Source organism: Heterodontus francisci, unplaced genomic scaffold, assembly GCF_036365525.1.
Source record: "Heterodontus francisci isolate sHetFra1 unplaced genomic scaffold, sHetFra1.hap1 HAP1_SCAFFOLD_64, whole genome shotgun sequence".
Classification (NCBI taxonomy): Eukaryota; Metazoa; Chordata; class Chondrichthyes; order Heterodontiformes; family Heterodontidae; genus Heterodontus; species Heterodontus francisci.
In genome coordinates, this window is record NW_027140221.1 from 4241582 (window position 1) to 4313670 (window position 72089).

At 44.9% G+C, this 72089-nt stretch overlaps 1 protein-coding gene across 1 annotated transcript; it reads left to right on the top strand.

The window, feature by feature from the left end:
* Positions 1–22360: 22360 nt before the first annotated feature.
* On the top strand, positions 22361–50568 carry LOC137359121 (probable G-protein coupled receptor 139). Its single transcript, XM_068025201.1, has 2 exons — positions 22361–22541; positions 49670–50568. Exons 1-2 carry the CDS (start codon positions 22361–22363, stop codon positions 50566–50568), a joined length of 1080 nt encoding a protein of 359 aa, XP_067881302.1.
* The last annotated feature ends 21521 nt before the right edge of the window (positions 50569–72089 follow it).

Sequence of the window (72089 nt, forward strand, 5' to 3'; positions counted from 1 at the left end):
GCTGCCCAGTGTTTTTGTTGGTCCCCTCTTCGCTCTCCTCATTACGTTTTGAAGTACCCCTACACTTTCCATACTCCTCGAGGGCCTCCAAAGTGTTCGGCGCTCTGAATCTGCCATAAGCTTCCTTTGTACTCCTTATCCAATCCTCTATAACCCTTGACATCCAGGTTTCATGGATTTGTTGGTCCTGCCCTTCAACCTTAGGGAAACAAGTTGGCCCTGAGCTCACACTATTTCCTTTTTGAAAGTAAGAGACCATGGGAGCCAGGGCAATTTGGCAAAGTGGATCCAAAATTGGCTTAGTGGCAGGAGGCAGAGGGTGATGGTAGAAGGTTGTTTTTGAGAGTGGAAGCCAGTGACCAGTGGTGTATTACAGGGATCGATACTGGGAGCCTTGCTGTTTGCACTGTACCTTAATGATTTAGATGTAAATATAGGAGGTATGATCAGTAAGTTTACAGATGACACGAGAATTGGTGGTGTCGTAAACAATGAGGTGGAAGGCCTTATATTACAGGACAAAATAGATGGGCTGGTAAGATGGGTGAATAGTAGAAAATGGAATTTAATCCTGAGAAGTGTGAGGTGATGCATTTTGGGAGGACGTACAAGGCAAGGGAATATACAATGGATGGTAGGACCCTAGGAAGTTCAAAGGGTCAGAGGGACCTTGGTGGACCTTCCCAAAGATCACTGAAAGCAGAAGCACAGGGAGATACGATGGTTAGGAAGGACATATGGGATACTTGTATGTATTAGCCGAGGCATAGCATATACGAGCAGGGAGGTTATGATGGAGTTGTATAAAACACTAGTTAGGCCACAGCTGGAGTACTGTGTACAGTTCTGGTCACCACACTATAGGAAGGATGTGATTGCATGGGAGAGGGTGCAGTGGAGATTCACCAGGATGTTGCCTGGGCTGGAGCATTTCAGCTATGTAGAGAGACTGGATAGGCAAGGGTTGTTTTCTTTAGAGCAAAAAAGGCTGAGGGGGGACCTGATTGAGGTATACAAAATTACAAAGGGTATGGATAGGATAGATAGGAAGAAACGTTTTCCCTTAGCAGAGGGGTAAGTTACCGGGGTGCATGAATTTAACATAAGGGGCAGGAAGTTTAGAGAGGATTTGAGGAAAGAATATTCACCCAGAGGATATCTGGAGTCTGGAACAGATTGCCTGAAGAGGTGGTGGAGGCAGGAACCCTCTCAACATTTCAGGTATTTAGATCAGCACGGACAACATACAAGGCTAAGGGCCGAATGCTGGAAAATGGGATTAGAATAGATATATGCTTGATGGCCAGCACAGATACGATGGGCTGAAAGGCCTGTTTCTGTGCTGTATAACTCTATTACTCTATGACTCTTTGACCTGATCGCGTGCTTGTGATCGTTTGTAAATGACTGCCAGTCCAGTGAGGTTACAAAGCTTGATCTTATCCGCTGTAGGACTGTCTTGTTTCAGAGCCTGTTATGGTCTGGTCCTTGGCTGAGATATCAGGCCGATGCTGTCCAAGCTATAGAATCTTTCTTAATCAGAGAGAGAGAGCTATTTCTATAAGAACTCTATGTTATTATGAGGCATCTTAACAAATACATGAATAGGATGGGAATAGAGAGGTACAGTCCTCGGAAGTGCAGAAGGTTTTAATTTAGACAGGCATCAAGATCGGCGTCGGTTTAGAGGCCGAATGGCCTGTTCCTGTGCTGTACTGTTCTTTGTTGTTCTAAAAGTGTATTTTATTAAGAGGCCCATTTCTTATAATAAATCAGGAGTGAATTGGATGGGTGAAATATGATTGGAAGCGTTGTTTTCGAATGTAGAATCACCGCTGGTGAATGGAGAAGGTCTTGGACAAATATCACTTGTCAAAATAACGGACAGATCCAGGTAGACAGCTCGAGATTGGATGCCAAGAGCCAGAATATGAAGGGCAGGAATTGATACCCAATAGATGAAAGAAGATTATCAGTCAAATAAATAGCTGAGTGCACAGCCCAAAAATGCCAATTAAACTTCCTGATCCATTGTTACAATAAGTAAATTCTTCCAGACTTCCATGTATTATGTGGTGAAATCTCACAGTGAACGTGGACACTTCAAATCACTCTCTATTTTAAATGTCACATTTTACTAATTCCAGTGCAGACTGAACGGAGAAAATCAGCAAAAAATATATATATATATATTTCTAACAAGGCCACTTGACAGTCCATAGAAAGCTGCAATGAACGAGAGTTTTGCTAGTATATGACACAATATCTGGGAAGTTTGTGTTGGATCCGCGTAAGATATGAGCCTCACCTCTTCTGATTGACTTTTTCTGTATAACCACCATCAGTGAAATCAACACACAGATTAGCAGGACTCTGAAGCAGACCGCAACTAGGATGGAAGTAGTTTTATATCCCTGTACTCAATGACAACAATACAGAAAGGTTTAACATAGAAACAGTCCGTCTTGCATGATAAAATATTTACAATAAGTATTTAATAATTATAACCACTGCTTCCGGGCAATGAGTTGGGCTGAACATTCCCCAGTATGTGTGGCACACATTGCACCAGAGGAAAGTGTAAGCCAGTCTAAATTACAGAGACAGTACCCCCATGTTTCTGATGAGTACAGGACAGTTCAGGTACAGCCAGAAACTGGAATGAGCAGAATTTCAACCGGACCATTTGAAATATACAGTGAGGAAAAAATGTTCCAGTCAATGAGAACGTGCTCATAGTATCTTCAGAAAATGACAACAATACCAATTTTACTAATACAAACCATAACGTTAGCTGGAATACTAAAAATGGTCAGTACCTGCAGATGTGGACAGGAAAGCAATTAGAAGCACATCGAGTCCTGTGGAATATACAAAACGTTCATGAGAATAACATTTCAGCAATTTCCATTTAAACGATAAATACTGTTCGTAATTTCCCGAACTAATGTGTCAATTCAATAAAACAAGGAAGCCTAAACCCAATCTCCAAACCCTGCCACCCTCACCGGAACAAATTACACTGGCATCTTGCTTGTGATCACAGTCAACTTGAGCTGGCGATGAGGAAGGACAGTCGGCCAGAGAAGATTCGCTTCCAGCGCACTTCTCCGTCATCCAGCCAGATAACACCGTCACCCTGGTAAAACGTAGCCCCTCCTGGGGCCAATAGAACGTGGCCACAAGCCAGCTATCTGCTGACAATATTGGCATCGGCCATTTCCCAGGAATCATCACACACCGTGCCCCAGCTGCTATTGCACAATTTCCCCACTCTCCCGAAACAGTTGGTTTTACCTCCAATCAGGTGCAGCCATTGTCCCGAACTTGACAAAGAGAATCAATTATTATTATTGATGTAGTATAAGATTTCCTTAGCCTTGGTCTCTCCCGAGACGCCCACAAGGCAGTGGGGTTGTTGGGGCCACTACACAGGGGTAGGTGGATGCTGGTGGGAGGAGGTGGGGGAAGGGGGTGCGGTGGGGAGGGGGTGCGAGGAGGAGGATTGCGGTGGCAAAGAGTGGAGGGAAGGGGGTGAGAGGGGAGCTAGGAGTGGGGCTGCAGGGAGTAGGGGAGAAGGGGGCAGGGGAAGGGGGTGCGAGGGAAAGTTGGTGCAAGGGGGGAGCTCTGAAGGGGGTGCGAGGGGGCAGGGGAAGGTGTGAGAGGTGGTGCGAGGGGTGTGGGGTAATGGCGTTGCGGGGGTGAGCTGGGAGTGGGCGGGAGGGGCTGCAGGTTATAAAACATTGCATCAGCTCCCACCACTGGCGCTTTTATAATAGTGTGCCACTACTGGGATCAGGATCGGGATCCGGGAGCCGAGCCGGTGTTGAGGGGAAAGTGTGGAAACAGCGCTGATTTGCCGAGTGAGCAGGAGCCGCTGCCGGCACCATGTGGTCGCTCTTCCTCCTGATAGCCGCCGTGGACGGGCTCCCCAAACATGGCCAAGTGACCTTCCTGTCTAGTTGGCCAAGCTTGGCCACTACTGGCAGCGTCCTCATCAGCATTCCTTTCCTTTCCCGGATTGCCAGCCGATCACCCTGTCTCTGCGGGAGTAAACCCTAACAGAAAATCCGGAGCGGAACACCGAATGCGGTCATGTGTCACCTTTGGCATGTTTCCGGCAGTTCCTGCAGCCTAACTGGTGCCAAACGTCGGGCTCTGCACTCCTCTGGACCCCACCAGGCAGGCTGAGAGGGAGGTTTGGACGCTTGGGCAATTCACAACTTCTAAACATACGCCCAGGCATGCGACACGGAGAGGTCGCTCCATAGTCGCCTCACGGTGACCAAATCAACATGGAAGGCAGTGGTTATAGGTGATAAGTCCGGCTCAATTGGCGCAGAGATTGGGCGCCACGGGTCGCCTTTGTCGGTGGGAGAGTTCATCGCATCTCACTGGACAGCTACCGCCGGCCTCAAAACGGGCAGCCCCCGGTGAGTAATGTTCTTTCCCACCACAGTCCACCTGCTTCAGTGGGTGCTTGGAGCTTACGGTTATTGCCCGACAAGTGGATGTAACACTGCACCAAACAGCACGACCAAAAAAGGAAAGAAGGCACCACCCCTTCATTTTGCAAGCTGGAACGTCAGAATTATGTGTCCTGGCCTGTCGGAAGAGCTTACACAAATGAGCGATTCTCGGAAGACCGCCATCATTAACAACGAAGTCAGTAGACTCAATGTGGACATTGCAGTACTTCAGGAGACACGCCTCTCTGCGAGCGGATCTCTAAGAGAGCAAAACTACACTTTCTTCTGGCAGGGTAGGGATCCTGAAGAACCAAGACAGCATGGAGTGGGCTTCGCCATCAGAAACTCTTTGCTCAGCATGATAGCGCCACCCTCAAATGGCTCGGAACGCATACAGTCCATCCGACTGTTCACGTGCTCAGCATAAATGCTCCAACACACTGCTCCCCACCTGAAGCTAAAGACCAGTTCTCCGAGGAACTCCATAATATCATCAGCAGCATCCCCAACACCGAACACCTGTTCCTGCTGGGGGACTTTAATGCCAGGGTTGGGGCCGACCATGACTCATGGCCCTCCTGCCTTGGGCGATTTGGCATTGGTAGGATGAATGAGAATGGACAGAGACTACTTGAGTTGTGTACCTTTCATAACCTCTGCATCACCAACTCGTTCTTTCACACTAAACCCTGTCACCAGATTTCTCGGAGACACCCAAGATCACGTCATTGGCACCAGCTGGACCTCATCGTCACAAGGCGAGTCTCTTTAACCAGCGTTCAAATCACACACAGCTTCCACAGTGCGGACGGCGACACCGACCACTCCCTGGTATGCAGCAAGGTTAGCCTCAAACCAAAGAAGCTGCACCACTCCAAGCAGAAGGGCCACCCAGGCATCAACACGAGCAGAATTTCTCATCCACAGCTGTTACGTAGGGTTCTAAATTCACTTGAAAAACCCTCCAAAACACTCCCACAGGGAATACAGGGACCAAGTGTGCCCACATCAGAGACGCCATCTATGACTCAGCAATGACCACCTATGAGAATCGTGTGAAGCGGAATGCAGACTGGTTTCAATCTCACTTTGAAGAGCTGAAACCTGTCATAGCCGCTAAGTGCATCGCACTGCTGAACTACAAGAAAGCCCCCAGCGAGTTAACATCCGCAGCACTTAAAGCCAGGCGCTGTGCAAATGACTACTGGCAACACCTATGCTGTCGTATTCAGCTGGTCTCTGACACAGGAAATATCAGAGGAATGTATGATGGCATTAAGAGAGCTTTTGAGCCAACCGTCAAGAAGATCGACCCCCTCAAATCTAAATCAGGGGACACAATCACTGACCAACGCAACAAATGGACCGCTGGGTGGAGCACTACCTAGAACTGTACTCCAGGGAGAATGTTGTCACTGAGACCGCCCTCAATGCAGCCCTGTCTCTGCCAGTCATGGATGAACTGGACGGACAGCCAACAAAATCGGAACTCAGTGACGCCATTGATTCTCTAGCCAGCAGAAAAGCCCCTGGGAAGGACGGCATTACCCTTGAAATCATCAAGAGTGCCAAGCCTGCTATACGCTCAGCACTGCAAGAACAGCTTTGCCTGTGCTGGGAAGAGGCTGCAGTACCACAGGACATGCGCGATGCCAATATCATCACCCTCTATAAGAACACGGGTGACCGCGGTGGCTGCAACAACTACCGTGGAATCTCCCTGCTCAGCATAGTGGGGAAAGTCTTCGCTCCTGTCTCCTTAAACAGGCTCCAGAAGCTGGCTGAGCCCATCTATCCTGAGGCACAGTGTGGCTTTCGAGCAAAGAGATCCACCATTGACATGCTGCTCTCCCTTCGCCAACAGCAGGAGAAATGCCATGAACAACAGATGACCCTCGACGTAGCTTTCATTGATCTCACCAAAGCCTTTGACCTCGTCAGCAGACGTGGTCTCTTCAGACTACTAGTAAATATTGGATGTCCACCATAGCTACTAAGTATCATCACATCATTCCATGACAATATGAAAGGCACAATTCAGCATAGTGGTGCCTCATCACACCCCTTTCCAATCTTGAGTGGCGTGAAACAGAGCTGTGTTCTTGCACCTACACTGTTTGGAAATTCTTCTCCCTGCTACTTTCACATGCGTTCCAGTCTTCAGAAGAAGGAATTTTCCTCCAAACAAGATCAGGTGGCAGGCTGTTCTACCTTGCCTGTCTAAAAGCGAAGACCAAAGTACGAAAAGTCCTCATCAGGGAACTCCTCTTTGCTGACGATGCTGCATTAACATCTCACACTGAAGAGTGTCTGCAGATACTCATCGACAGGTTTCCGGCTGCCTGCATGAATTTGGCCTAACCATCAGCCTCAAGAAAACGAACATCATGGGACAGGACGTCAGAAATGCCCCATCCATCAATATCGGCGACCACGCTCTGGAAGTGCTTCAAGAATTCACCTACCTAGGCACAACTATCACCAGTAACCTGCCTCTCGATGCATAATTAAACAAACGCATGGGAAATGCTTCCTCTGCTATGTCCAGACTGGCCAAGAGAGTGTGTGAAAATGGCGCACTGACACAGAACACAAAGGTCCAAGTGTATGAAGCCTGTGTCCTCAGTACCTTGCTCTATGGAAGCGAGGCCTGGACAACGTACGTCAGCCAAGATCGACGTCTCAATTCATTGCATCTTCGCTGCCTCCGGAGAATCCTTGGCATTAGGTGGCAGGACCGTATCTCCAACACAGAAGTCCTCGAGGTGGCCAACATTCCCAGCATATATACCCTACTAAGCCAGCGGCGCCTGAGATGGTTTGGCCATGCGAGCCGCATGGAAGATGGCAAGATCCCCAAGGACACATTGTGCAGCGAGCTGGTCACTGGTACCAGACTCATCGGCTGTCCATGTCTCCGCTTTAAAGACGTCGGCAAACGCGACATGAAGTCCTGTGAGATTGATCACAAGTCGTGTGAGTCAGTTGCCAGCGATCGCCAGAGATGGCGGGCAACCATAAAGGCGGGGCTATAGCGTGGCGAGTCGAACAGACTTAGCAGTTGGCAGGAAAAAAGACAGAAGTGCAAGGAGAGAGCCAACTGTGTAACAGCCCCGACAACCAATTTTATCTGTAGCATCTGCGGAAGAGTCTGTCACTCTAGAATTGGCCTTTATAGCCACTCCAGGCGCTGCTTCACAAACCACTGATCACCTCCAGGCGCTTACCCATTGTCTCTCGAGACAAGCAGGCCAAAGAGAGAAAGAGAGAGTTATTTGAGTGACAGATTCTGGGATATGTTCGTACAACATCAGCCACCATTCTTTAATTCCACGTGGCTGGAGGTGAGTTTCTGTGTCTCATCCTCTGTATCTCTGTCCCCAGGTGAATGTTAGCTGATTACAGTGTGTGTGTGTGTGTGTGTGAGAGAGAGAGCGCGAGAGAGAGAGAGAGAGAGAGAGAGGGAGTACAGCCGGAATCCCTCTCTCTTTGTCCCAGTCCTGATTTTTTTCTACAATTCCACCCCACTCCCCCTGTACTGGATCATTTCCCCATGGGCGAGCTGATGGAGGGAAGGTGTTAGAGTCCAACAATGTAGAGCAGACAGTGTGGGATGCTGAGTATCACATCTTTTCTGTCTCTCTCCGCCTTTCTCCCTCATTCCGACTCAATCTCTCTCTCAATGGGCTGAATTTTACCAGCCCCTCATTACTGTTGCTTGTGGCGGGGAAACCTGTAAAATGCTGCTGGGAGCGATCCGCCGTGAGCCACGACAGCGGGAATGCCACACCGGATATTAGTGGCGATGGCGAGGCCTCGATGCGCCCATACCCACGCGGTGAAGTGATGAGGCCTTCATTAAAATATTGAAATTAGAAGCACTAACGTGCAAATGAACTTAACTGCTGCTGCCAGCTGTCACACACCAATTTTAGGGCCAACTGGCACAACTGGCATGCCTTCGGAATTCCGTTGTAGTTCCAAAGCAGGACACTGGTGGGGTGGGAGGAAGAATAAAATGATCCGGGCGGGAGGGGGCAGCGAGGTAAACGATATCTATTGGTTGTGGGGAAAGTCGTGAAGGGCTTCAGGATCAATGATACTGAAGGTCGGAGGGACAAGTTCAGAATTTCAATAAGTGTTTTTATTCAGAGTAGGTCAATTTATGTATTGAATTCTCAGTTGGGGGCGGGAGCAGGGGACAGGGGATTCAATGCTATTATTTTTTAATTGCAGTGACACCTTCAATAATTAAATATATATTCGTTTGGTAGCACAGAACATGAGAATTACCGACAATAGAAAGGTTGTCGAAACTTTTTGTCTTGCATTCATCAGGGCAATATGCAAGAATAACCAATGGAGGGGAATACAACAACGTATACTGCATGAGAAGGGAATGCTGACTGGTTGGCAAGTGAACTAACTCTGATTGGTGGAGCAGTTGCCATGGAGAATGCATCAGTTAACTGACAAGCATTGTTTGAAATTTAAACAAGGCAGATAGACACTGATTGGTCAAGGCATTGCCCTAAGGAATGAACTAGTGAATGGCTGTCACTTACTTTGTTCAGCTAAACAGCTGCAATGTACGGACATGTTCTTTCTGTCGGCAAAAACAGGGCCCTGCGTATTAATATATGGCGCTTCTCGTATGCACAAATGTGCCACGCTGTGAGTCCTACTGACAATCTTAAATTTGTTGTCAGCGTAACTCTTAGCACATTGCAGCTTATGTAGCAAATGTTGTCCAATCGTGGAATCACATCTAATGTTGGACAGTGTGTTTTGCGTTTTGCAAGCGCAGGCTGGTGTATAATACCTGCACTTTGCCCACTGCGAGCAGTGGAAGGAACATGTTGTTTGCTATGGTACGCCAGTTTCTGGGACGTACTTACTATGTACCTAGCATCACGCTGGCATTGAAAAGTGTATATCACATTACTCATTTGTGTGATAGGTAGGACGTCTTTTTGGCTTGAGGGCAGCATCCTGTCAGTAGTGAAGCCGACACGTGTTGCTACTGCATAGTAGCAGGGTGAAACAGCTTGCTTGTTAATCAAATTCTTGGGATACATTCCCTTTCCAAGGTGATTTGAGATAGACAGGGCACTTTTCAGAGCCAAAAAATGACAGCCTTAGGCCCGTTCATAGGTTTAAAGTACATAAAGCAAGAAATGATCGGATGTGTGTGTATTGGAAGCTGCATATATTAATGCACAGGGTCCTGTTCTTTGCAGGTGGGAAAAGAATATGCACGCATTGCGCCTGTTTCAAATGAATAAAGTAAGTGACAGCCATTCGCTAGTTCATTCCTCAGGGCAATGCCATGACCAATCAGAGTCAAGCTTTAAATTTCAAACACAGCTTGGCAGTTAACTGCCAGTCACCGTAAGCTGGTGCATTCACCATGGCTAAAGCTCGACGAATTAGAGTCCACTTGCCAGCCGATCAGCACTCTCTTCTCATGCAATAAAAGTTATTGTTTTCACCTATATTGGTTATTCTTGCATATTGTTCTGATGAGTGCAAGACAGAAAGCTTCGACAAAATGTCTCTATTTTCAACAATGTAAATACATCCTGAAGGGCTTGAAAACCTTTAAAAATGGTGCTGGTGCTGGCACGGTGGCGCGTGGATGCCATTGCCAGTGACACGGCGGCCGCCCCCTCTATGTCATGAATATTTGTTGCTCAGTTCCCTCCATTTAATAAAGCCATAACGCGTAATATCACGAGGGCTGTGTGGTGGCACTTCCGCAGAGCGCGTTGTACTGAAAAAATTAGGCATAGTTTACACTCCAGCTGCACCTGATATAAAAGTACGGTCATATTCTGCCCACCAATTTTATTCACTAAAACATGGACATTCAGTGCACTCTCTGGTGGAAATGTTATGCCTGTTCTGAGTAAATAATGTTGTGTCGCTCCTTTAAGTTATTCATAGGTTTACCTGCCCCATTTGAGGAATAAGGTGTCACTTTTCCTTTTGACAAGAAATACTGAGAACTCTCAGGTACCCTGTTCCTGACTCCGCATTCACAGCAGTTTTAGTACTTAGACTGCAGTCAGAGATACAGACTGTTCTGTCATACTCTCAGTCAGGGATGCTTGTTCAACATTGGCTTTGTGTACTCTAGTAAATCCCATGGCTTTGCCCTACAATATTAAGCATTCTGCACAACGGCGTCTCACCTTGTGATGATGAGAATACTTGGCTTTTGGACCTCACTTCCACCCTCAGCACCTTCCTTCCTGTCCTGAGGAGGAGATCCAGAGGCCTGCCGCACTCTTCCTTCTTGTCCGCAGCTACTTGCTTTCCTTTCACTTTCCCTATTTATATCCTTCTTGCATTTGTGGGGATGATGGGCAAAGGGTGTGGGCTTGTCAACAAGCCTCTGTTCGTCAGCAATTTCCACTGCCTGTCTGGCTGTTGGTACCTTCTGGTTCTCTACATGGATTCTTTCCAATGGACGGAATTTTAAAAAAATGTTTCCAGGAGAATTACTTCCCTAAGAAACTCATCCGTGGTTTCTACCTTTAATGCCTGCATCCAACGATCACAATTAATTTGATTAACCAGCTGAAATTCTACATAAATCTGCCCAGGCTGTCTCCAGAGGTTGCAAAATTTTTTGTCAGTGATCTTCAGGGCCAGCTCACACACAGCTGGAATAGACTTTTTGCCACCTCATAATCTGTGGAAGTCTACTCAGTAAACAGGGTATCAACTTCATGATCTCTGCTCATCAACCTGCTTTGCATAAGCAGTGTACAGCTAATACTTGCTAACTTTAAAAGAAAAAAAAAGAAGACATGGAAAGATGTCGCTTGCCCCTTTATGTCTGGCGTCCCAATTACACATTGACAACTTTCACTGGGATCTTCCTGGAGCAGGTCTTTGGAGGTGACGTTGAGATCAGATTGGCAGGCCTCTCAGAAGGAATGTGGCAAAAATTTCAGTCAGTTTCCTGCAGTTGTTTCTCAGGGCTCCTTAAAGAGTTTGAAAAGCTGGAAGCCATTTTTCTAAGAGGTGGAAGTAGCTGAGTTGGGGTTTGTCCGTGGAAGGTTGTTCTTTAAATTCCTTTTAGAACATTCTCCACACCCCCAATTCTCTGTCCAAAGCAAAACCAAAAATAATCTCTCCAAAAACCAAACTTCAAAGAGCAGGTCAAAATCCTCCTGATCCTCATTGCTCTTGCCTTGTCACTTCTCTGTTAATACTTTCCAGTAAATGTTGTTTATTTATCTTAGCAGGTGATCTCCAGTAAGGGCTGTTTACAAACCAAGTCCAAAAAACCTTCTGATGACATCTTCCTTGAAAAAAAAACAAACAAAAAAACATAAAGTCCTGCATCTGTGAAATCCTTTACAGTTTTAAAAAGACAAGTCCACAAAATGAAACAACAAGTGGAAGCACTTTCGTAACAATAGACATGTCTTGGTATTTCACTGTGTGGTCAACACTGTGAGGTCTCTCCTGGTAAATAATCTTTCTATGTTTATCAATATTTCAGCAGAATATTTATACACACTGAGCTCTAAGATCCCGAAGTGAAGAGCACACGAGAGGAATAATGCTGACCAGGGTTTACTTTCTCCAAAAAGAATGAGGTAACGATTTATTTGATGTGAGGTAGAACTAGTTCAGCTGGGAGAGTGCTACACTAAGTGTCCCTGGCTTCAGTCGGGTTTCTGGCAGTTTTTAGTTATGTTGCATCTCTTCCACTGGTCGAATTATAAAAGTGTGATTTACACTGAAGTTATTTCTCCGCTACTAAAGGTTGTGTTGAAATAAGAATGTTCAAGGATGGGGACTATTAATATCGACTGAAGTGAAATTTTATTTATCTACCTGCTTTTGTTTATTTGGGGTGTACATTTGATCGGAACCTTTTTGCCCTAAGCTGACGTATTCCTTACATCATGGGATATTCAGACACAATCTGTCTGTTTGTTACTGGTTGCGACCATTAAGAAGAACAGGCTGTGAGTTAAACATTTATTAACAAGCCTAAGAAAAGCTAATTTAAAGAAAAAAGGTTTTACTCCACCCCAGTAGCAAAGGTGGAATGGATATTATTCAAAATAATCCCCCGTGCCCGTTCCCAGCAATCAATGTTTTGTCTGAATTTATTTGCAATGTCCCGGCATGAAATGTTAGGAAAATACCCGTGACTTTGGTATTATTAGCATAACGTTCGAACCAGTTGATCTAACCGACAAAAAATATCGCTCTGGATTAGGTTTCAGCCATACGCTGGGCGGGTTCTGTATGTTACTGCTCAAACTGGGTGACAGAATTAATTTGGAAAAAAAAGAACACACACAACCCTTGAACGATGCTCAATATAAAATTGTGTTAAATGAAAATGGAGGGCTCAAATCGACAGTAAATGAAAAATAAAACGGATATGACCATAGGTTTTTGAACATATTCATTGCAGCGAGACTGGAAAAAGAACATCCTCAATTCATTACCCTGATGTAAAGCCAGGATGCTGAAACTGTGGAAACTCTATCATCTAGATGTGATTCAAAGACGCAGCTTCCTGTTCTGGACATAGATGCGGCACACTTATAGCACTCGGTCCACACCGAGCATTTACATCTGGACCAACAGGAGGGAGACGAGCACAAAACAACGCCCGGGATTTCCTCAGTAACAATTTCCAATTGTTACCGGCCGGTAATCTGAATAATAGCACAACATCTTCACTTTCTAATCCAACTGTTCTCTAGGAGGGAGATTGGTACAGACCACCTCTCAGATTGTGAGAGGTACAAGCAGCAGCAGCCAGGCTGCCACAAAAAACATCTCAGGATCCCACTCTGTAATCGAACCTCTGATGGTGTTCTAGTTTTGCTGAGATTGACTGATCGAGGTGCAGCTTAAACCCACTCACAGGTCATGGAAAGCAGCTTTTCCGACTGAGTGGAAGGGCCTCCCGTGATGACTTCATCTCATTGGCATTGGATCCGCTTGTAGGTGAATGTGGCGAAGCAGAAACAAACAGATCGCAGTCTCCTTTATTCTGTGGATCACTTTGCAGGTTCGTGTTCATATTAGTTGCGATAGATCAAAGGTACTGTTGGTATTTGGGAACATCAAGTAAGGTAAAGCATTAAAAACGTTACGAAAATATCTGTGTGGATGAAAGGTCAAAATGGCGGCAAAGGTAGCATCAGATTTTACATTCACTGATGACACTCAGCTCCACATCACCACCACTTATCTGGACTCCAATTTTGCTAAATTATAGAACTGTCCATCTGACATCCAGTGTTAGTAATGTCTTCCAATTAAATATTTGGAATCCAACCCTCCTGAGGCAGGGTCATTGGATATTTTAAAGGCTGATTTACATACACACTTCATTAACAAAGGTGTTAAACGTTATAGCAGGTGATCAGGAATGTCGAGTTGAGGTGGCGATCAGGTCAGCAATGATATTATCAAATACAGAGCAGGCTCGAAGAGACAAATGGCCTGCTCCTCCTTCGAAGTCATATGTTTGTATGTTCCTTTTGATCCGCACTCAAAAGTCCAATACCTAACTACCAACACCACCCCTCTCCCTGGTAATAGTCTGATATTAAGCTGGCATCTTCGAAACCTCAGTTTACATTTGACCCCGAGATGATCTTATGATCTTATATTTGTACCTTCACTAAGATCAAACATTTCTACATCCACAAAGTCGTCCGATCTCTCCCATATCTCAGCTAATCTGCAGCTGAAACCTTCGTTTTTGCGTTCGTTACCTCTAGACTTGACTATTCCAACGGACTCCTGGCTGCTCCACCACTTACCACTCTCGGTAAACTTGAGGTCAACCAAACCTCGATTGCCTGTGTTGTAACTCACACTAACTCCTGTTCAACTATCAGTCACCAACCTACTACATTGAAGCAACATCTGATTTTAAAATTCTTATCCTTGTTTTCAAATCTCTCCATGGTCTCATCCTTCCCGAACTCTGTAATCTCCAGCAACTCTACAACCCTCTAATTCTGCACTCCTCCAATTCTGGGGACTTGTGCATCCCTGATTTTCATCGCTCCACCGCTGGTGGCCGCACTTACAGTTGTCTCGGACCAAGCTCTGGAACATCCTCCCTGCTCCTCTCCACCTCTCCACATCGCTTTCCTCCTTTGGAACACTCGTTAATACCTACCTCTTCGACCAAGCTTTTGGTCATCTGACCCAATCTGTCCTTTTGTGGAGCAGTGTGATAATTGATTCTTGATGCGCCTGTGAAGTGCCTTGGTATATTTTATTATGTTAAAGGTGTTATGTAAACATAATTTATTGTTGTTGCTGAAGTTTAACAAACACGATTTGCCATTATCATATCCGTGCTGCTTGTCATTTATTAACCCATGTCTTTCCAAACAACACATACTTTTCTCCTGGGTTATGACCTCTAGAAATTTCTCAGGCAGTGTCGTTGGACTGACTGGCCTTTCGTTACATGATTTGTCTCACCTGTTGAATATCGTTATATTTCAGGTAAAGTTCTAACAGCTAATTAGTTGAGAACTTATTGTTATAGGTAAGTGTGCTCCAGGCAGCCACATTCACTGCTACACTGGAGTCATGTGATATGTAACACTACACCGGCCGCATGGCAGTTTCTCCAGGATGAATAAAAGCGAATGAAATATACAGAGTGTTCAGAAGTTCTGAAGTATGATTATTTGACATTTGTGGGAACCAGAAGACATAAAAGCGTGGCAACAAATATTTAAATCAATTTACTGCTGCATTAAATACAAAAAAAGCCCCACATTGGTGCCAGAGAGACATTTAAGATACGGTGAATTGTGCAAAAGCAAAAATGACCACAGGCACAGCTCTGAATGCTCAGCCATAGCTCATAATGAAAAGGATGGCTGGCGGTGTCATAGAGGCATTTAGGAAGTTTAAACAAAAGTACATATTGAGATTCAGCAGTTTTCTAAAAGGCAGGAATGAAGAGCAGTGGCTCAGCGATATCCTTCTGTGGGCAGAAGATAAAGGATTACATTTGTTTATTAGCTAGGAGCTGAGTAAAGAGGACACCAGAAACCCAGACAAAATAGTTGGAAGATTCAGCACCCATCTCCAGCCAAAATCAAATCAATATATCTGCAGATATGAATTTCAAGGCCTCATACAGGAGCTAGGTGAGCCTATTGAGAACGTAGTAACTTAGTTTAGTTTAGTTTAGAGATACAGCACTGAAACAGGCCCTTCGGCCCACCGAGTCTGTGCTGACCATCAACCACCCATTTATACTAATCCTACACTAATTCCATATTCCTACCACAACCCCACCAGTCCCTATATTTCCCTACCACCTACCTATACGAGGGGCAATTGCTAATGGCCAATTTACCTATCAACCTGCAAGTCTTTGGCATGTGGGAGGAAACCAGAGGAAACCCACGCAAGAACAGGGAGAACTTGCAAGCTCCACACAGGCAGCACCCAGAATTGAACCGGGGCCGCTGGAGCTGTGAGGCTGCGGTGCTAACCACTGCACCACTGTGCCGCCCTTCTTATGAACTTATAAACTAGGAGCAAGAGTAGGCCAATCAGCCCTTCAAGCCTGCTCTGCCATTCAATAATTTCATGGCTGAACAGATTACTCCACATTTCTTTCTACTCCCGAACACATTCCACCCCCTTGCTTATCAAGAACCCATCTACGTCTGCCTTAAAATTATTCAAAGACTCTGCTTCCAATATCTTTTGAGGAAGCGAATTCTAAAGACTCACGACCCTCTGAGAGAAAAAAAAACTCCTCGTCTCTGACTTAAATGGGCGACACCTTATTTGTAAACAGTGACCCCTAGTCCTCGATTCTTCCACAAGGGAAACATCCATTCCACATCTACACTCTCTGTCAAGACCCCTCAGGACCTTATCTGTTTCAGTCAAGTCGCCTCTTATTCTTCCAAATTCGAGCAGATACGAGCCTAGCCTGTCCAATCCTTCCCAGTGAAACAGCCTACCCATTCCAAGTATGAGTCTAGTAAACCGTCTCTATACTGCCTCCAACGGATGTACATCCTTCCTTAAATAAGGAGACCAGTACTATACACAGTACTCCAGATGTGGTCGCACCAATGCCTTATATAGCTGAAGCATAACCTCCCAACTTTTGCATTCAATTACCTTGGCAATAAGCGTTAAACAAGATTGTAAAATGCATCCAGAAAATGTAAGTTTAAGGACACTGATGAAAGACTGACAGATCAGCTAATTTGGGGTCTGCACTCCCATTAAGTACAAAATGTTCGAATTGGAATGGACAAGCTCAAAATGTAGCAGGCTGTAGGCTCTGCTAGAGCACATTACTCCACGAGCAGACAGAAGAAGACATTGACTTCCCAAAAGACCTGCCTTCAGTTAATTCAAGAGAAAGGCAGCAGGATTGATGCAGTGAAACAGCAACCAAAATGCACATTGGACAGACAGAAATGTGTGTAGGCGTTATGGATGGCCATATGATTACGCAGACAGAAGAAAATGTCCCTCATATTTATCAATCTGCAAAACATGCAGAAAGACCAATCACTAAGTAATGATGTGCAGAAAAAAAGAAAGAACGTGGTGTAGGAGTCACCAGGGACAGAGCAACAGGGCGCATGAACAGGAAAAGAAATAAAAATGTCCATACCGTGGAAAATGACGATGAGTTTGAGCACACGGTATATATAGGAATCATACAACTGCATGAAATGTCTGGATGCGACCGTTTCCAGAGAAACAAAATTCACACAACCATGCAGATCAGGAAGAGGGTGAGAAATAAGGGCACAACGATAAATCTGAAGGTGAAGATTAATACTGGAGCACACAGTAACTTTATCCTGCTCAGACTGTAGCAGAATATACTACGAGAAAAGTTGGATGACAATGGCTATCCAAGAAAAGATGCTCTGATAGCAAACAACGTCGTGCTAACAACATACAGGGGAATTGAGATTCGACTACGAGGAACAACGCAAATCAGAGGGACACACAAATGAAACGTTGTTAAGTGCATGTTCTACGTCCTTGAAACTGATGGTCCTGCTATGTCGGGTTGAGCAGTTGCAGCGAGCTGCAGATGATCTCAATAAAGCATGAGGAAGGAGGCGACACTGATGGTTGAAGACCGTACATCCATTGAAAGGCGCCCTCCAATCGAAAGCAAACAGGATCGGGGACAAATGTCCCCAAAGTGTTCTGATAAGACATTTAGATGCTTTGAAGATTTTGACTATCACAACAATATCGACCCAACGATAAAGCCAGTCACAGGATACGGGGTACAGTCTCAGGATATGGGATATTCCATTTAGCACCGAGATGAGGAGACATTTCTTCACTCAGAGCGTGGTGAACCTGTGGCCTTATCTACTGCAGAAGGGAGAGGTGGCCAAGCCATTCAATATGGAGATAGATACAGTTCTAACTGCCAAAGGTATCAAGGGATATTGGGAGAAAGTGGGAACAAGGTAATGAATTAGATGATCTGCCATGATCCTTTTTGAATGGCAGAGCAGGCCTAAAGGGCCAAATGGCCTACTCCAGCTTCTATTTTCGATGTTTCTATGTTTCTATGTAAGCGAGTGATTCAGCCCCCACATAGAGTACCAATAGAGCTAAAAGATAAACTTGCAAGGGAGTTCAGGAGATGGAAGGAAAAAAGGTGATCACCAGAGTCAGAGAGCCTGCAGACTGGCTAAATTCCAGCATGGTGAGAAAGAAGCCAAATGGATAGCCAGAATTGGCATGGATCCCAAAGATCATAATCAAGCAATAAAGAGTATTCGCGACCATATTCCAGCACAGGAAGAGATTCTACCTTCACTGGCAGGGTAACAATCTTTCCGAACGATTGATGCCAGAAATGCCTTCAGGAACGTGAAGCTTTATGAGGAATCTTCGCTGTTGATAATACTATAAACTCCTGTTAGTTCCAGAGATTGATGTGTTTAAAAATCGTGATATGTTCTTTTAAAGAAGATTATGATTACGTCAGCGAAGGAATGATTTGTACGAATGAATTGTAATGGATTATAATCAATTGATTGTCTGGATTTTACCCGTAATATCATGTGCTCTAAGAAAGGCTATGTATGCTAAGTTGAATGCAAGATGGGATATTAAGCCACGCCTGATAGTGTTAAAGTACTAGCCCGACCTTTGGGCAGGCGTCGGGGAGCGAGATGATAATGCTGAAATCAGAAAGTTTGCAGAACTTGGCTGATTGAAACCACAAGTATTAAATCATGATGCTGACGGCACAGGGCACGAGATTTGGGAGGCTATGCTAAGATTTATCTGGAACAGATAGGTTCCACAAGAGGATAAATGTCTAGTAAATGATAGAATAGCAACAACGTGATCGAATCAAAGAAAACAACTGTACGGTGTGTATATGCCAATGAAGACAGTCCGGGGAAAGGAGCAATGGGACAACAGTGACGTTAGAATTAGGCAATCATACGAGGAATGGCAAAATACAGACGAATATGGTTAAAGAAGTAGCGGATAAAAAAGGGCTGAAAATAAGGAACGATGCGCAGTTATCATGAGAGAATAAAGAACAAACATGTTGAAGACGACATCAGTTGTGCTCAGCAGCTTCGGGAAGCAAGAACTGAATGATGGCTGAATGTCTACTGCCTGCTGATAAGCGTACTTTTACTTATTTAATAAACTCCGATTTGATTTGCCAGTGCACGGCTCATCCAACTGTCCTATTGGACAGATACTGGTCCCAAAACCCAAAATAAACTTTTACACCCTTTGGATTGCACAAATTCCTTCGTCTATGTTTTGGAATTGACGTGAGCCAGGATGTGTTCCAGCAGCAAGTTGATAAGGAATACTGAGTATGTAAAGGAACAGCTGGCCTGGCTGTTGATATACAGATATATGGTGTAGATGATAAGATCATGACAGCCATCTACATGAAGCCATGGAGACAACCAGGTAAGCTGGGATCAAGCGAATTGCAGGCAGATGCATTGTGAAGGTGCCCAGATTCCAATTCTTCTGAATGGTGTACACATCTGATGGAGTTAAGACAAGTACTTAAAGAATCTTTACTAACTCCGGAATGGAAGCCCCAAGACACAACGGAGAATTGTGAAGTTTCCTTCGCTTGATCCAATGCATTAACTCCTAAATATCACACATGTCAGAAGGCACCGCAAGCCAGCAGGATCTGATGAAAGAAGATGGAGAGGACCCGTGGTCAGAGTCACACGCCAGGAGTGTTAACAAAATCAAAAAAGGTAGTATGTTAGGAGACAGGTTTCCTATACTACGACAGAAAGAAACCTGCCAATCTGCAAGTAGTTGCTTCAATGAAAGGACTGGGAGTGGCCCTGGTACAAGAAGAAAATCCGATAGCATTTGCATCGAAAGCTCTGGCATCAGCTGAAGCAAGATATGCCAACACAGAAAAAGAGATTTTGGCAGTTGTGTATGGGTGTGAGAAGTTCCACACATATCTCTATGGAAGACACTTCATAGTGGAGAGTGATCATCGTCCAACGGAGCAGATCAACAATATCAATCCAGGTAAATCACCAGCAAAGCTGCAGCGGTTAGGCTTGTGGCTTTGCAGTTAGGATTTCACTCTGAAATTAAAGCCAGGAAGAAAAATGGTACAGTCAGGCACGGTATCTCGGTTATTGCCACAGGAGAAACACAATATAAACGATTTGGATATAAAGGTTCATCAACTAGCGAACGTAATACCAGCAGCAAAAACGCAGTTACAGTTGCCCTCTCAGCAAGAGATCCAGGGAAGGCCTCATAAGATACATCAAACAGAGCCAACAAAACGGCAGTACTGGTCTATCAGAGATGACATCTCACTAGAAGACGGTATTCTGCTAGCCGGATCCAGAATGACCAAACCCAAAACAATGCAGGAAGAACTTCTTCAGAAGATACATGAAGGCCAAGTGGGAATGGGAAGTGTAAGCTGAGAGCCATATCTGGATAGGCACATACAAAGGTATGGAAAAAAATTGTCGACCTGCAATGTATGCCAGAATTACAGAAACACACTACAGAAAGAGGAGATGACAGCTTCACAAGTACCACGCAGGAGATGGCATACTGTGGAAGCCAAATTATTCAGAAAAAATCAACAATGATACCTCATAGTCGCAGACTACAATACAATGTTCCCTTTTTGTCCAGAAGGTAAAAGAGTTGAGAGCTACGCCAAGCATTCCAGCAGTAGGAGGTTAGTTTCTTCAGCAAGGTATTCCTGAAAATTAATATGATGATGGCACCCAACCCACCTCCAGAGAATTCAATGACTTTGCTTAACAGCTTCACCTCACTTGCCACAGGGACACGGGTATCAATAAAGAGATGACCACGCGGTGAAAAGAGACCTTAGAAAAAATCGGAGAGATGAAGGAAGACCCAAACTTTGACTTATTGTGACTTCGATCCACACCTCTCAAGGCTGACATGAAACTGCCTGCAGAGCTGTTGCATAGAAGAATGTATAAGAGAACTCTGCCATGAAAGATACATCCTTCAAGTACCCAGGGGGAAGTGAAACAACAACTCACTGAAGCACAGGCAGAAGATGTCAACGATATATCATGCATGCTAAATCCCTACCTGAGCTGTTGCAAGGATAAACTGTATAGGTACAGTATCCAATCATAAAATCCTGGAAGATAGAGAAAGCTGTTATTGGAGCTCATAATCCAAGGTCCTGCACCAGTGAGGCAGAAATGAGAAGAAACAGAGTCCATATTCGACCTCGAACTAAGCTGGAAAAAACAGAATAAAGTTATCAGCAACACCGGAAACATCACGAACCAATGGGATAACACAAACAACGTCACCAGAAAGTGGCACAACATTAGCAGCAGCAAGTACGGCTACTACAAAATCAGGACCATCTCACACAACATCACCTGCACAGCGTGTGAATTCACCACGGAAAGTGCCAAATACCAAATCTACAAGATGGACGTTCAAAATATTTCCAGCTAGGTGCTACCGTGAATAAAATGTTTAGCAAAGAAAAGAAGCCTTAAATAAGTTTCCAAAAGTGGTTTGGGTTATTTCTGATAGTCTACTGTTAATTTTTTTTAGTTCCGAAAAAAAAGTTAGTGAGTGCAACAGTAATACTCATGTGGAGGTGTCATTATTTTAAAGAAAGACTGATGTTTTATGTTGTTTGTAAAGAGTTAAAAACCAACGAGATAGGAACTTATTTTTATGTGTTAGGGTGCTCCAGGCAGCCACATTCACTGCTACACTGGAGTATGTGACATGTAACACTACATCACCCTAAAGGCAGTTTTCCCAAGCAGCATGGAAGCTGAGTGATACAAACAAAGAGCTCCAGCAGTTCCAAAGACTAATGCCTGATGATTTCTAACTTATGAAACCCGAGGACGTTGCACTACCTCTCCTTTTGTTAAACAGAGTGTAACATTTGTAAATCTCCAGTCCTCTGTCGCCAGTCCTATACACAGGGAGGATTGGAAGATTCTGGCCCGTTCCTCTGCTTTTTCCCACAATTCCTTCCATAGTCAGCCCTCATATATCCCTTTTGGGCCTGCTAAATGTTATACTTAATTGTGGCACGAAACGTATTGGATTGAGAGGAGTTAACTGAACCTGTTTGTTCAGTGACCGTACTTAATGTCAGTCTATATGGACTCTAATTGTATCACTGGAGGGTTTCTCTCTTCTATTAATAAGGGACTCGTTTCAATGTGTGATCCCATACTTTCACCTCCAGTACTAAAAGCGATCAGCGGCTCCAGAGAGAGGGAGAGGATAGATCGGAATCTGAGAGCAATAGATTGCAATGATACAACAATGCATGAATATCTGAAAAAATAAATTGGACAATTACAACAATGGGCCAGAATATGAGAACAGTAGATGGGAATGTTACAACAATGGACCGGAGTTTATCCTGGGATTTTGATCATCTTTCTGCGAATTATGATGGGCTACCATTAAAATGGCGGATCTATTTTGCACTTCTGATTATTCAATTCATTTACTACCAAATGCTCGCTATTGTTGGTGTACCTGGTAAGATGCTATATCCAGCTATTAATTCCATAGTCATGTTTAACTGCACTACTGTTCTTTTCATTTACCCCTCGCTCCTTGCTGATGTTGCTGCCCCTAGTAAGTCTCTCTTTCTAGCTATCAGATATGCAAACTATTTTTCATTGAAATACAGTTGTTGTAATTTACTTTCTCATCTTTGCTGCTGTTGCTGCCCCTGGATAGTCTCTATTCCCAGACGTTAGATGTGCAAATGCTGTTTCACTGAAATAGTGCACTTGAAATTTTAGATTTCACCGATCTTTTTCACAAACTCTGTTCCCTATCCACGAACTGCATCTCCCTCCCTAGCCAATGACTGAACATGCAACAGACTGTCAACAACCCCTGTGTTCTATTCAACCCGGAGCTGAGTTCCGACCCCTTATGCTCTCCATCACGAACGCTGCCAACTACCAACATCTCGAATATTGCCCAGCTCCACCTCTGTCTCAGCCCATCTGCTACATTAACCCCTCATCTGTGCCTTTGCTAACTCCGCACTTGACTATCCCATTGCTATCCTGGCCATCATCCAAGTTACATAGCTTTCCAAACGTCAACTCATCTGAACTGCTTCTGCCTGTATCCTAAGGTTCACCAAGTCCCGATCACACATCATCCCTGTGCTCTATGACCTACATTGGCTCCGGTCTGGCAGACCTTAATTTTAATATTATATTTCTTGTGTTTAAATCCCTCCATGGCCTCATCGCAACAATTAGTCCCTTTCCCTTGTTTATTTTTTCATATTCCTGCAAATCCTTTGCCTTCAAGACTTTTTCTAATTCGCCTTTTAGAATGAATTTATTTTCTTCTGTATCCTTCCCTGGCACCGATGCTACGGAAACCTGGATCCATAAAATATCTCTTTTGTACTGTTGTACACGTCCAGCGTGTCCTGCACAGTTCCCCATGTTTTTCAGGACTCTAGTTCATGTCCACTGTACTCCCGTGTTAGTCACCCACAGTTGAACATGCGTTCAGTAGCACGAGATACCCCCTCCAGTGTTATTTAAAAGTCCCAGGTATCCAACATGCAGGCTTTTGACTTATGCCTGCTATTGCACAGTTAGTGGAGGTGCTGTGGATGGTTTTCTTGAGGTTGTTTTGTAAGCTGCTGCAGACATTCAGGGAGGCCATAGGATTTAGTGACCCTACTCCAGTCAAAGATTGAGGACTGTAATTGCAGTACCTCTGGGTCTGCAACATTACCAATCAATTCATTAGAGGCTGCAGAGAAATTTAAGAGTTGCAAAAGGAGATGTTTTTCAGAGTTTCCAGGGCCGCTTTTTATACCTACACCTAACCAAGCAGCATTATGCGTGGTGCCTCCGATTCAACAAGAAACTGGTCATTTAGATTTATGCAACACAAAAGTAGGATATTCTGCCTGTTGTGGCCATTCTGGCTCTTTGAAAAACATTATCTAATTATTCACCTCACCTCCACTTTCCCCAGACTATGGCATTGATATGTTTTCTCTTTTCATTTTGATGTATTTGCCAAATTTCCTTTGGAAATATATATTTTTGGATCTGCTAGCAGCATGTTTGCAGGCAGGAAATTCCAGATGCCAACAGCTCATTATGTTAGAGAATTTTCCTCATTTCCGCACTGGTTCTTTGGTAATTACCTGAAATCTATGTTTTCTTAATACTGAACTTTCTGACACGAGAAAACGTTTTGCCTTAATTACCCGATCAAAATCTTCTTGAACTTCTATATTAAATCTCCCCTTACCCTTCACTGCTCGAGAAACAACAATCCCAGCTTTTTCAATCTCTCCATGCAACTGTAGGTTCTGATCTCTGGTATTACCTCCACTTCTCCACTAAGTCCTTGAAATCCTTGCCAAAGTGTAATGCTCAGAAGTGGACCCAATGCTCGAGCTGGGAACTAACAAATGATGGATAAAAGAAATATTATGATTTTTGTTACTCTGTGCCTCTATTTGTAAAGCAGAGGAGTCTATGTTTTTGAAAGACTTCTGAACTTGTCCTGCAACTTTCAAAGTTCTGGGTACGGATAACTCAGGTCCCTTTAATCCTGCATCCGCATGAAAATTGAACTGTTCAGTTTAAATGCCGTTTCCTCACATGTCTGAAGAGCAGGTATCTCATCACATTTCAGTGTTAAATTGCATTTGCCAGATGGCTGCGCATCTCACCAGTCAGTCTCTGTCTTCCTGAAATAGGTTACTGTCCTTCACACTGTTGATTAACATTTACCAGTTTCGTGCCATATGAAAACTTCGATATTATTCACCTGTGTACAAATGCCCATGACATATACATACATCAAAACAGCAGCGGTCCCAACCCCACTGTGAACTTCCCTCCAGACTGAAAAACAAGCTTTCTCCACTACTCTCTGCTATCTGTTGTTCAGCCAAAATCCGAGCCGTGAAGCCATTGATCCGATAATCCCATGATTTCCAATTTTGGTAGCAAGAATTTTATGTGTTGCTTCATCAAACACTTTTAATAAGATCGCCCAGTTCCAACTCCTTAACAGTACTTGAAATTCACTCTGCCACATTCGATCTGATGAAACCCTCCAGACTGGACTATTACAGTGCACTCCTGGCTGCTCTCCCACAGTCTACCCTCCATAAACATGAAATAATTCAAAGCGCTGCTGGTCATGTTTTAAGTTGCACCATGACCCGTTCACCTGGCACCTCTGTGCTCGCTGACCAACGCTGGCTCCCAGTTAACAAAAGTCTTGATTTTAAAATTATTTTCCTTGTTTTCAAACCCCCTCATGGTCTCGCCTCTCTATATATCTGTAATATCCTCCAGCTCCACAACCATCCTCGATATCTGTGCTCATGCAGAACTGGCTCCTCATGCATCGCTAATTGTAATCGCTTCACCATTGTCGGACTTGCCATCAGTTGTCTCAGCCCTAAACTCTGGAATTCCCTGTCCAAATCTCACCTCCCCTCTCCGGCGCTTTTCTCGTTTCCCACACCCATTAAAGCGTACCGTTTTGTCCATGATTTTGGCCAAATAGCTTAATATAGCAGAATGTACATCATAACAGCTCAGTGTCTTACTTGGTATTCTTATGCTTCTACCACACACCTTGGCAAGTTTACTTACAATAATGGCGTGTTACCAATGCATATTGGTGTCCTTGTGTCCGCCCACACAACTGCTCTGCTATTCCCTTTAGAATTCCATTAGACTTAGAATTAGAATTAGAACATTACAGCGCAGTACAGGCCCTTCGGCCCTCGATGTTGCGCAGACCTGTGAAACCATCTGACCTACACTATTCCATTTTCATCCATATGTCTATCCAATGACCACTTAAATGCCCTTAAAGTTGGCAAGTCTACGACTGCTGCAGGCAGGGCGTTCCACGCCCCGACTACTCTCTGAGTAAAGAAACTACCTCTAACATCTGCCACAGATCTATCACCCCTCAACTTAAAACTATGTCCCCTCGTGTTTGCCATCACCATCCGAGGAAAAAGACTCTCACTATCCACCCTATCTAACCCTCTGATTATCTTATATGTCTCCATTAAGTCACATCTCCTCCTCCTTCTCTCCAACGAAAACAACTTCAAGTCCCTCAGCCTTTCCTCGTAAGACCTTCCCTCCATACCAGGCAACATGTTGGCAAATCTCCTCTGCACCCTTTCCAAAGCTTCCACATCCTTCCTATAATGTGGTCACCAGAACTGCATGCAATACTCCAGGTGCGGTCTCACCAGAGTTTAGTACAGCTGCAGCATGACCTCGTGGCTCCGAAACTCGATCCCCCTACTAATAAAAGCTAACACACCATGTGCCTTCTTAACAGCCCAATTAACCTGGGTAGCAACTTTCAGGGATTTATGTACCTGGACATCAAGATCTCTCTGTTCATCTACACTACCAAGAATCTTCCCATTCGCCCAGTACTCGGCATTCCTGTTACTCCTTCCAAAGTGAATTACCTCACACTTTTCCGCATTTAACTCCATTTGCCATCTCTCAGCCCATCTCTGTAGCCTATCTATGTCCCTCTGTACCCTCCAACATCCTTCGGCACTATCCACAACTCCACCGACCTTAGTGTCATCGGCAAACTTACTAACCCACCCTTCTACACCCTCTTCCAGGTCATTTATAAAAATGACAAACAGCAGTGGCCCCAAAACGGATCCTTGCGGTACACCACTAGTAACTAAACACCAGGATGAACATTTGCCATCAACCACCACCATCTGTCTTCTTTCAGCTAGCCAATTTCTGATCCAAAGCTCTAAATCACCTTCAACCCCATACTTCCGTATTTTCTGCAATAGCCCACCGTGGGGAACCTTATCAAACGCCTTACTGAAATCCATATACACCACATCCACTGCTTTACCCTCATCCACCTGTTTGGTCACCTTCTCGAAAAACTCAATAAGGTTTGTGAGGCACGACCTACCCTTCACAAAACTGTGCTGACTATCGCTAATGAACTTATTCTTTTCAAGATGATTATAAATCCTCTCTCTTATAACCTTTTCCAACATCTTACCCACAACCGAAGTAAGGCTCACAGGTCTATATTTACCAGGGCTGTCTCTACTCCCCTTCTTGACCAAGGGGACAACATTTGCTATCCTCCAGTCTTCCGGCACTATTCCTGTCGACAATGACGACATAAAGATCAAGGACAAAGGCTCTGCAATCTACACCCGAGCTTCCCAGAGAATCCTAGGATAAATCCCATCTGGCCCAGGGGACTTATCTATTTTCACACTTTCCAAAATTGCTCACACCTCCTCCTTGTGAACCTCAATCCCATCTAGCCTAGTAGCCTGAATCTCAGTATTCTCCTCGACAACATTTTCTTTCTCTACTGTAAATACTGACGAAAGATATTCATTTAACGCTTCCCCTATCTCCTCTGATTCCACACACAACTTCCCACTACTATCCTTGATTGACCCTAATCTAACTCTGTTCATTCTTTTATTCCTGATATACCTATAGAAAGCCTTAGGGTTTTCCCTGATCCTATCCGCCAATGACTTCTCGTGTCCTCTCCTTGCTCTTCTTAGCTCTCCCTTTAGATCCTTCCTGGCTAGCTTGTAACTCTCAAGCGCCCTAACTGAGCCCTCACGTCTCATCCTAACATAAGCCTTCTTCTTCCTCTTGACAAGCGCTTCAACTTCTTTAGTAAACCACGGCTCCCTCGCTCGACAAGTTCCTCCCTGCCTGACAGGTACATACTTATCAAGGACACGCAGTAGCTGCTCCTTGAATAAGCTCCACATTTCGATTGTTCCCATCCCCTGCACTTTCCTTCCCCATCCTACGCATCCTAAATCTTGCCTAATTGCATCATAATTTCCTTTCCCCCAGCTATAATTCTTGCCCTGCAGTATATACCTGTCCCTGCCCATCGCTAAGGTAAACCTAACCGAATTGTGATCACTATCACCAAAGTGCTCACCTACATCTAAATCTAACACCTGGCCGGGTTCATTACCCAGTACCAAATCCAATGTGGCATCGCCCCTGGTTTGCCTGTCTACATACTGTGTCAGAAAGCCCTCCTGCACACACTGGACAAAAACTGACCCATCTCAAGTACTCGAACTATAGTATTTCCAGTCAATATTTGGAAAGTTAAAGTCCCCCATAACAACTACCCTGTTACTCTCGCCCCCGTCGAGAATCATCTTCGCTATCCTTTCCTCTACATCTCTGGAAATATTCGGAGGTCCATTAAAGACTCCCAACAGGGTGACCTCACCTCTCCTGTTTCTAACCTCGGCCCATACTACCTCAGTAGACGAGTCCTCAAACGTCCTTTCTGTCGCTGTAATACTCTCCTTGATTAACAATGCCACACACCCCCACCCCCCTCCCCCATCTTTTACCATCTTCTCTGTTCTTACTGAAACATCTAAATCCCGGAACCTGCAACATCCATTCCTGCCCCTGCTCTACCCATGTCTCCGAAATGGCCACTACATCGAGATCCCAGGTACCAACCCATGCTGCAAGCTCACCCACCTTCTTCTGGATGCTCCTGGCATTGAAGTGGACACACTTTAAACCAGGTTCTTGCTTGCTAGTGCCCTCTTGCGTCCTTGTAACCTTTTCCCTGACCTCACTACTCTCAACATCCTGTACACTGGCACAACAATTTAGATTCCCATTCCCCTGCTGAATTAGTTTAAACCCCCCACCCCCCCCCCCCCCCCGCGAAGAGCACTAGCAAATCTTCCCCCCCCCCCCAGGATATCGGTATCCCTCTGGTTCAAGTGAAGACCATCCTGGTTGTAGAGGTCCCACCTACCCCAGAAAGAGCCCCAATTATCCTGGAAACCAAAACCCTCCCTCCTACACCATCCCTGCAGCCACGTGTTCAACTCCTCTCTCTCCCTCTTCCTCGCTTCGTTATCACGTGGCACGGGCAACAACCCAGAGAAAACAACTCTTCCTCACTTTTCTCTCGACCTCCACACTTCACATCTTCTACAAATTTCGATATTGTCCTTTGTACCCCGAAGTCATTCATGTATATCATAAACAGCAGTGGTCATCGTACTGAACCCTGAGGAATGCCACTGTACAGCTCTCTCTGGTCCCAAAAACAGCTATTCACTAAAATGTTGGTAAAAGATCTCCTGAATTCTGTTATCAATATTGAGTGTCGTGCTGATTTATTAGCAACCAGTTACTAACTTGAATCACAATATTCTATCTTCAAGTCCCAATCTCGGGTTTGAGCACAAAATGACAGTGTAATACTGAGCGAGAGCTGCACTGTTGGACGTGCCAGCTTTCAGAAGAGACACTACCCAAGGCTTGTTTAGGTGGTTACAAACGAATCCGTGGCACTATTTCAAATAAGAGCTTGGAGGCCATTCCTGGTCTCCTGGTCAATATGTGTCCCTCAGTGAACATCAGAAAAACAGGTATTTAGGCAGTTTGTGGCAGTTTGCTGTCTACATACTGGGCGCTGCGTTTCCTGGATGAGAACAGTGACTGAACTTCAAAAATGCTGCATTGTCAATATAACGCTTTGAGATGTCCGGTGGTCGTCAAAGGCGCTATTTCAATGCAAAGCCTCCCTGTCTTACTCATGTTTAATGCAATCCGATAAATCCATGTTTTATCAAGTTCTGGATCAATTGCTGATTCCAGCTGAAATCGATGCTTCCTTTTAGTCTATTTGCCAGTCCAATCAGAATGATTTAATGTAAACGGAAGCTCGAGGGACAGCACCTCATCTTCCTTTTAGGCATTCTACAGTCCTCACGACTCAATATTAAGTTCAACAACTATGTTTTTATTCGATCATGTGCTGTTGGCGTCGTTGGCCAGGCCAGCATGTATTGCCCATCACTAATGGCCCTTGAGAAGATGGTGGTGAGCGGCCTTCTTGAACCACTGCAGTCCGCATCTGGTAGGTACATCCACATTGCTGTTAGAAAGGGACTTCCAGGATTATAACAAAGCGACAATGAAGGAACGTTGATATAGTTACAATGCACGCTGGTGTGTGGCCTGGATAGGAAGCTGCAGGTGGTGGCATTCCCATGTTCACTGGTTTGGAATTAGAATTAGAACATTACAGCGCAGTACAGGCCCTTCGGCCCTCGATGTTGCGCCGACCTGTGAAACCATCTGACCTACACTATTCCATGTTCATCCATGTGTCTATCCAATGAAGGTGCTGCCGAAGGCGCCTCTTCTATTTGGTACACTCTGCTGCCATGGTGCCTTGGTGGTGGAGGAAGTGAGTGTTGAAAGTGGTAGATTGGGTGCCACTCTGGATGATATCGAGCTTCCTGAGTGTTGTTGGAGATGCACCCTTCCAGGCAAAAGGAGAGTATTCCATCACACATCCGACTTGAGCCTTCTAGATGGTGTACAGGCATTGAGAAGACAGTTGGTGAGGTGCTCACCACAGAATTACCAGCCTGGGTGAGGTCCTAGAGGACTGGAGAATAGCCAATGTTGTTCCTTTATTTATGAAGGGTAGCAAGGATAATCCAGGTAATTATAGGCCGGTGAGCCTTACGTCAGTGGTAGGGAAAATATTAGAGAGAATCTTCGGGACAGGATTTGCTCCCATTTGGAAACAAACAAACGTATTAGCTGGAGACAGCATGGTTTTGTGAAGGGGAGGTCATGTCTCACTAATTTGATTGAGTTTTTTGAGGAAATGACAAAGATGATTGATGAAGGAAGGGCAGTGGATGTTATCTATATGGACTTCAGTAAAGCCTTTGACAAGGTCCCTCATGGCAGACTGGTACAAAAGGTGAAGTCACTCAGGATCAGAGGGGAGCTGGCAAGATGGATGCAGAACTGGCTCAGTCATAGAAGACAGAGTGCAGCAGTGTAAGGGTGCTTTTTTGAATGGAGGGATGTGACTAGTGGTGTTCCAAAGGGATCAGTGCTGGGACCTTTGCTGTTTGCAGTATATATAAATGATTTGTAGGAAAATGTAGCTTGTCTGATTAGTAAGTTTGCGGACGACAGAAAGGTTAGTGGAGTTACGGATAGTGTTGAGGATTGTCAGAGGATACAGCAAAATATAGATCGGTTGGAGACTTGGGCGGGGAAATGGCAGATGGAGTTTAATCCGGAAAAATGCGAGGTAATGCATTTTGGAAGGTCTAATGCAGGTGGGAAGTGTACAGTAAATGGCAGGACCCTCAGAAGTATTGACAGGCAGAGAAATCTGGGCATACAGGTCGACAGGTCACTGAAAGTGGCAACGCAGGTGGATAAGGTAGTCAAGCAGGGATACGGCATGCTTGCCTTCATTAGTCGGGGCTTAGAGTATAAGAATTGGCAAGTCATGCTGCAGCTGTACAGAACTTTAATTCGACCTCACTTAGAATATTGCGTGTATTTCTGGTCGCCACACTACCAGAAGGACGTGGAGGCTTTGGAGAGGGTACAGAAGAGGTTTACCAGGAAGTTGCCTGATCTGGAGGGCATTAGCTATGAGGAGAGTTTGGATAAACTCGGATTGTTTTCACTGGAACGACGGAGGTGGAGGGGCGACATGATAGAGGTTTACAAAGTTATTAGCGGTATGGACAGAGTGGATATTCAGAAGCTTTTTCCCAGGGTGGAAGAGTCAGTTACTAGGGGATTTAGGTTTAAGGTGATAGGGGCAAAGTTTGGAGAGGATGTGCGAGGCAAGTTCTTTGCACTGAGGGTGGTGACTGCTTGGAATTTGCTGCTGGGGGAGGTGGTGGAAGCAGGTACGATAGCAACATTTAAGAGGCATCTTGACAAATTCATGAATAGGAAGGGAATAGAGGGATACGGTTCCCGGAAGTGCAGAAAGTTTTAGTTTAGGCAGGCATGAAGATCGGCGCAGACTTGGAGGGCCGAATGGCCTGTTCCTGTGCTGTACATTGTTTGTTCTTTGTTCTTTGTTCACTAACCTGCCTTTGTGGATGAAGCATTTATCTGCTCTGGTCGAGTTCAGTTTCTGCTCAATGGTGACAACCAGGATGTTGATGGTGGGGGATTCAGCGATGGCAATGCCATTGAATGACAAGGGGAGATGGTTAGATTCTCTCTTGTTTGAGATGGTCATTGCCTGGCACTTGTGTGGCGCGAATGTCACTTGCCACTTATGTGCCCAAGCTGGACGTTTTTCAAGACTTGTTGTATGTGGCCATGGGTTGCTTCAGTATCTGAGGAATCGCAAATGGTGTTGAACATTGTGCAATCATCAGTGATCATTCCCACTTCTGACATTATGCTGGAGGAAAGTTGGTTAATGAAGCAACTGAGATCATTAGCCCAGGACACTACTCTGAGCAACTCGTGCATTGATGCCCTGGGACTGAGAAGATTGACCTCCAACAACCACAACCATCTTTCTTTGTGCTCTGTACAACTCGAACCAATGGAAAGTTTCCCCCCTGATTCCCATTGGCTTCAGTTTTGCTAGTGCTCCTTGATGCCATACTCTGTCAAATGTTGGCTTTATGTCATGGTCAGTCACACTCACCTCAATCCTGGAGTTCAGCTCTTTAGTCCATCTTTTTATCAAGGGTTAAATGAGGTCAGGAGCTGCATGGCCCTGGCAGAAGCCAAATTGAGCATCAGTGAGCAGTTTACGGCTGATCAAGTGCTGCTTTGTAGCATTGTCAACGACCTATGCCATTCCATTGCTGATAATCAGGAGTTGACTGGTAGGGCGGTAATTCGCCGGGTTGGATTTATCCTGCGTTTTATGTACAGGACATACTTTTTTATTTGTTTTATGTGATGTGGGCGTCAATGACCAGGCGGCATTTACTGCCCATGCCTAATAGCCCATGAGAAGGTGGTGGTGAGCTGTCTGCTTGAACCGCTGCAATCCATATAGGGTAGGAAGACCCACAGTGTCATTTGGAAGGGTGTTCCAGGCTTTTAATCCAGCAACCATGAAGGAATAGTGATATAGTTCTAAGTCAGGATGGTGTGTGGCTTGGAGGGGAACCTGAAGATGGTGCCTGTTCCCACGAATCTGGTGCTCGTGTCCTTCTAGGTGGACTGTGTGGACGGTGGTGCCTGATTCGCCTTGGTGCATTGCTGCAGTGCATCTTGCAGATTGTACACACTGCTGCCACTGTGCATCGGTAGTGGAGGGAGGGAATGTTTGTTGACGGGGTGCTAACCAAGCGGGCTGCTTTGTCCCGGATGTTGTCGAGCATCCGGAGTGTTGCTCGAGCTGCATCCATTCAAACAAATGGAGAGTATTCCATCACACTCCTGACTTATGCCTTGAAGATGGTGGACATGCTTTGGGGAGTCAGGATGTGAGTTACTCCCCACAGGATTTCTGGCCTCTGACCTGCTGTTGTACCCACGGTATTCATATGGCTACTCCAGTTTAGTTTCTGGTCAATGGTAACCGCCAGGCTTTTGAAAGTGGGGGATTCAGCGATCGTTGACCAAAAGCTGAACTGGAGTAGCCATATAAGTACCGTGGCTACAATAGCAAGTTAGAAGCCAGGAATCCCGTCGTGAGTAATTCACGTCCTGACTCCGCAAATCATGTCAACCATCCACAAGGCACAAGTCAGGAGTGTGATGGAATAAACTTGATCTGCTTGGATGGATGCAGTTCCAGCAACACTCCGGAATCTCGACCTGGTATTTTGCACTGATGTGCTGCGCTACCACATCATTGAGGTTCGGGAAATTTATGAAGCTACTTCCTCCAGTTATTTATTGAAATATCCACCACCATTCATGACTGCAGAGCTTCGATCTGAATCGTTGGTTGTGGGATCACTTAGCTCTGTCTCGCCCATGCTGATTATGCTGCTTTGGCATGCAAGTAGTCCTGTGTTGTAGCTTCAGCAGGTTGGCACCTCATTTTGAGGTATGCTTGGTGCTGCACCTGGCATGTCCTGTTGCACTCTTCATTGAACCAGGGTTGATAGCCTGGCTTGATGGTAACAGTAGAGTGGGGAATATGCCGGGACATGAGGTTAGAGAGTGTGTTTGAGTACAATTCTGATGCTGATAACGATCCACAGTGCCTTATGGATGCCAGTTTTGCATTGCTAAATTTGTTCGAAAGACATCCCACTTCGCACGGTGATAATGCCACACAACACGATGGACGGTATTTTCAATGTGAAGGTGGGACTCCGTTTCCACAAGGGCTCTGCGGTGGTCACTCCTACCAATGGACAGATGCATCTACGGCAAGCAGATTGGTGAGGATGATGTCAAGCATATTTCCCCCTCGTGTTGGTTCCTTCTCCGCTTGCCGCAGAACCAGTCCAGCAGCTATGACCTGTAGGACTCGACCAGTCGTGGTGCTACCGAGCTACCGGGCATTGAAGTCCTCCACCTAGAGTGCGTTCTTCACCCTTGCCACCCTCAGTGCTACCTCATCGTGGTGTTCAACATGGAGGATTACTGATTCATAAGTTGAGAACGAGGGTGGGGAGCGGGTGCAGTAGGTGGTAATCAGCAGGATGTTCCTTGACTATGTCATGAGACTTGATGGACTCAGGAGTCGATGTGGAGGACTCCCAGTGCAACTCCCTCCCACAGGCCCACCACCTCTTTTGGGTCTGCCCTGCCATGAATGGCGATAATCGTGTCTGGGACAAGGTCCGTTAGGAATTATGCAGAAAGTATGAGTTTGTCAGGCTGTTGTTTGACCAGTCTGTGGCACAGCTCCCCCACCTGTGACAGAATCTCCCAGACGTTAGTAAGGATCAACAAGGCTGGATTTGCTGTAGTCATTTCCAGTGCCTAGGTCGATGCCAGCAGGTCCATCTTTTTAGTGTTTTTATTGCTTTCATGGGATATAGACATCGCTGCCCAGGCCAGCATTCATTGCCTATCCCTAATTGCCCAGGTGGTGAGCTGCCTTCTTGAACCACTGCAGTCCATGTGGTGTAGGTAGACCCGCAGTGCTATTAAGAATGGCGGTCTGGGATTTTGCCGCAGTGACAGCGAAGGAAAGGTGATTTAGTTGAAGTCAGAATAGTGTGTGGTATGGAGGGGAAATTGCAGCTAGAGTTATTGGCGTGCATCTGCTGCCCTTGTACTTTCAGGTGGAAGAGGTCATATGTTTGGAAAGTATGGGCTGATTAGCCTTGGTGCATTGCAGCTTGTAGATGGTACACGCTGTTGCCACTGTTCATCGCTGGTGGAGGGAGTGAATGTTCGTGGAAGAGGTGTAACTGAGTGGTTTGCTAGACAATTTTCAGAGTCAACCACATTGATGTGGGTCTGTAGTCAAATGTAGGCCAGATCAGGTAAGAACTGTGGATTTCCTTCACGAAAAGGCAATTGTGAACCAGACTGCTTTTTTGTGACCTTTAACAATGGTTTCATGACCATAATTAAATTAGCTTTTTAGTCCCAGATTTTTTTATTCATGGATTTAAAATTTCATCTTCTGCCATGGTGGTATTCGAACCCACGTCCACAGGGGAATACTCGGGGCCTCTGGGTTATTAATCAAACGACAATACCACTACAGCAACACCTCCTCTCAACTTGGGCAGTTTTCTACATTGCTGGGTTGCAGCTGTACTGGAACAGCTTGGCTCAGGGCACAGCTTATTTTGGCCCACAAACAGGGTTGGTCGGGTGAGGCAGTGATTTACTTGTATTCTTTTTAATTTTCTATACTGCATTCGCTGCTCATAGTTCGGTCTCCTCTACACTGGGAGAAAAACACAGATTGGGTAACCACTTTACAGAATACCTCCGCTCGGTCGACAAGCATGATCCTGAGCTTCCAGTAGCTTCCCGTTTTAATGCTCCATGTTGTTCCCATAGCCACATGTATGTCCTTGGCCTGCTGCAGTGTTCCAATGAACATTAGCTCAAGCTCGAGGAACAATGCCTTATTGTTTCATTAGGCAATCTACAGTCTACTGGACTCAATATTGAGTTCAATAATTTCAGACCATGAGACCAATTATTTTTGATTATTTATTACTTTTATTTAATTTATCTATATCATTTCTTAAGCGTGTGCTAGTCTCTAAATTACTTTTCATGTTTTTGCCTTCGTGCACAGCTATTCAATATTCTGCCTTTGCATTCTCTCTGGACTCATGCTTTCTCTTTTACTGCAACTATTTAGTACTCAATTTGCATTCTGTTGCATGGCATCTGCCATTTTATCTCTCCTCACTCTGTCCCATCACAGTGATTCCTTCTTGCTCCACTTCCCCCGTTCCCCATCTCACTTGTTCATTTTGCCAGTTCTGATGAAGGATCGAGACCTGAAACTTTAAATCTGTTTCTCCCTCCACAGATTCTACCAGACCTGCTAAATATTCCTGGTACTTCCTGTTCTCATTTTAGTGTTCCAGCTTCTGAAGTACTTTGCTCTTATCCCATAACCTTTGCAGTACCCAGTGCCTTCAGCCGTTTCTTTAAACCACGTGGAGAAAATCGGATTTCGACCTTGACTGCCATTTTGTTTTGCATTCTGCTGGGCTTAAACTTGTTTTTCATGTTTTTCCTTTCAGACAGAGCTTTTCATTATTCTGCCATTAACACTCATGTTGGACTCATGCCTTGATCTTTTACTATTACCAATCCCTTTGCCTGCTGTTGCAGGATATTTCTTTCATTTCATCTTTCCTGCCCTATACTCTATCAAAGACGTCCCTTTTGCTCTTCTTTCCCCCTTCCCCCACCACCAATTACTCAAAGTTGATAACATTTATAACCGTTTCCAGTTCTGATGACGTCGCAGAACTGAAACGTTAACTCAATTCCTTTCTCCACAGATGTTGCCAGACCCGCTATGTAGCTCCAGCACTACAAAAAAGTATTTAATTCAAACCCTTTTTTCATCGGGAAATTCCTGCCACAAATTATATGCAGCACTGAATCTGGTAACCAATGTACAAATGTCACCCCAACTTCTTCAAACGCATCTTTTTACTCATTACCTGGTGTACAATTTCTCTGACAATATCTGTTTACAGTTAACTTAGCAATTACAGAGATTACTTGCTTCAGTGATTTTCAAGTGGACTCATTTCCAATCATTGTTCTGAAATAACTGAATTCCGTGCTGCCTGTCACAGGTGAAGGAATCTCTCAGTCTTTCCAATAATTAACTTTCTTTTCAAAGCAAAGTGCTTCAGAACCTGGAAATCTGTTATAAAATCATAACATTCTGGAAATTTTCAGCAGGTCTGGAAGTAGCTGTGGAGAGAGAAAACATAACTAATATTTCTGGTCCGTGACCCCACCCCCCGTCAGAAGTGGGAGTGCCTAGAGAGGGAACAGATTGTAAACCAGGCAGGGAAAGGAAAGAGAGAAGGAAAGTATAAGCGGAAAATTCTGTAATAGGGTGGAAAACAGGAGAGATTAAATGACAAAACGGATGATGCTATAATGTAAATTGGCAATGGGACAAGTAAAGAAACAAAGAATGGGTGTAGAGAATGTGTACATGGGAAAATGCCGATTCACCAGCAACAGCCGCCGTCCAATAATGAGATCAGATTTCATGATCTGAATTGTTTTTAACTTAATGTTGATGATTTTCTCTTTCCCATTCCCTGCCTGGAGGAAAAACTATTACATCTCAAAGCACTGCCAGTTCTGGCGATGTATCACTGACCTAAAACATTAACTGTTTCGCTCTCCACAGACGCTGCCGGACCGACTGAGTATTTCCAGCATTTTCTGTTTCTACTTAACTTTCTATCAAATCCTTCCCTCCGTTACTGTAACTGGTTGTATTGGTATATAACTGAGGTATAGTGAATGGCGATGGCTTTGGATATTTTACTGTCCAGGCCCTTTGAAAATTAATCCAATTATCACTGAATGAGGACAAGTATGTTAGCCCAATTTATGTCTATTAGATAGTTTCTGAGATGTCAGCTAATGTATCCTAGCAGAAGTATTGATGAAAAACATAAAACCTGTAAAAATAAAACACATTACTATCTGTCTGCACTTTTCTGATTGGATAGTGGCTTGATTTGCTATGAAGTGTCTGCTATACAAGCCTCGATTACATGGCTCCGGACTTCAGCTCTCACAACTGCCTTGCCTCGATTACCTGGCTCTGACCCTCACTGATCCCTCATCTCAGTTACCTGGCTCTGGCTTTCACTGCTGCCTTGCCTCAGGTACCTGGTTCTAGCTCTGACTGTTCTTTGCCTCGGTTACTGGGCTCCGGATACCAGCGATCACTGCTCACGCCCGTGAGTTCTGGGCTCTGGCTGGTTCCTGGTCCCTGTTACTGCGATTCAGCTCTTTCTTGGCTCGGACCTTGGTACTACGCTCCAGCTCTCACAGCTCCCTGGCCTCAATTACTGGGCTCTGGCTCTCACATTCCCCCACCCCCACCCCAACCACCCCGGCCTCGGTTACTGGGCTCCAGCTCTCACTGTTGTGCAGCCTCGGTTACTGGTCGCCAGCTCTCACCGCTCCCTTACCTCGAAAGCTGGGCTCCGGCTCTCAAGGCTCCCTAGCCTCGGTTACTGGGCTGCACCTTCAATGCTGCCATGCCTCGGTTACAGGACTCCGGCTCTCGTTGCTCCCTGGCCTTGGTTAATGGGCTTGGGCTCTCACTGCTCCTTTGCTTTGGTTACCAGCCTCCAGCTTTATCTGCCACACAACCTCGTTTACTCAGCTTCCACTCTCACTGCTTCCCGGACTCAGATAGCGTGCTCCATCTCTCATTGCTCCCCAGTTTCACTTACTGGTCTTCGCCTTTTCCTGCTGATCGGCCTCAGTTACTCGATCCCAACTCTTGTGTCTCCCCAGCCTCTGTTACTGTATTCTGGCCTCCCACCAGCGGTCCTGATGATGATGGGAGAAAGAGGTGCGACGCCATTCTGGGGGAGGAGTAGAGACGGCATGGTAGGATGGAGACAGGATGGCATGGGTGAGTTGAGGATGGACGTCATGGTAGTTTGGAGTGGGGCGGTAAGGGGTGGGAATGGCATGGGTAGTATATGACGGTGGTTGGGGACGGCATGGGAACAAGGTGTATGATGGGGAATGGCATGTAATGATATGAGAATGTTAAAAAGTTTGGGATGATATGGCATGAGACGGATTGCATGGCAATGATGGAATAGAATGGGATGGGGAGTTAAAGATATACTTAGTTTTAGTTTTTTTAGAGATACAGCACCGAAACAGGCCCTTCGGCCCACCGAGTCTGTGCCGACCATCGACCACCCATTTATACTAACCCTACACGAATTCCATATTCCTACCACATCCCCACCTGTCCCTACACTGCCCTACCGCCTACCTGTACTAGTGGCAATTTATAATGGCCAATTTACCTATCAACCTGCAAGTCTTTGGCATGTGGGACGAAACCGGAGCACCCGGAGGAAACCCACGCAGACACAGGGAGAACTTGCAAACTCCACACAGGTAGCAGCTAGAATTGAACCCGGGTCGCTGGAGCTGTGAGGCTGCAGTGCTAACCACTGCGCCACTGTGCCGCTGTTACAATATCGATATTAATTTCAGCACTAACATTTCTGAATCTCTGCTCGCGGATAAGAAACAGCAGTGATACTCGGTCTGAACCCGGGGACCATGACTACAAATCTTGCTCCAGTCTGAAAAGCAACTGCCATTCACCACAATGTTGATACGAAAAACGTACTGAAGTTATAACTGTACTCATTAATATTTACCAGTAGTCATATTTATTATAAATCTGTTATTGCTCATGTTAACTTTAATAGTTTTTTTATTTACTTGTCAATCCATTCACTGATTCCAGCTGTTTTTTTTATTGTATTTCCTAATACAGTCGTGATGATTTACTTTAAATCCTGTGTCCAGCAGAAATAACTGTCAAAGGTACAGTAATTAGATCCATCATTGGCTATGTTAATAAATGTATAAATGTCTCTCTCAACTTCTTTAAACTGATGTTTTTGCTCCCAACCTAATGTCTGATCCCCTATAATTTCCCGTGTTTACAGTTATCATAGTGACGATTGAGATTATTTGTTTCATTAATTTTTCAGTGGGCTCATTTCCAATTACTGCTTTAAAATAATTGAATTCCGCGCTGCCTGTCACAGGTGAGGGTATCTCTCAGTCAGTCCAACATTTAACTTTCTATGCAAGGGAAAAGTGCTGCAGATCCTGCAAATCTGAAATAAAAACAGAAAAGGCTGGAAATATTCAGCAAGTATGACACCATCGCAGGACAGAGAAAAATAAATAATGTTTCAGGTCAGTGAATTAATGTTTCCTTCGTCAGAACTGGGAGAGGTGAGAGGTGGGACGGTTTTTAATCCAGGTAGGTAAAGAAGGGAGTTGAGGAAAGTACCAATGACAAGGTATATAATACAATGGAAAACAGGAGAGATTATATCACAAAATGACGATAGTGGAACGTAAAATGGGATGGCAATGGGATAAGCAAAGAAACAAATGATGGGTGTAGAGAAGGTGTATGTGGGAACATGTAAAATCACGACAAACAGCTGCCATACAATAACATGATTAGATGTTATGATCTGAAATTGATAAACACAATTTTGATGATGGCACCTGCCTCTTTGCTGGCTCTCGGTTCTCACTGCTCCCCAGCCTCAGTCGCCTCTGGCTGGCGATTCTACCTCGCCTCGGTTACTGGTCTCTGGCTGTCGTTGTTCACCAGCCATGGTTACTGGGCTCCGGCTCTTGCTGCACCCCGACCTCAGTTACTTGACTCCAGGCGCTGCTACTATCAGCCTCAGTAACTGGGCTACTGGCTCTCACTATAATTTCCATCCTTGGTTAATGGACTCCAAACCCTGAGGTTACCGGCCTCGGTTACTAGACTCTGACTCTCACTGCTTACAGCCTTAGATTCTGGGCTCTGGCTGGCTCTTGGCCTCGGTCAATGTTATTTGTTTCCTGCTGCTCTCCAGACTCAGTGCCTCGGCTTCTGGGCTCTGGCTGGTTTCTGGCCTCGGTTACTGGGCTTCAGCTTTTGATACTCTTTGGCCTTTATTACTGCACTGGCTTTCGCTGCAGCTGGCCTCAGTTACCGGACACCGGCCCTTGCTGTTCCCTTTCTTCGGTTACTGCCCTCCTGTTCTCACTGCACACCAGTCTTGGCTACTGGATACTGATTCCAACTGCTGTCCGGCTTTCGTGACTGGGCTCCAGATCCCTTTTGCTTCCTGGATTCCATTACTTGGTTTTGGCACTTGCTGCTTCCCGGGCTGGAGAACTGCGTTCCAGAACTTAGTGCCCCTGGCATCGATTACTGGGTTCCAGCTCTCGCTGCACCCCACGCTCTGTTGTTGTGCTCCAGACTCCGCCTCTTGTTGTAGCCCAGCTTCTGTTACCAGACTCCAGCTTTTGCTGCTCTTGGCCTCTCATACTGGGCTCAGGCTTTTGATGTTCCCTTGCCTTGGTTACTGGCCACTACCTCCCGCTCTCCTAGCCTCAGTTAATGGCGTCCAGATCGCGCTGCTTCCTGAAATTGATTTGTGGACATTTCTTTTCTGTTTCCTGGCATCGAAAACTGGGATCAGGCTCCATTATTGGCGTCTAGGCTCTGCCTTTCACTGCACCCCGGACTTGGTTCCTCGGCTCCAGCTCTCATTGCTTCCACCTTTGTTTACCGGGCTCCAGCTCTAGCTGCTCCCTGGCATTGGTTACTGGGCTCTGGCTCTCACTACAACCAGCCTCAGCAACTGCTCTCTTGCTCTCAATGACCTCCAGTCTCGGTGAATGGGCCTCTGGCTCTCGCTGTTCACTGGCCTCATTTATTGGGCTCCAGCTTTCACTCTGCCCCAGTCCGCTCATGGGCATCAGGGCTTGTTAATCCCCAGCCTTGCTTACTGTGCAGTGACCCCTATACCTCACTGTTCCCTGGCCTCAGCTATTGGGTTCTGGCTCTCACCACTCCCCAGGCTCAGTTACTACGGACCTGCCCTCAGCTCTCGCTTCTCACTCTCCTCGGTTACTGGTCTCTGTCTCCTGGCCCTCGCTCTTCCCTAGCCTCGGCAATTGGGCTCCTGTTCTCGCTGATTCCCGGCCTTGGTAACGAGGCTCCAACCCTCTCTGCTCCCTGACGTTGGCTACTGGGCTCCAGTTTTCACTGCTCACCGGCCTTGTTTACTAGGCTCCCGTCCTGTATGCTCCCTGGCCTCAGTTACTGGGCTGCAGGTGCCACAGCTTCCCAACCCCAGTTATTGGGCTCTGGCTCTCACTTCTCCACAATCTCAGTTACTTGTGTCTTACTTTCACTGCTCCCCGCCCTTGTTACTAGATGCTGGCTCCTGCTGTTGCTGCACTGCCTCAGATAGTGGCCTCAATACCTAAGTTTCTGCAAGGAAAATGGGGGAGGGGTCGATATGATCAACAGTGAGTTGAACTATTTCAATATTGCTGAAAATAGAGACCAGTTGTTGAAGCTGTTCGTCGTGCACTCATCAGGACATTCCCAAGCATACCAATGTAATGGAAAACTGGTGCATTGTATCAAACATGTCCCTTCCACTGGTCACAACAGGCAATGCACAGGCTGAATCCAACAAGCCGGTGCTTGCAAAACTTAAAACACAGTGTCCAACATTAGATGTGATTCCGTAATTGGGCAGCATTTGCGAAATAATCCTCAGTGTGCCATGAAGTGTACATTTGCAATTACATGAAGCTGCATGTATTAGTAAACAGAGCCCTGTTCTTTGCAGAAAGAAAGCACATGTACAGACATTGCTCCTGATTCAGGTAAACAAAATAAGTGGCTCTGTCTCTTGGCTCTCACTCTTCCCCAGCCACAGTTCCTGGACTCTGACTTGCGCTGCTTCCAGGCCTTCGTAAATATGTTCCAGCCATCCCTGTTCCTGACCTTTGTTCCTGAGCGCCGGTTATCGCTGCTTCCCTACCTTGGTAATGAGACCCCACTCTTCTCTCTCCTCCTAGACCTTGGTCCAGCCATCTCTGGTCCCTGGTCTCCATTACTGGGCTCCGGCTTTCTGTGCTGTGGTCTTGTTCACTGGGCTCCAGCTGGCATTGCTCGCTGGCCTCAGTTGCTGGGCTCTGGGTCACACTGATCTCTCGTATTGGTTACCAGGCTCTGATTCTCACTGCTCCCTCACTTTGGTTACCTTGTTCTGGCTTTCAGTGCTCCCTAGCTTCGGTTACTATGCTCAGTATCCCAGCGCACGCTGTGCGCACCCTTTGGTTCTGCGTTCTGGCAGGTTCCTGGCCCCTGTTACTGAGCGATGGCTCTTGCTACTCTTTAGCCTTTGTACTGGACTCCGGCTGTCAATGCTCCCTGTCCTCGGTTACTCACCCCACGCTCGCACTGGTCCTTGGCTTTGGTTACTTGCCTCTGGTTCTCACTGCTCCCCAGCCTCAATTACTAGGTTCTGGCTCTCACATTGGTACCCACCCTCCTGCACCCCCTTCACAACCCCCGTCCCCGCACGCGCCGCCGGCCTCAATAACTGGGTTTATGCTCTCATATTTCCACCTCCCCACCATCTGGCCTCGGTTTCTGACCACTGGCTCTCACCGCTCCCCGGCTTCGGTTACTAGGCTCCAGCTGTCAGTGCTCCCCGGCCTCAGATAGTGTGCTCCATCTCTCATTGCTCCACAATTTCACTTACTGGTCACCGCCTTTTACCACCCATTGACCTCAGTTACTGGCCTTCAGCGCACTCTGCTCGATGGCCTCAGTTAATCGGGTTCTACTCTAATGGCTCCCCAGCATCTGTTAATGAGTTATGGCTTCCACTGCTGGCTACTGATGATGAAGATAGAGCGGTGTCACACCATTATGGGGAGGAGTGGAGACAGCATGGTAGGATGGAGAGGGGACAGCATGGGTGGGTTGAGGGTGGATGTCACAGTAGTTCAGAATGCAGTGGTTAGCACCGCAGCCTCACTGCTCCAGCGACCCGGGTTCAATTCTGGGTACTGCCTGTGCGGAGTTTGCAGGTTCTCCCTGTGTCTGCGTGGGTTTCCTCCGGGTGCTCCGGTTTCCTCCCACATGCCAAAGACTTGCAGGTTGACAGGTAAATTTGCCATTATAAATTGCCACTAGTACAGGTAGGTGGTAGGGCAATATAGGGACAGGTGGGGATATGGTAGGAATATGGAATTCGTGTAGGATTAGTATAAATGGGTGGTTGATGGTCGGCACAGACTCGGTGGGCCGAAGGGCCTTTTTCAGTGCTGTATCTCTAAATTAAACTAAACTAACCTCAGTTAAACTAAATGGGGCGGCATGGGCTGGGAATGGCATGGGTGATCTACGAAGGTGGTTGTGTATGGCACGGGAGCAATGTGTATTATGAGGAATGGGAGGTGATTATATGGGAGGCCTGAAATGTTTAGGATGTTATGGCATGAGTTTGATTGCATGTGAATGATGGATTGGAATCGGACGGGGAGTTAAAGGGAGTGCAATATAGATAGTCATTTCAGCACGAGCATTTCCGGATCTCTGCTGGTGTATAGGAAACCACCGTGATCCGAGTACTGAACCCTGGGAAACATCACTCAAAAACCCTTTCCAGACCGAACAACAGCCATTCACCACAATGTTGAGAAACAAGTTGTGACTGTCCTCATCTGTAATTACAAGATGTCAGATTTATTGTAAATCTGGTATTGCGCATTTTAGTTCAATAATCTTATTTTGTTTATTTTTCAATCCTCTCTCTGATTCCAGTTGCAATTCCTGTTCTGTTAAAATTCTATTTCCTAATACTGTCATGATGTTTTAATTTAAATCCTGTCTCCAGCAGAAATACCCCGAACTTCTTTAAACTGGTGTTTTTACTCCCAACCTGATACATTATTTTTCTGGGAATTTCCCTTGGTTACACTTAACTTAGTAATGATTGAGATTATTTGTTTCATTGATTTTTCAGTGGACACATTTCCAATTATTGCATTGAAATAATTGAATTCCGTGTTGCCTGTCACAGGTGAGGGAATCTCTCAGTCAGTCCAATATCTAACTTTCTATACAAGTGCAAAATGCTGCAGATGCTGCATCTGAAATAAAAACAGAAAATGCTGGAAATATTCACAGGTCCGACAGCATCTGTGGAGAGAGAAGTATAGTTATTGTTTCAGGTCAGTGACCCTTCGTCAGAACTGGGAGAGGTGACAGATGGTACAGATTTTAGGCCAGGCAGGGAAAGGAGGGAGTGGAGGAAAGTACAAATGGCATGGTCTGTAATAGAGTGAAAAACAGGAGAGATTATATCACCAATTGATGATAGAGAAATGAAAAATGGAATGGTAATGGGAGAAGTAAATAAACAAATGATGCGTGCAGATGAGGTGTAAATGGGAACATGTGAAATCACCACACACAGCTGCCACTGACACCACTAACAGCTTAGATGTCATAGAGTCATAGAGTTATACAGCACAGAACCAGGTCCTTAATCCCATCGTGTCTGTGCCGGCCATCAAATACTTATCTATTCGAATCCCATTTTACACCACTTGGACCCGAGTCTGGCGTTCAAAGTGCTCCTCTATATACTTCTTAAATGCTGCGCGGGTTCCTGCCTGTACTACACCTTCAGGCAGTGTCTTACAAATTCGAATGTCCCTCTGGCGGAAGAAAATCCTAAAATCCCATCTAAACCTCCAGCCCCTCATCTTACATCTATGCACCCTGGTCATTGACGCTCCGCTAAAAGAAAAAAACTTTTCTTCCTATCTATCCTATCAATGCCCCTCATAATTTTCTATACCTCTGTCATATCCCCCTCAGCCTTCTCTGCTGTAAGGAAAATAACCGCGCCTTTTCAGTCTCTCTTCATTGCTGAAATGCTCCGGCCCAGGCAACATTCTGGTGGATGTCCTCTGCAACCTCTTCAGTGCAATCACAGCCTTCCTATAGTGTGGTTCCCAGAACTGTACACAGTACTCCAGCTGTGGCCGAACTAGCATTTTCTGCAGTTCCATCATAACCTCCCTGCCCTTATATGTTTTGCTTAAAAAGGCAAGTATTCCATATACCTTCCTAGCAAACTTATCTACCTGTGCTGCTGCCTTCAGTGATCTATCGACAAGCACACCAAGGTCCATCTGACCCTCTGTACTTCTAAGGGTCCTACCATCCATTGTACATTCCCTTACCTTGTTATCCCTCCCAAAATGTATCATCTCATACTCATCAGGGTTAAATTCCATTTGCTACAGCTCCGCCCATCTTACCAGCCCATCTATACTGTCCTGTAATCTAAGGCTTTCCTCCTCACTATTTATGACACCACCAATTTTCGTGTCATCTACAAACTTACTGATCATACCACCTATATTCTCGTTTAATTCATTAATGCACAGGAGAAACAGCAAGGGTGCCCGCACGGATCCCTGCGGTGCACCACTAGTCACATGTTTCCACTCGCATATACAACTCTCGATCATTACCCTATGCCTCCTGCCACTTTGCTAATTTTGGATCCAATTTGCCAAATTGCCCTGGATCCCATGGACTCTTACCTTCTTGACTAATCTCCCATGTGGGATCTTATCAAAAGCCATACTGAAGTCCATGTAGACTACATCACTTATTTTACCCTCATCTACACATCTAGTTACCTCCTCGTAAAATTCAATCAAGTTAATTAGACACGATCTCCCTGACAAAACCATGCTGACTATCCCTGATTAATTCCTGCCTCTCCAAGTGGAGAGCAATCCTGTCCCTCAGAATTTCTTCAAATAGATTCCCAACCACTGATGTCAGACACACCTGCCTGTAATTACCTGGTTTATCCCTGCTACCCTTCTTGAATAATGGCACCACATTGCTGCCCTCCATTCCTCTCGTATTTCTCCAGTCACCAGAGAGAATTAGTAAATTTGTGTCAGAGCCCCTGCTATCTCCTCCCTTGCCTTACATAACAGCTTGGGATATATCTCACCTGGGCCTGCGGATTTGTTCACTTTTAAGTGCGCTAAAACAGCTAATATTTCCTCCCTCTCAATGCTAATATGCTCCAGTATATCACAATCCCGCTCCCTAATATCTACACCTACATCGTCCTTCTCCTCAGTGAACACTGATGAAAAATTATCATTGCAAACCTCAGCAGATCCGCACACAGATTGTCACTTTGATCCCTAATGGGCTCTCCACTTTCTCTGGTAATTCTCTTGCCCTTAACATAATTATGAAACGACTGAGAATTTTCCTTTATCTTGCCCACCAGTGTTTTTTCATGTCCCCTCTTAGCTCTCGTAATTACTCTTTTAAGAACCCCTACACTTTCTATACTCCTTTTGTGCCTCCGCTGTTTGCAGTGCTCTGAATCTGCCATAAGCCTCCTTTTTCCCTTATCCAATCTTTTATATCCGTTGACATCCAGGGTTCCCTGGACCTGTTGGTCCTACCCTTCACCTTAGCAGATACATGTCTGAACACTCGCTATTTTCTCTTTGAATGACTCGCATTAGTTTTATGTAGAGTTTCTACAAGTAGCTCTCCCATTCCACTTTGGCCAGATCCTGTTTGATCATATTAAAATCGGCCTTCCCCCAATTCAGTTACTTTATTTCCTGTGCATCTTTCCCCTTCTCCATAAGTACCTTAAATTTTACAGAGCTATCCACGAAATGCTTGATCACTGACACGTCATTACCTGTGATGTGACCACCTCACTAACCGTGCTATCCACGACAGCCTCCGCATCGCGTATGCTCCACAGTGAGTCCATCCGCAGATCCAGGTGCGCATTGCAGTCAACCAGTAGCTGCAGCTAGACACATTTCCTGCACACATGGTTGCCAGGGACATGGCAAGTTTCTCAGATTTCCCTCCTTCACAGGTGGAACACATCACAGGGCTGAGCTCTCCTACCCTGACTTACCCTTAGATTAAGCTCCTTAGTTACACCCTTTAATACAGAGTAATAATTAGGGTAGGAACCTTATTCCACTCCATACACTACCTCTCAGAATCTAAAATCCCTACCTTTACATTTAATTCAGCGATTGAAAGTAGTAAAAATAGGCTAGAAACACCCACCTGTTCCTACTTACCAATCAGCTGCCTCAATTTATCTTGCCCACCAGTGCTTTTTCATGAACCCACCCCTCTATACTTTCTATACACCTCTAGGGTCACCGTTGTGTTCAGCGTTCTGAATCTGAAATCCTGATACAATCGTCTATATCCCGTTTCATCCAGTGTTCCCTGAACTTATTGGTCCTACCCTTCATCTTTACTGGAGCATGCTGGCACTGAACTCTTCCTATTTCCTTTTTGAATGACTCCCACTGGTCTGATGTAGACTTTCCTACTAGTACTTGCTCCCAATCCACACTGACCAGATCCTGTTTTATCATATTGAAAGCAACCTTCCCCCAATTCAGTACTTTAATTTCCAGTCCCTCTTTGTCCTTTTCCATAACTACATTAAATCTTACAGAGTTATCGTCAAAATCCCCGAAATGCTCCCCCACTGACACTGACACTGCCACCACTTTTCCGGCTTTATTCCCTAAGATTAGGTCCAGCACTGCCCCTTCTCTTGTAGGACTTTCTGCGTGCTGGTTCAAAAAGCCCTCCTTGGTACAGTTAACGGTTTCTGCCCCTTTAAGCATTATGCACGGCGTTCTTCCCTATTCTGGTATGAAACTCTTGAAGTCAACTTTGATGATTACACCTGCCTCTTAACTGGCCCACGGCTTTCACTGCTCCCCAACCTCCGTTAGTGGCCTCTAGCTGTCAATTCTAACCAGCCTTTGTTACTGGTCTGTGGCTGCCGTTGTTCGCCAGCCTTGGTTACAGGGCTCTGGCACTTGCTGCTCCCCGGCCTCGGTTACTGGGCTCTAGGCCCTGCTGTACCGACCTCAGTTACTGGGCTACTAGCTCTCACCAAATTCCTAGCCTCAGTTACTGGGCTATGGCTTCCACTCCTACCCGGACTGCCTCTCATTGCTCACACCCTCAGGCTCTGGTCCCTGGCTGGTGCCTAAATAATCTTCAGTGTACTAAGAATTGCGCTGACAACCAGTTCATGATTGCCAGTAGGGCTCGCAGTGTGGCGAATTTGCACTTACTGGAAGCTACATATATTAATACACAGAGCCCTGTTCTTTGAAGGCAGAAAGAACACGTAAATTAAATGCTCCTGTTTCAGCTAAACAAAATAAGTGACATCCATTCGTTGGCTCATTCCTCCGGGCAATGCCTTAACTGATCAGATTCAAGCTCCCTGGTTTAAATTGCAAACAAAGCTTAGCAGTTAACGGTCAGTCATCGGAAACTGATGCATTCTCCATGGCAGAGCCTCTACCAATCAGATTTCACTTGCCAACTGAGCAGCACCTTCTTCTCATATAGCATAAAGTTACTGTTTTTTCCTCACATTCATATACTTTTGGATTGTCCTTATGAGTGTGTTTAAGCCGAAAAGCTGCGAGAATATGTCTCTATTTTCAGAAATACTCAAGTTTTGTAATATTAAACGACTATTTCAGTGTTTTCCTTTTATCATTTAATCTATCCTGCCTTCCTCCGTTTCACAGACCATCCCGTTTGTTAGTTTAGTTACAATCACTTCAATGCATCACTGGACACAGGAACACATATCGAAATCTCAATGAGTCCTCAATCAAACTGGCAACTTTGCGCACAGCCTGATGTATAATTTCCCTGTTTATTTCCCTTCCTCACAGTTAACTTGCTGACGATTGGGATCATGTCTCGGCGAAAGTGCGGTCTCTCCAATTGTGTCACTCGCTACCTGGTGGCCATGGCAGCGGCGGATCTACTGGTCATTATCTTCGACCTGATATTGAGGCACATTCCCATTGTTTATCTGGAACAACTTAATTCCTTGCGGTCCATCCCCGTGTGTAATATCCACGCAGTCCTGCTGTTTGCAGCCACAGACTGTTCTGTCTGGTTCACCGTCACTTTCACCTTTGATCGATTTGTGGCCATTTGTTGCCAGAAGCTGAAAAGTAAATATTGCACCGAGAAAACGGCAGCTGTGGTTCTGGGAACAGTGACTGTGCTGAGCTGTTTAAAGAACATCACCTGGTATTTCATTTTTACAGGTTGGTATTCGAAGGTGAACATGCCTTGGTTTTGTTCTGTTTCAGATGGTATTCGGTTCTCTCGGGTCTGGATAACAATCGAGCTCTTCCATCACATTCTAACCCCATTTGCCCCATTTGTGGTGATTCTTTTTCTCAATGCTTTCACTGTCAGACACATTTTAGTAAGTAGCAGAGCACGCAGCAGACTCCGGGCTCAAAGCATTGGGGAGATTCGCAGAGACCCAGAGATGCAGAGCCGAAGGAAATCGATCATTTTATTGTTAGTTATCTCGGCAAGTTTCATATTGTTATGGGTAGTATTTATGGTGGTTTCGATCTGGAGCCAGTTGTATAATTTAGGATATCGGTCTGTAATTCCACCAATGTTTCTGCTGCAAGTGGGTTACATGCTGCAGCTCCTGAGTTGCTGCACAAACACTGCGATTTATGCAGTGACCCAGGCTCAGTTCAGAGAGCAGCTGAAGAATGTGTTGAAATATCCCTCTACTCAAATTGGTAAATTCATTCAATAATGAGAGGAAGCGAATCACTGACTATTTCCAACAGCATCTAATTTCATTGCACATTTCCAGCAGCTGACGTATTGCGTCTGTCACTGTGATGACAGCGGGGTGGGACCTAAAACTGGCCCTATGGTGGCAGAGCAGTGGGGCGCGCGGGTCTGGGTGGGAGGTGTTGGTGGGGTGATGGAGACAGGGTGCAGCATGTTCCCATGCTGATGGCAAAATGAACAGTGAGCAGGGTCTGATGACTGCCGACCACGCCCATCGCGCTGACACAGCTCACTACGCTGAGAGCAGAATATGCTGGGGGAATGCGGCAACAGCAGACCCGTCCACCGCGCTGACCCCGCCAACGCGCTGAGGGCAGATTCTGTTGCTGAAAAGCGTCACCAGCGGCCCGGCCAACTGGCAGTCTCAACAGCAACCAGGCAACAACCAAAACTGCAACAACAGGAAGAATAGAGCAAGTGGTGAGAAGATTCAGCCTTAAGTACTTCATACCCGTTTATAAATCTTTATGATAATTTCGAAACTTTATCATCGTTTACAATTCTTAGAATCATTACAAATGTTCTTAAGAACTGCATAATCCTTTATAGTCCTTTACTCTTCTTTATATTACTTTATAACCATTTTAACTATTTTATGAAACGATATAAACATTTATAATCCTTAATTATAGCCCTTTATAATGCTTTATAATACTATATAATCCGTTATAGAACTTGAGATACCTTTATAATACTTCGCGTTCCTTCAGACAATTTAAAATTATTTACCACCTTTTATGGTCCTTTAGAACCCTTGATAATCCGTTATAATACTTTATAAACTTTTGTAATACTTTATAATCTTTATAATCCTTAAAAGCAATTTATAATGCTTAATAACTATTTTACTGATGCTAACTCTTTGTCCTCCTTTATAATCCGATAAACCAGCATAATCCTTTATAACCCTTTTTACCAGTTCATAATAATCTCTCATCTTTATAATATTTATAGTCCTTTGCAGCCTTTTATAATCTTTCATAAGTCCTTAGAAGCCTTTGTAATTCTTTTTCCCCTTTTTATTTTTATAATCGTTTGAATCGTTTATAACCCTTCATCATCTTTAAGAATTCTTTCTTTTTTTATAATCCTTTATAAACTTTTAACCCTTCAGAATCCACTGTAACATTTTAAAATACTTTATAACATCTAATATCAATTTATATTTTGTAATCCATAATATGTTTTATATGTTATAACCCTTTACAAACCTTTATAATCCTTTATAACAGTTTATTATACATTGCAATTGTTTCTAATCCTGTGCAATCATTTATAGCACTTTATAATCCTTCACAATCATTCACAATTCTTGACAGAAGTCTCTAATCATTCAAAACTCTTTATTGCACTTTCTAACAGCTAATAATCCCTTAAACCCCGTGGTAATCCTGTATAACACTTTTAATCCTTCCTAATCCTTTATAATTATCTCTAACCCTTTATAAACATTTATAACACTTCACAATGCATTGCTATAATTTGTATTGCTTTATAATGATTTGAGAACTTTATAACACTTGATAATAATCGCAATCGTTTATAACACTTTGTGATTCATCATAGCCCTGTACACTCATTTATGGAGACTTTACCACTTCATAATGCTTTATGAACGTTATAACCAATTATAATCCCTTCTAATCCTTTATAACCCTTCATAATACCTAATAACCTGAATAATTCTTTGAAAATAATATATTCCGCTATAACCCTTTATCACCCTTCATAATCCTGAGTAATCCTTTATAACATTATATAATTATTCATAGTATTTATAATGATGTATAATATTTTATGAACTTTATAATAATGCATTGTAAGCTTTTATAGTTCATTATAACCCGTCATACATCTTATCGGTCCTTTATAGCGTCATTACGACATAGAGAGTCATTTACTACACAGGAGGAGGTCATTCGACGCACATAGGCCATGGCGGCTTTCAGCAGAAATCAGTCAGTCCCACTCCCTCGCTCATTCTCTGTAGCCTACGAGTTTATTTCCTTCAGGTGCCTATCCAATTTCCTTTTGGAATCATTGATTGTCTCTGCTTCTACTACCTACGTGGGAGGTGAGTTCCAGGACGGAAACACTCATTGCATAAATAAAATAGTTTCTAATATTCCCCCTGCCTCTGTTGCCCAGAATTTTAAACTGTGTTCCCTAGCCCTTTCACCAGCAGCTAACTGAACATTTTTTTTCCTTTTCTAACTTATCTCAGCCTGTAATATCTTGTTCACCTCTAGCAAAACTCCCCACAATCTATTTTCCACCAAAGAGAACAAACGCAGCTTTTCCAACCTAACCTTGTAACTCAGATCCCCCATTCCTGGAACCATTCTGAAAAGTCTCCTCTGCAAGCTCTCAATGACTCTCATATTCTCCCTGAAGTGTGACTGGAATTGGACGCATTGATCTAGTTGGGACCCAACCAAATCTTTATATAGGTTCAGCATAGGTTCTACACCTTCGTACACAATACTTCTATTCATGAAGCCGAAGATGCAACCAGATTTACTAACCACGCTCTCAATAAATCCTGCCACAGTCAAAGACTGATGCACATGTTGCCCCCGGTCCCTCTGTTCGTACACACCGTTTTGAGCTGTGTCATTAAGTCTATATTGCCTTACCCTATGCCTTCTGGCAAAATGCATCGCCTCACACTTGTCTGTATTAAATGTAATCTGCCACTTGTCTATCCATTGTGCTAGCCTATCTAGTTCCTGCTACAGGCAGTTCACAACATCCGCACTGTTTGCAATCGCTCCAAGTTTGGCATCAAATAACAAAAACAAAGAACAAAGAACAACACATCACAGTAATAGGCCTTTCGGTCCTCGAAGCCTGCACCGATCTTGATGCCTGTCTAACTAAAATCTTCTGCACTTCCGGGAACCGTATCCTTCTATTCCCATCCTATTCGTGTATTTGTCAAGACGCCTCTTAAACGTTGCCATCTACCTGCCTCCATCACCTCCCCAGGCAGCAGGTTCCAGGCTATCACATCATCTGCACATTTTGGAATTCTACTCTGTATTCCAAATCCTTGTCATTAATATATAGAGCAAAAGGAGCAGAGGTCCGAGCACTGATCTGGAGGAACAGCACTATCTACTATCCTCCGGTCTGGAAAAAAAAATAATTTAAGAAATCTCCCCGTTATCTGTCCTTGAGCCAATGTTTTATACAATTAGACACTATTCCATATGCTTCAATTTTGTTAACATGCCTTTTATGTTGTACTTTGTCGAAGACTTTCTGAAACTCCATATTGACCGCATCCACCACATTCCCTTCAACATTCCTTCACTGTTATTTCATCAAATACATTAATTGGATTTGTCAACCATGATCTGCCTTTAGGAATTCAGTGCTCGCTATCCCTACTGATGTTAACCTCTAACCAGTAGATGTAGTGCATTTGCATGTCCAAAAAGCATTCGATAAGATGCCACATAAAAGGTTACTACACAAAATATGTGCTTATGCTGCTGGGGGAAATATATTAGAATATATGTAGAATGGCTAACTAACAGGAAGCAAAGGCTTGGGATGAATGAGTCATATTCCGGTTGGAAAACTGTAACCCGTGAGGTGCCATAGGGATCAGTGATGGGCGGCAACTATTTACAGTCTATTTTAATGAATTACATAAAGTGGATAAAGTGACCGACTGAATTGTAGCCAATTTTGCTCACATTACGAAAATAGGTCGGAAAGCAAATTGTGAGGAGGATGCAGAGTTATATGAAGGGTTAGAATTGGTTAGGTGAGTGGGAAAAACATTGGCAAATGGAGTATAATTGGGAAAATGTGAGCTAGACTACTTAACTTGGAAGAATAGGGGTAAAAAACAAATATTATTAAAATGGAGAGCGATGGAAAAATTCTGCGGTGCAGGGGGACCTGGGTATCGTTGCACATGAATCAGAATAATTAAGCATGGAGAAATAGCAAGTAATTAGGAAGGCACATGGAATGCTGACATTTATTGCAAGGCGGGGTGGAGTATAAAGTTGGGAATTCTTGCTAAAACTGCACATATCGTTGCTGAGACAGACTTAGAGTACTTTATAGAGGTTTGGTCACCATACTTAATTAAGCATATACTTGTATTGGCAGCAGTTCAGAGAAGATTCACTCGGCTGATTCCTGGGATGAGTGGTTTGTCTTATAAAGAAAGGTTAAGCAGGTTGAGCCTATAGTGTTTGGAGTTTAGAAGAATGAGAAGTGATGTTATTGAGGCATGCACGATTCTGAGGGGGCTTGACAGGGTAGCTGCAGAGAGGATGTTTCCTCTCGTGGGGGAATTTGGAACTGTTGGGCACAATCTGAAAAATACGGAAATCTCCCATTGAAGGCAGGAATGAGGAGGAATTTCTTCGCCTCCAGGGTTGTTAGCGTTTGGAATGCTCTTTCCCAGAAAGAGTTAGCGGCTGGGTCAATCAACGTATTCAAGGCTGGGATAGGCAGATTTTTCATTGACAAAGGAGCCAAGAGTTTTTGGGGCAGGCATTAAAGTGGAGTAAGGCCACAATCCAATCAGCCATGAATGGTGCAGCAAGCTCGAGAGGCCAAATAGCCTACTCTTTCTCCTGTTTCTTATGTCCTTATGTTATTTTCTGATATTTCTAATCGTAGCCATAGAATCACCATCAATAACTACCCTTTCTGTTACCACATTGTTAACACTGGTGCCCCCAATGTCCGTGCCCCCTTCCTCTCCCTCGTGTAACTGCTGTCCCTCAGCGGTATCATTTGAAATCACAGCGTTATTTTTGACATGTATTCTTATGACACTCAACTCTACCGCACTGCCATTTCTCTTCACGTTTCCAGTGCTGCGAAATTATCAGACTGCTTATCCAACGTCCATGTTTGAAAATGCAACAAATTCGTCCAATTAGCTACTGTGATGACGAAACACAAATTGCATCAGCTCCGACACAAACTCAATTCCATACTTACTGATTACATGCCTTTTATATAAAATAAAACAATTTGGAAGACAACCAGATTCGATAAATTTTTTTCAAGCAGCCTATGTGGTCCATGAGAAGCTGCTAAATGGCCGATGAAGCCAAATTGTTTGGGAAGATGGGCATTCTCCAAGGGTCAGGTTGTGAGGAAAAATTAGATAAACTAAACCTGTATTCCCTGGAATACAGAAGGTTACGGGGTAATCACTCACTCTCTCAGTCACGGGAGGACCGTACGTAATGTTGCTCAGTCAACATAAACTGATGAGATACATCCAAGGATACTGATGGAAGTAAGGCAGGGAATTCTGGAGATACTGGCCATAATTTTCCAATCCTTCATAGATAAGTGTGCGGCCAGAGGACCAGAGAATTGCAAATATTACACCATTGCTCAAAAAGTGTGCAATTGCAACCTCAACATCTACAAACTAATCAGTTTAACCTTGGGGGTGGGAAATCATTTAGAAACAATAATCCATGAGAAAAGCAACAATTATTTGGACAAATTTGGATTTATTAAGGAAAGTCGCATGGAGTAGTTAAAGGAAAATCATGTTTAACTACTTGCTTGAGTTTTTTTTTTGATGAGGCAATGGAAAGGTTGATGAAGGTAATGTGGTTTATGTGGTGTACATGGACTTCCAAAAGACATTTTATAAGGTGTCACATAACAGATATGTCAACAAAATTAGAGCCCATGGAATAAAAGGGACAGAAGAAGCATGGATTCTAGGTTGGCTGAGAGATAAGCGAGTAGTGGTGAACAGTTGTTGCTCAGACAGGAGGATGATATTTAGTGGGGTTTCCCATGGGTAAGCATTAGGGCCACTGCTTTCTTTGATCTAGATTAAGGACTTAGAGTTGGGGGTGCAGAGCATAATTTCAAAATTTGAAGATGACACAAAACCTGGAAGTATTGTGATCTGTGAGGAGGGTAGTGAGAGATTGCAAGAAGACATAGACAGGCTGGTGGAATGGGCGGACATGTGACAGATGTAATTTAATGTAGAAAAGTGCAAAGTGATTCATTTTCGTAGGAAGAACGAGAAGAGGCAATTTAAAATAAGGGGTACAATTCTAAAACGAGTGCAGGAGCAGAGGGATCTGGGGATATATCAGCACATATCACTGCAGGTTGCAAGGCAGGTTTTGAAAGCAGTTAATACAGCATGTGGAATCCTGGGCTTTATAAATAGAGCGATAGCATACAAAAGTAAGGAAGTTATGGTAATGCTTTATAAAATGCTGGATCTGCCTCTACTGGAGATTGTGTCCAGATCTGAGCACCACACTTTAGGAAGGATGCTTACGCAGTTGAAACGGTACACAAAAGATTTACAAGATTGGTTGCAGGGCAAGGAAATTCTGATAGGTATATGCTGCAGAAGCTGGAACCATTCCCCTCAGAGAAACTTGAGAGGAAATTTGATAGAGGTGCTCAAAATCACGAAGGGTCTGGAGAGAATAGATAGGGGGAAACTGTTGCAATTGGTGGAAGAGGCAAGAACCAAGCAACACTGATTTAAAGTGATTGTCAAAAGAAGCAAAGGCGGCTTGAGGAAAAACCTTCTTTATGCAGCCAGTGGTTAAGATCTGGAATGCACTAGCTGAGCGTGTCGTGGAGGCAGATTCAATCGTGAACTTCAAAAGGAAATTGGAGAAATTTTCGGAAGAGAAACAATTTGTAGGACTATGGGGAATTGGCGGGGGAGTGGGACTTGGTGTGTTGCTCTTGTAGAGAGCCAGCTCAGCCACAAGGGGTCAAATGGTCTCCTTCTGTAAACATTCTACGATTCTATGGGAAACCATTTAAACGTTCTGACTATGAGAAGAGCTTTGAAAGCAAAAATAATCTGTTGATACACAAACCCACTCACATTGGGGAGAGGCTGTTTATCTGCACCGCATGTGGGAAGGGATTCAATTTTTATCAACACCTGCTGATCCACAGGTGAGTCCACACCAGGAAGTGGTTCTTCATCTGCTCCGTGTACGGAAAGGAATTTAACTGATCATCGAACCTGCTGAGATTCCAGCAAGTTCACAAGTGACTGCAGGGGTTTATAAAGCTCTGGCTAGGCCACAAATAGAGTATTGTATCCAGTCGTAATTACCACACTTTAGGAAAGATGTGAAGGTCCTAGAAAGGGTGCAGAGGAGATTTGCCAGAACGGTTTTCGGAGTGAGAGATTTTAGCTACAAGGTTGGGTTGGAGAAGCTGTGTTGGTTCACCTTGGAGCAAAGGAGATGATGGGAAATCTGATCGAGGTGTTCAAAATTATGACAGGGCTAGGTAAGGTAGACAAAGAAAAACTGTTCCTATTAACTGATAGTACACCGGCTAGGGAACACAGATTTGTGGGTTTGGGCAAAATATACAGGGAGGATGTGAGGAAATATGTTTTTACATAGTGAATGATAATTATCTGGAACTCGCTGCCTTACAGTGTGGTAGAAGTGGAGAAATTCAATGATTTCAAAAGGCAAATGAATGGGCAGTTCCCGGATTTAAACCTGCAGAACTATAGGGATAGAACGAGGGAATGGGATTATTAGATTGGTCTACAGGCAGCTGGCATCAAGTCAAAAAGCTGAATGTCCTCCTTATGTGCTGTATTTACTGTGACTCATTTGCGTAATCTGTCCTTGTAAGGTTTTAGTTTAGGCAGGCTTCAAGATCGGTGCAGGCTTCGAGGGCCGAATGACCTGTTCCTGTGCTGTACCCTTCTTTCTTCTTTGTTAATTTAACCGTTGGAGACAAGGTACCATTCAGGTAAATCTATACTGCACTGTCTCCAAGGACAATATATCCTTCCTAAGGTGTGGTGCACAGAAGTGAACACAATAGTCCAGAAGTGGTCTAACCAGGGCTTTGTATATCTCAGTACTGATACTTGACAACTTTTCTCATGGACAGAAGTGACTAACCTTTTTTCCTTCCACATTTAAAGGCGTTTGATATTCAGGTCCTCACGAATCAAGTGACAGTCAGACCTTGATGTGTTGCTTGATTTGAATTTCCCATTTGTCAATCTTCCCCTTCCAGATCCCTGTAAAAGGAGTTTACAAAAGCCATGACTGTCAGTCCAGCAGCGGAATTCACAATATTCTCTCCCCTTGCTTCCTGGTCCAGGATGGCTGCACAGGCGCCCTGCAGCACATTGTCCCCTACAAAAATGGCAGCCGTTAACCCGGGCCTGTCACCGGGTGAAACACCGCAGCTGCCACCCTGCTTGGTGTAAATGTGAGACCTGGATAATGTTATGGGGGTTTGAGGCCTACACCAGGTGATTGGAAGTCGGAAAATGTTCCCTGTTTTACACTGGAGTCTGGGGCTGCACTCAGTGAGTGTGAAGCTTAATTTGCACCGGAGTTTATGAACCCGTTCCCTCCAGCCTCCTCCTTCAATTTCCATTCCATTTCCAGGACTTTATCTCAAATTCCTTTGCAGATATGGTTCTCCTTGTCCTCACCTTCCACCCCACCAGACTGTGCATTCAATGCCGCATCCTCCATCATTTCCCCCATCTCTAGTGTGATGCCTGCAAACACATCTTCCCCTTGCCTTTAAGTATTCCGGAGGGACCATTCCCTCAGTGACACCCTGCTCCAAACCTTTATCCCATTCAATACCCACTCTCCCTCCCATGCAAGAGCAGGGGATGTAGCAACTGCCCTCACACAGTCTGACTGTCCAAGGCCGTAAATACTCACTCAAGATGAAACAGCTATTCATTTGTACTTCATTAAAGTCAGCATACTGTATTCACTGCTCATGTTGCAGTCTCCTCTACAATGGGGAGATAAACGCAGACTAGGTGACCACTTTGAACATTTCTATACAGAATACAAGCTTGACCCTGAACTTCTGATCTCCTGTCATTTTAATTCTCGACCTTGCTGCCATGCTGACCTCTCTGTCGTCAGCCTTCGGAACTGTTCTAATGAAGTTCAACAGCCGCTCGAGGAAGAGCACCTCATCTTTAATTAAGCATTACAATTCGGCGCAGACTCGTTGGGCCGAAGGGCCTGTTTCAGTGCTGTATGACTCTAAGATCAGCCACCCTCTTATTGAATTACAGAGCAGATATCAGCCTATGCCTGGAAAATGTCTGGGACTTGCTGCATTTCTACATGCAGTCATGGATGGTGCTAAGCATTGTTCAACCAGCAGCGAACTTCTCCATTTCTGACCTTATGATTGAAGGAAGGTCATTGATGAAGCAACTGAAAATGGTGGGGCTTGGATACTATCATGCAAAACTCCTGCAGTGATATCCAGGAGCGGAGATGATTGACCACCAACAACTGCAACCATCCTCCTTTGCACGAGGTACATTTCCAACCAGCGGAGTGTTTTCGCCCCGATTCCCATTAACTTCAGTTTTGCTAGGACTCCTTGATGCCATACTCGGTCAAATGCTGCCTTGAAATCAAGGGCAGTGGCTCTCACATCACCTCTTGAGTTTAGCTCTTTTGTCCATGTTTGACCCAAGGATGTACTGAGGTCAGGAGCATAGTGGCCCTGGCGGAATCCAAACTGAGCGTCACTGAGCAGGCTATTGCGAAGCAAGTGCCGCTTGATAACATTGTCGGTGACACCATCCATCACTTTACTGATGATCGAGAGTAAACTGATAGCGCGGTAATTGGCTGGGTTCGATTTGTCCTGCTTTTTGTGTACAGGACATAACTGGGAAATTTTCCACACTGCCAGGTTGCTGCCAATGTTGTAACTATCCTGGATCAGTTTGACTCGAGGTGTGGAAAGCAATGAACACAGGACTTCAGTAGAATTGCCGTTATATCGTCAGGGCCCATAGTTGTTGCAGTATCCTGAGCCTTCAGTCGTTTTTTTTTAATATAAACCCAAGTCAAGCGAATTGGCTGAAAACCGGGATCCGTGATGCTGGGGACCTCAGGGGCAGGTCGAGATGGATCATCCATTTGGAACCTATGGCTGGGGATTGTTAGAAATTCTTTAGCTTTATCTTTAGCACTGATGTGATGAGCTCCCCCATCATTGAGGATGGGGATATTTGTGGAGCCACCTCCTCCAGTTCGTTATTTAATTGTCCACCACCATTCACGACTGAATGTGACTTGACTGCAAAGCTTAAATCTGATCTGTTGGTTATGAGATCGTTACGTTCTGTTTACTGCGTGCTGCTTACACTGTTTTGCATGCTGTGAGGCACAAGTTACCTGGTTGACACCTCATTTTTAGGTATGCCTGGTGTTGCTGCTGGCATGCCTTCCTGCACTCTTCATTGAATCGGGGTTGATACCCCGGCTTGATGGTAATGGCAAAATGAGGAACATGCCGGGCCATGAGATTACAGATTATGGTTGAGAACAATCCTGCTGCTACTGATGGCCCACTGTACCTCAAGGATGCCAGGTTATGAGTTGCTGGATCTGTTTGAAATCTATCCCATTTAGCATGGTGGTAGTGCCGCACAAAACAATGGAAGATATCCTCAATGTGAAGGTGGGACTTTGTCTCCACAAGGACTGTGTACTGGTCACACCTACCAATACTGTCAGGGACAGATGCATCTGCGGCAGGCAGATTGGTGAGACGCGATCAAATAAGTTTTTTCACTTGAGTTGGTCCCCTCACTTTCTGCCACAGGCCGAATCTAGCAGCTATGTCCTTTTGGACTCGGCCAGCTTCGTCAGTAGTGGTGCTCCTAAGCCACTCTTGCTGACAGCCATTGGATCTTCCCAACCAGAGTACATTCGGCACACATGCAACCCTCAGTGTTTCCTCCTAGTGCTGTTCAACATGGAGGTGTAATGATTCATCAGCTGAGGGAGGGTGGTAGGTGGTAATCAACAGGAGGTTTCCTTGCCCATGTTTGACCAGATGGCATGAGGCTTCATGGGGGTCAGAGTCAATGTTGTGGACTTACAGGTCAGCACCATCCCTACTGTATACCACTGTACCTACACCTCTATTGGGTCTGTCCTGTGTTTGAGCAAGTGCTGTTTGATAGCACTGTTGATGATCCCTTCCGTCACTTTGCTGCTAAATAAGAGTGGACTTCCAGAGGAATAGTCTGGGCCTTTGTGTTACTGGTCTGGTGACATCACCGCTATACCACTGGCTTCTCTGCATGTTTCTATGTACGTGAAGCTTCTCCAAAGTTCTAACAAGGAAGCAAAGTGAAACATAACTTTGAAGTAAGTCTTTTTCGGTTTTGACTCAATTTGTATGACCTTTCCGCTTTTTGTTAAATATTCCGCAGCATGAATGTGTTTTTTTTTCTTTCACTAGTGACTCCGTTAATCTGCAATGAAAACTGCTTGAAGCAATTAACAGGTTACTTTAGCTTGGAGAAAAAGCCCTTTCGGTCTTCAAAATTCATGCTGGTCAGGTTCGGTCCGTTTCCTGTACACCTGTACAAAGCATAGGGCACATCAAGGGCAATTTGGGATGGGAACAAATGCTGGCCTTGCCAGCGAACCGCACATCTCTTGAAAAACATATCTTCCTCTATTTGTTTTAAAATATCGATGTTCCTGAGTTGAATAGTACAGCAAGTAACAATCACAAATGTTGCTGAAAATAATATTACCATCTCTTACCTTGTCTGACTGAAGTTAATAAGAGGTCCTTGCCAGTGATAAGCAAATGGATGACCTTATGTGCTGGGGGCTGGAATAGGAGGCGTCCACCTTGGGTACCTGGACCCTTGGTAATTGTACCATTGAATGGGAAGATGTAATTGGTCAAGAGATTGGCATAAGACAACCACCAGCCCCCAAAATAAAGTACATAAATGGGCATCAGAGAAGAGCAAAACACGGACGAGATGAGGAGGCTCCTCAAGGTGGATCCATGTTCACTTCGGCTTAATACCGTGATCAGCCGGAAGGCACGGCAGTGAACAGTATGGCAGACAGCAGAGGCCTGGCCATTCCATCCATTCGATCCCGGATAGTAAACCATTCTCACCTGTCACAGGTCAGACAGCAGAGACCAAGGTGCAACTGCAATTATGGGTGATGTTAATCTGCATATAGACTGGACAAACCTAATTATCAATAATACTGGAAAGAATAAATTTCTGGAGTGCGTACATAATTTTTTTGGACCAATCTGTTGAGGAACCTGCTACAGAACAGGCCATCGTAGACTGGGTATTGTGAAATGAGAATGTGCTAGTTAATAATCTTGTTGTGTGGGGCCACTTGGGAAAGAACGACCATAACATGGTAGGATGCATCATTCAGATGGAGAGTGAGAGAGTTGATTCCTAGACTAAGGTCCTGAATTTAAATAAAGGAAACTATGCAAATATGAGGCGCAACATGGCTCTGATGGATTGGGGGACGTTACTTAAAGGGTTGACAACGGATAGGCAATGGCCAGCATTTAAAGAGTGCATGGATGAATTACAACAATTGTTCATTCCTGTCTGGCGCAAAAATAAAACAGGAAGGGTAACTCAACCGTGGCTGACAAAATCAGTGATCGTATTAGATCCAAAGAGGAGAAGCATAAAATGGCCAGATCAAGCAGCAAAGCTGAGGATTGGGAGCAATTTAGAATTCAGCAAAGGAGGACACAGTGATTGATTAGGAAGGGGAAAATAGAGCATGAGTGTACGGTTGCGGAGAGCATAAAAACTGACTGTAAAAGCTTCTATATTTGTGTGAAGAGAAAAAGATTAGTGAAGACAAATTTGGGTCCCTTACAGTCAGAAACGGGGGAATTTATAATGGGGAAAAAAGAAATTACAGACCAATTAAATACATACTTTGGTTCTGTCTTCACAATGGAGGACACAAATTATCTCCCAGAATCTTGGGGAACATAGGATCTAGTTAGAAAGAGGAACTGTATGAAAGCAGGAAATGGAGTTCGGGAAATTGATGGGATTGAAAGCGGATAAATCCCCAGGGCCTGGTAATCTACATCCCAGAGTACTTAAGGAAGTGGCCCGAGAAATAGTAGATGCTTTGCTGGTCATTTTTCAAAATTATAAAGACTCTGGAAGAGTTCCAACGGATTGGAGGGTAGCTACTGCACCCCCACTATTTTTACAAAAGGAGGGAGAGAGAAAACAGGGAACTATAGACAGGTTAGCCTGACATCATTGTTGAGGAAAATGCTAGAGTCCAGTATAAAAAATGTAATAGCAGAGTACTTGGAAAACAATGTCAGGATCGGACCAAGTCAACATGGATTTGCGAAAGGAAAATCATACTTTACAAATCTACTGGAATCTTTTTGAGGATGTAACTAGTAGAATAGATAAGGGAGAACGAGTGGATGTGCTGTATTTGGACATGCAGAAGGCTTTCGATAAGGTCCCAAATAAGAGATTAGCGTGCAAAATTGGAGCAAGTGGGATTGGGGGTAAGGTACTGATATGGATACAGAATTGGTTGGCAGACAGCAAAAAAAGAGTAGGAATAAAATGGGGAATTTTTCCAAGTGGCAGGCAGCGACTAGTGGGGTACCGCAGGGATCAGTGCTGGAACCCAGCTATGCACAATATCTACAGTCATAGAGAGATGCAGCAATCAAACAGGCTCTTTGGCCCAACGAGTCTGTGCCTACCAACAACCACCCATTTATACTAATCTTACGTTAATCCCATATTTCCTACCACATTCCCACCGTTCTCTTACCTATTCTAGGGGCAATTTACAATGGTCAATTTACCTATCAACCTGCAAGTCTTTGGCTGTGGGAGGAAACCATACCACCGGGCAGAAACCCGTGCAGTCACAGGGAGCACCCGGGTCGCTGGAGCTGTAAGGCTGAGGTGCCAACCACTGCGCCACTGTGCCACAAGAATATTAATGATGTAGATGAAGGAATTAAATGTAACATATCCAAGTTTGCAGATGAGACAAAACTGGGAGGGAGTGGGAGCTGTGAGGAGGATGCAAAAAAGCGCCAGTGTAATTTGGACAGGTTGAGTGAGTGGGCAAATGCATGGCAGATGCAGTATAATGTGGATAAATGTTAGGTTATGCACTTTGGTGGCAAAAACAGAATGGCATACCATTATCTGAACGGCGATATATTGGAAAAGTGGGAGGTGCAGCGAGAACTGGGTGTCCTTGTGCACCGGTCGCTGAAAGAAAGCATGCAGGTGCAGCCGGCCATTAAGAAGGCAAATGGTTGTTAGCCTTCATAGCGAAAGGATTCGAGTACAGTAGCAATGGCGTTTTGCTGCAATTATACAAGGCCTTGTGAGACCACATCTGGAGTATTGTGTGCAGTTTTGGTCTCCTTATCTGAGGAAGGATGTTCTTGCTATGGAGCGAGTGCAGCGACGGTTCACCAGACTGATTCCTGGAATGGCAGGACTGGTGTATGAAGAGAGATTGGGTCGATTCGGCTTGCATTCGCTAGAGTTTAGAAGAATGAGAGGGGAGCTCACAGAAACCCACAAAATTCTAACAGGACTGGACTGATTAGATGCAGGAAGGATGTTCCCGATGGCAGAAAGCCCTGGACAAGGGGTAACATTCTTAGGATAGGGGGTACGCTATTTAGGACTGAGATGAGGAGAGATTTCTTCCCCCGTAGAATGGTGAACCTGTGGAATTCTATACCACGGACAGCAGTTGAGGCCAGTTCATTAAAATATCTTCCAGGAAGGGTTTTATGTAGTTCTTCGGGCTAATTGGATCAAGGCATATAGGGAGAAAGCGTGAACAAGTTACTGAGTTTGGAGGAACAGCCTTGATCGTATTGAATGGCAGAGCAGGCTCGAAGGGCCGAATGGCTTAATCCCACTACGATTTGTCTATGTTTTCTATTCCATCAATCCAATCCAGGATAGCAAACCATTCTCCCTGTCGCAGGTCAGAAAGCAGAGACCAGGCCATTCCATCCAACCGATCCGGGATAGAAAACCATTTTCACATGTCACAGGTCGGATGTCCATATTGTCTATTCTGATTTTGTGTTGTATTTGAACTATTGCTCCTCAATAAACTGCTTATAAATCCACGACCTCCTTTTGGGTAATCTTTAACATTTGAACAGATCTTACAGAAGTGTTGGAGAGGAATCACAGTGTGGAAAAAAAGGCTTGGTTTACTTGGTTTGTGAGAAACGATAATCTCAGTTTGCCATGAGTGATCATTTTGAAATTTTGAGACAGATAGAGCTTACACTCGGTGAAACGTGTGTGACCTTACTAAGAGGGGGTCCAGAACGTTGAGAGAACTTTGAATGCATGAAGCCAGAAGTACAATGCCGTTAGCACATCACTGGGGATAGTTGATCAGCAGCCTGACAAAAAAACAGTCACCAAAATGAAAACAAAATACTGGGGATGCTGGAAATCTGAAATAAAAAAAACAAGAATTTCTGGAAATACTCAGTAGGTCTGGCAGCATCTGTGGAGACAGAAGCAGAGTTAACGTTTCAGGTCAGTGACCCTTCTTCAGAACTGGCAAATATTAGAAATGTGAAAGGTTTTAAACAAGTAAAGCGGGGGTGGGGCAAGATATAACAAAGGAGAAGATGTAGATAGGACAAGGTCACAGAATAGCTGACAAGAAGGTCATGGAGCAAAGGCAAACAATATGTTAATGGTGTGTTGGAAGACAAAGCATTAGTGCAGATAGGGTGATAACGAACTGAGAATTGAACATCCACAAGCACAAACATTAAAATAGTGGGTAAGCAAACTGATCAAACAAAGATAAAATAAAGTAAAATAAACACAAACAAAATATAAAAAAGAAAAAAAGAAAAATTAATTCAAAATAAAAGTAAAATGGGGGCCCGTCATGCTCTGAAATTATTGTGAAAAACAGTCACACCTGGAATAATGCATTTTGGAGGATTCCAGTGGGGTTTACAATTCCATTCCCAGCGGTAGCTCTGAGAGCATCCAGAAATGCAAATGTGGCTAAAAAAAGGAATGAGAACTGTTGGGCAATGGTGATCATCTCTGCACCTCACAGTTCAATAAAACAAACACAAAGCATTGAAGGGACCAGTAGATACGTTATAGAAGGAAAATAAAGTCTGGCAGGGGAACATTTGCTTCTTGCACAATAAGTTCCTCTGGGATCAGGAGGTAATGACACTGCACATTAGATGTAGAGAAAATGAGAGCAAATCTTGGATTAAAATGATTTATAGACAGAAAATACCAGACTAGATGAAGAGTTAGAAGATGTGAGGAGGGAATTTACCGGAATTAGACCAGTGTTAAAGCTCTGCCTCTCCTCAAGCTGAATCATGGGGAGGCGGTGGCGTAGTGTTGATGCCACTGGACTAGTAGCGCCCAGAGGGCCAGGATAATGCTCTGGGGACATAGGTTCGAATCTTACCATAACAAATCGGAAAATTTAAATTCAATTAATAAACGTCTGGAATTCAAATATCTATTCTAATGGTGACCATGAAACCATTGCCCATTGTTGTAAAAACTCATCTGATTCACTAATCTACCATCGTAACCTGGTCTGGCGTACATGTGACTCCAGACCCACCGAAATGTGCTTGATTCTGAAATGACCTAGCAAGCTACTCAATTGTACTAAACGACTACAAAATCTAAGAAAAGCAATGAAACTGGAGGGACCACCTTGCATCGACCGAGGCGCCAGAAACAACAAAAGCAAACCCAGCCTTGTCGACGCTGCGAAATCGTCAATGAGCAACTGGGCGCTTGTGCCAAAATAGGGAGAGCAGTAGCACAGACTAGATTAGCAGCTGAAAACATACTCATATTCACCGATTCGTACCTCACAATGTTCCAGGCACCACCATAACCATCCCTGGGCGTGTCCTCTCCCAACGGCAGGACAGATCATTGACTGCAGACCCCATGAAGCTTCATGGCATCAGGTCAAACATGGACAACGAAACCACCTGTTGATTACTACCTACAGCCCTGCCTCAGCTATTGAATCAGTGCTTCTCCTTGTTGAACACCAATTGGAAGAATCACTGATGGTAGCAGAGGCACAGAATGTACTCTGGGTAGGGGACTTCATTGTCCATCAGCTAGAATGGCTGGGTGGCACCACTACTGACCGAGGTGGCCGAGTTCTAAGGAACACAGCTGCCAGACTGGGTCTACGGTAGTCGGTGGCAGAACAAGCAAGAAAGGAAAATCTATTCGACCTCGTCCTCGCCAATCTGCCTGTCACAGATGCATCTGTCAATGACAGTTTTAGTAGGAGTGATCATCACACAGTCCTTGTGGAGACAAAGTGCCGTCTTCACACTGAGGGTACCCACCATCGTGTTGTGTGACACTAGCACCGTGCTAAATGGAATAGCTTTCATACAGATCCAGCAACTCAAACCTGGGCACGCATGAGGCGATGTGGGCCATCAGCAGCAGCAGAATTGTACTCAATCAAAATTTGTAACCTCATGGCCTGGCATTTACCCAACTCTACCATTGCTATCAAGCCAGGGGACCAACTCTTGTTCAATGAAGGGCATGCCAGGAGCAGCACCAGGCATATCTAAAAATGAGGTGTTAACCTAGTGGAGTTCCAACACATGCCTAGTTGTTTGCAAAACACCAGAAGCAGCATACAGTAAACAAAACTAAGTGATCCCACAACCAATGGATCAGATCTAAGTTTTGCAGTCCTGCCACTTCCAGTCGTGAATAGCCGTGGACAATTCAGCAACTAACTGGAGGAGGTGGCTCCTCAACTTTCCCCATCTTCATTGATGTGGGAGCCCATCACATTACTGTAAAAGATAAGTCTGAAGCATTTGCAACAATCTTCAGCCAAAACCGCCAAGTGGATGATCCATCTCGGCCTCCTCCTGAGATCCCCAACATGACAGATGCCAGTCTTTAGCCAATGCTATTCACTCCAAATGATATCAGGAAACGATTGAAGGCACTGGATACTGCAAAGGCCATAGGACTGACAACATTTTAGCAATAGTACTGAAGACTTGTGCTCTGGAGCTTGCCATGCCCCTAGCCAAGCTGTTCCAGAACAGCTACAACACTGGCATCAACCCAACAATGTCTAAAATTGCCCAAGTATACCGTGCCCACAAAAAGCAGTAGAAATCCAACCTGGCCAGCTACCACTGTTTCGGACTACTCTCAATGCTCAGAAAAGTGATGGAAGGTGTTCTCATTAGATCATGGGCTGTGGGAGGCGCTGACAAGGCCATCATTTATGGCCCGTCACAAATTGCCTTAACACTGAGTGGCTTGCTCGACCATTTTAGAGTCAACCACATTTCTGTGGGTCTGGAGTCATATGTAGGCCAGACCAGGTAAGGACGGCAGATTTCCATCCCTAAAGAACATTAGTGAACCAAATGGCCTTTACAACAATTAATAATTTTGTATTACCTTTTCACAACAATGGCACCATGAGACCAGCTTTTTAATTCCGGATTTTATTAATTGAATTCAAATGTCACTATCTTCCATGGTGGGATTCTAACTGATGACCCCAGAGCAATAGCCTGGGCCTCTGGATTACTATTGCAGTGTCATTATCGCAAAGCCAACGCCTCCCCTGCCACCAACAGAGCTATCAAGCATCACTTACTCAGCAGTAATGTGCTCAGTGACGTTCAGTTTTGTTTCTGCCAGGGCAAATCAGCTCCTGACCTCAATACAGCCTTACTTCAAACATGGATAAAAGAGCTGAACTCAAGAGCTGACATCAAGGCAGCTTTCGACCGACTAGGAAATCAAGGAGCCTTAGCAAAACTAGAATAAATGCAAATCAGAGGCAAAGATCCGACGTTGGCTGGAATCATACCTAGCACAAAGGAAGCTGGTTGTAGTTTTTGTAGGTCATCGATCTCAGTCCCAGCACATCACTGCAGGAGTTCCTTCACGTTAGTGTCCTCGGCCCAACGCTCTTCAGCTGCTTCCTCAATCACCTTCCTTCTAACCTACGGTCAGAAATGGAGATGCTCACTGCTGAGTGCACAATATTCAGCACCATTTGCGACTCAATGTGTAAATGCATCAATACCTGGGCAATGCGGCACGACCCGTCATCCACCTAGGTACCAGAAACAACAACGACAAATGGAGGCCTGTTAACCCTGCAAAGTCCTCCTCACTAAAATCTGGGAACTTGTGCCACAGTCAGGAGTGCTGTTGTCCAGACTAGTTAAGCAACAGCCTGACATAGTCATACTCACGGAAACATATATTACAGATAATGTCCCAGACACCTGCGTCACATTCCCGGATATGTCTGGACCGTCTGGCAGGACGGACCCAGCAGAGGTGGCGTCCCAGTGGCATACGGTCATGAGGGAGTAGCCAGGGAGTCCTCCACATACACTCCAGACCCCATGAAGCCTCATAGCATCAGGTGAAACATGGACAAGATTAGATTATGATTTTAGATTACAGCACTGAAACAGGCCCTTCGGCCCACCGAGTCTGTGCCGAACATCAACCACCCATTTATACTAATCCTACACTAATCCCATATTCCTATCAAACATCCCCACCTGTCCCTATATTTCCTTACCACCTACCAATACTAGTGACAATTTGTAATGGCCAATTTGCCTATCAACCTGCAAGTCTTTTGGCGTGTGGGAGGAAACCGGAGCACCCGGAGAAAACCCACGCAGACACAGGGAGAACTTGCAAACTCCACATAGGCAGTACCCGGAATCGAACCCGGGTCCCTGGAGCTGTGAGGCTACGGTGCTAACCACTGCGCCACTGTGCCGCCCAAGGAAACCTCCTGCTGATTACAGCCTACCGCCCTCCCTCAGCTGATGACTCAGTACTCCTCCACGTTGAAACCGACTTGAAGGAAGCGCTGAGGGTGGCATGGGCACGAAATGTACTCTGGTGGAGGACTTCAATGTCCATCACCGAGAGTGACTCCGTGGCACCACGACTGACCGAGCTGGCCGAGTGCTAATGGACATAACTGCTTGACTGGGTATGCAGCAGGTGGTGAGGGAACCAACACGTCCTCACCAATATGCCTGCCATCGGTGCAACTGTCCACGGCAGTATTGGTCTGAGTGACCACCGCACAGTCTTTGTGGAGATGACGACCCGCCTTCACATTGAGGAAACCCTTCATCTTTTTATGTTGCACTACCACAGTGTTAAATGGGATAAATTTCGAACAGATATAGTAATGCTAAGCTGGGCATCCATGAGGCGCTTTGAGTCAACAGCAGCAACAGAATTGTATTCGACAACAATCTGTAACCTCATGGCCCGGCATATCACCCACTCTACCATTACCATCAAGCCGGGAGATCAACCCTGGTTCAATGAAGAGTGCAGGAGGGCATGCCAGGAGCAGCATCAAGCATACCTAAAGATGAGGTATCAACATGGTGACGGTACAATACAGGAGTATCTGCGTGCCAAACTACATAAGAAGCATGTGATAGACAGAGCTATCCATCCCATAACCAATGGATCAGATCTAACCTCTGCAGTCCTGCCACATCCAGTCGTGAATGGTGGTGAACAATTAAAGAACTATCTGAAGGAGGTGGCTGCACAAATATCCCCATCCTCAATGATGGGGGAAGCCCAGCAAATCAGTGCAAAAGATAAGGCTGAAGCATTTGCAACAATTTTCAGCCAGACGTGCTGAGTTGATGATCCATCTCGGCCTCCTCCTGAGGTCATTTGCATCACAGATGCCAGTCTTCAGCCAATTCGATTCACTCCGTATGATGTCATGAAACGACTAAAGGCATTGGATACTGCAAAGGCTATGGGGCCTGACAACATTTCGGCAAATGTACTGAAGCCCTGTGCTCCAGATCTTGCCACACCCCTAGCCAAGCTGTTCCCGTATAGCTACAACACTGGCATCTCCCCTGCAATGTGAAAAATTGTCCAGGTATGTCCTGTACACAAAAAGCAGGACAAGTCCATCCACGCCATCTTCGCCCCAACAGTTTACTCTCAATCATCAGTAACTTGATGGAAGGTGTCGTTGACAGTGCTTTCAAGCGCCACTTGCTCAGCAATAACCTGCTCAGTGTGCTCAGTTTGGGATCTACCATGACCATTCAGCTCCTGATATTATTACAGCCTTGGTTCAAACATGCACAAAAGAGCTGAACTCAAGACATGTGGTGAAAGTGACTGCCTTGACATCCTGAAAGTGACAGCCTTGACATCCAGGCAACATTTGACCGAGTGTGGCATCAAGAAGCCGGAACAAATCTGAAGTCAATGGGAATTAGTGGGAAAACGCTCTGCTGGCTGGAGTCACACCTAGCACAAAGGAGGATGGTTGTGGTTGTTGGAGGCCAATCATCTCAGCTCCCATATATCACTGCAGGAGTTCCTCAGGGTAGTGTCATATGAACATACAGACATACGAGCATACGAATTAAGAGCAGGAGTAGGTCATTCGACCCTTCGAGCCTGCTCCAGCATTCAATAAGTTCATGGGTGAACTGATAACTGCACATTTCCATGTACCACGATCACCTTCTAACCTTTGCTGCAGCACAACATTTTTCAGTTAGGGAGAAAATTCTCCAGCAGGGAAGTTTAAG

Excerpts from the sequence above, each read along its gene's own strand:
- LOC137359121 (XM_068025201.1), top strand. The coding sequence starts at position 22,361 with ATGGGCCAGAATATGAGAACAGTAGATGGGAATGTTACAACAATGGAC. Across the intron at positions 22,542-49,669 it reads CGCTATTGTTGGTGTACCTG|TTAACTTGCTGACGATTGGG; the intron begins GTAAGATGCTAT and ends CCTTCCTCACAG.